The sequence below is a fragment of the Papaver somniferum genome, unplaced genomic scaffold (assembly GCF_003573695.1).
Source record: "Papaver somniferum cultivar HN1 unplaced genomic scaffold, ASM357369v1 unplaced-scaffold_132, whole genome shotgun sequence".
NCBI classification, from domain to species: domain Eukaryota; kingdom Viridiplantae; phylum Streptophyta; class Magnoliopsida; order Ranunculales; family Papaveraceae; genus Papaver; species Papaver somniferum.
Window position 1 is genome coordinate 23205536 of NW_020622381.1, and position 72089 is coordinate 23277624.

At 36.6% G+C, this 72089-nt stretch overlaps 2 protein-coding genes across 5 annotated transcripts; both read right to left on the reverse strand.

Moving 5' to 3' along the window:
* Window positions 1–21707: 21707 nt before the first annotated feature.
* Window positions 21708–26741, reverse strand: LOC113333364 (B2 protein-like). Of its 2 annotated transcripts, XM_026579870.1 has the most exons (7): window positions 26618–26741; window positions 26317–26386; window positions 25568–26055; window positions 22601–22701; window positions 22417–22500; window positions 22054–22164; window positions 21708–21949 (listed from the first exon to the last, which is right to left on the reverse strand). In XM_026579870.1, the coding sequence occupies exons 3-7, from the start codon at window positions 25998–26000 to the stop codon at window positions 21914–21916; spliced, it is 765 nt and encodes a 254-aa protein (XP_026435655.1). In that variant the 5' UTR covers window positions 26001–26055; window positions 26317–26386; window positions 26618–26741; the 3' UTR covers window positions 21708–21913. The 2 variants fall into 2 exon arrangements, with proteins under 2 accessions (XP_026435655.1, XP_026435654.1); XM_026579869.1 differs by lacking the exon at window positions 26618–26741 and having other exon boundaries at window positions 26317–26523.
* Window positions 26742–27310: 569 nt separating this feature from the next.
* On the reverse strand, window positions 27311–37152 carry LOC113332664 (cullin-associated NEDD8-dissociated protein 1-like). 3 transcript variants are annotated; one of them, XM_026579187.1, is made up of 29 exons: window positions 36950–37152; window positions 36235–36312; window positions 35960–36129; window positions 35521–35731; window positions 35171–35336; window positions 34958–35087; window positions 34731–34845; window positions 34468–34625; window positions 34208–34331; window positions 33496–33546; window positions 33324–33406; window positions 32848–32932; window positions 32660–32761; window positions 32463–32552; window positions 32034–32144; window positions 31873–31956; window positions 31617–31757; window positions 31424–31516; window positions 31189–31310; window positions 30897–31059; window positions 30529–30816; window positions 29967–30215; window positions 29689–29874; window positions 29453–29599; window positions 29197–29313; window positions 28590–28758; window positions 28267–28344; window positions 28018–28156; window positions 27311–27820 (listed from the first exon to the last, which is right to left on the reverse strand). In XM_026579187.1, the coding sequence occupies exons 2-29, from the start codon at window positions 36268–36270 to the stop codon at window positions 27724–27726; spliced, it is 3705 nt and encodes a 1234-aa protein (XP_026434972.1). In that variant the 5' UTR covers window positions 36271–36312; window positions 36950–37152; the 3' UTR covers window positions 27311–27723. The 3 variants fall into 3 exon arrangements, with proteins under 3 accessions (XP_026434972.1, XP_026434973.1, XP_026434971.1); XM_026579188.1 differs by having other exon boundaries at window positions 30577–30816; window positions 36235–36320; XM_026579186.1 differs by having other exon boundaries at window positions 36235–36320.
* Between the last annotated feature and the right edge of the window lie 34937 nt (window positions 37153–72089).

The following is a 72089-nucleotide window of genomic DNA, read 5'->3' on the forward strand; positions in this document are numbered from 1 at the left end:
CCAGCAGGATGCTACGCACTTGATTCTCTTAGCTGATCTCACCCACAACCAAGAGTTGCTACGACCCAAAGTCGAAGACTTGAATAAACAAATTTGTATCACACAGAAAAGTCTACGGTAATAGATAAATATGTCTCCCACAGATAAACCTACAAGTTTTGTTACGTCTTTTGATAAAATCAAGGTGAACATGAAGTAATCGATAACCCGGACTTATATTCCCGAAGAACAACCTGGAATTATCAATCACCTCACAATAATCTTAATTGTATGGTAGCGAAACGAGATATTTCGGAATCACAAACGATGAGATGAAGATGTTTGTGATTTCTTTTTATCTTGCCCTATCAGAGATATAATATCAAGTCAATTATTTCAATTGAACTCGTACGATAGAAAATGGCAAGATCAGATCGCTCAACTACAAGAAAAGTAGTTTCGTCTGGCTTCACAATCCCAATGAAGTCTTTAAGTCGTTAACCTACAGGGTCTCGAGAAGAAACCTAAGGTTAAAGGAGAATCGACTCTAGATAAACCAACTAGTATCACACAGGAGGTGTGGGGATTAGTTTTTCCAGTTGCTAGAGTTCTCCTTTATATATTTTTCAAATCAGGGTTTGCAATCAATGTTAGCTTAGTAACAGAGCATTTAATATTCACCGTTAGATGAAAACCTGATTAGGTACAAGCTAATATCTTTCGACCGTTGGATCGAAACTTAGTTTGTCATACACACATGAAATGTATTTCATTTAGGTTTGAGTAATCGTACCTAAACTTGTACACTTAGTTGGTTCACAAATAGTTAACCAATGGTTAGCCATATGAGCACTTTCATATTAACCGTATTCATCTTGTTCATAACTAGTTCAAATGACTTCAAAAGTACTAGTTGAAGAGTTGTTCAATTGCTTAGGTCTTTATACATAGACACGGTTGAAACAAAATCGGTTTGATTCATTTGAATCAATTCATGAACAATATAGCCACGGTTTGCAAAGATTGCATTCCTTATAATTTATTGTTTAAGTTCATGAACTACCGATTTGAGAAAATAACCAGCTTGGTACGCGTACGGGAGTGCGTACCTTAGCAACCGGATTGAGCTGGTTTTGGTTTCTAAACTCAGCAGAATTTTTCGGGTAGAAAAGTTCCGCCAGTACGCGTACGGGTACGCGTACCTAAGGTGACTGGTTTAAGAGTTTGTAAACTCCAAATTCAGCAGAATTTTCCGGGAGGAAAAGTTCCGCCAGTCACGTACGGGTACGCGTACCCAACCTGTCTCCTTTACCAATTTTTATGCACACATATGCACACACTTGGTTTCCGGTACATGGATTTATACACTAATGTGCGAACATACTATATATGCTTATACCCATAGATGGTTACATAATCTCAACTCTACATTTGAATCATTGAAACAGTCGTTATTCACAACTATCGTCATCAAATCAATTTTCAAGAGATTGAAACGTCATCATGACTTTCATCACGGGTAAAGATGAAAATTGTTAAAGCGAAAGCTTACCAATACATATTTCGAGAAATAGATAGGCGAGATAAACTCGGCTCGAAATAGAAAATGTGTACGTATAAAAACTATCATATTTATACGACTTTTGTCTCAAGAGTAGGAGATAGAGCAGATAGACTTTTGAGTGATAGATAAGTTCAAGTCTCCATATACCTTTTAGTCGGATGAAGTTCCACTGGTTCCTTGAGTAGTTCTTCGTATTCGTAAGATGATCGTCGTGGAGTCTGGAGATCAACTACACTTAAGTATCCTAGTCCGAGACTTACCTATAAGTAGACTAGAAATCAAGACATATAGTTTTGACAACTAAATTTGACAAACAAGCTTGAGATATCAACGCTTGCGAGTTCGACCGAGCAATGCTCTAACAATCTCCCCCTTTGTCAATTTTAGTGACAAAACTGTCAATACATATGAAAACTTTGTAACTTCTCGTCCACATGCTTGATCTCCTTGGTGCTTCAACATTACTTGAAAACTTCGTCTTTTCCAAGTACTCCCATGATTCCATAGATATTCAGTTCAGCATCATAGTTGTTGAAGATCCGTAGCCATAACAATGAGAAAACAAAAGCTCTCGATCATTGTTATACAGTGTCATAGTATTATTACACGGCATCAAAGTTCAATTGTATCACAACTTTGACAACAATACTATGGTGATATGTATCACTCCCCCTTAGTCAATACTTTCATCTCAACATGAAAACCACTCCCTCTTACATAATGATCTGAAAACCATATGTATTTGTAGTGTGAACTACACATTAATTCTCCCCCTTTTTGTCAATAAAATTGGCAAAGGTACGAAAACGGGGTCCTAATGAAATTTCCACGGAGATGCTTCAAGACCAAAGAAAAGTACATATCAACTTTGTTTAGATGCAATCATATAGACGAAGCTAAATGCATTCATCAAGGAGTTTATAAAGATACAAGATAACTCCTAAAATATTCCACAGCCGCACTCCCCACAAAGATATGGAAATTAAGCGCAAGTTCAAAAGAACTCTCCCCCATTTGATGTCATTACCGAAAGAACAAAGAGCGACCTTACTTTCACAAGAAAATAAGGATTTCTTTGGACATCAAAAATTACAAAGGAAATGATTTTGTATCCAAAATTCTCAATTAAATTAATCACAAGAGAACCCATGATTAATTTAATCGGAATACTCAACCAAGTTAACCACAAACGAATTCATGATTAGTTTAGTTGGAAATGCTCACATAATAAGACTTATGGAGCCGCACAGTATATATACATAAAATATGGATCAAGGAAGATCAATACTGCGGAATGGACAAAGATTCATTCTATTTTCATCACTATATGCATAACGACATATAATAGACATAATCTTTGTAGACAAAAACTCATTTTATCTTCCATCAATTATTTGCATAACGACATAATAGGTTCAATTTTTGTTTTGTCAAAAGTTCATCGATCTTTTACCAATACATGCATATCGACATATGAAGGAGATAACTTTTGACATCGTATGGGACAATCATAGTTCACGGACGCAAACACACATATCCCATAACATATTGCAATATATAAAACCATAAAGATTAATAATGCAAAAATCATCTTCCAAAACAACTTTAGAATTTAAATAAATAAATCAAAAAACATTGCAATATGAAATTGGACATAGCTATGTGTACTCACAATAATGGTTATTCCAAACTCTAGTTATTCTTCTAAATAACGAAAAGAAGATTTACTAGACATTAAGATCTTTGAAAAATTCCTTGTCATCCCCGAACTCCTTGTCGTCAACATCCATTGGGACATATGGTTCATGGAGGAAGGACTCAATACCAATTAACCTTCTTGGCTGAAGTTGTCGAACCAGGGTCTTCTGAATTTCCAGTGATCTTAAAACACAAGCCTTTATTTGATAAATCTCTTTCTTTGTCTGCTTCAACTCTTCAAGAACATTAGAAAACTTCTGAGAGTTTGAAGGAACAACTCTTGGCTTCCTCTCATTCCTTATTTTTCTTTTCAAAGTTGGAGACAATGGAGATCTCTCTTTTTCCTTAGTGATTGATGGCTTAACAATCATATTGACATCTTTTCCATCAGAAAACATGATGCTTGGAGCATCCATATACGCACGATTTTGTGAGAGGAAATCACAATCAAAACTCAACAAGCAGTTTTAAGATATAAAGAGTGTCAGAGAAGGAAAAAGGAATGTAGGGTTTCTAAAACCTTAAAAAGGTTTGTGTACGCACAGCTCACAACCCTATAAAGAATCGAATTGTCGATAATAACCCTTTCTTTTTGATTAAACATGAAAATCCCTTCCAACATGAAAGAATTCCACACTCAAAAACAAAAACTAAGAAAAACAAAAACAAATTTTTCTTGAAGCCTGAGGTGTGCATAATCTTGTCTCTTTTAATCAGGCACATGAGACGAGATGCACGAGGACAACACAATCAAGTTGTGTTGTGGTGAACAACGATTTGTCCACCATAAACTTTTTTAGAGAAATTCATGGTTCCCTGTCTATCAACTGGTTTAGACCATACCCTTTCCTTTAGTGGTCTAGACTTCTCTTTGGAAACTAGCTTCTTTTAAGAAGATAAAATCTTACATACCTCAGCGGTTTTCTGCGCGAGTTTAAGCTTGTTTTCTAGACGATTCGCTCTTCGTTGAAGCTTGTTGACATATCTCATCTTGTGTTTATACTTGAAACACTTTGAAAGTTCATGACCCTTGAGTGAACAATAAGAGCATGTCAACGCATAAGCTGATTCAGGTGCTTGCGATATGCAAGCTTCTAGGCACATGGTAGATCCTGAAACATTAGACAAAGAGTTTCCAATAGAGGGGTCAATTGATTCTTCCATCTTGATTAGGTTCTCTTCTAAAATATTATCAATATTGATGTATGTATTTCTAAAATTATCAAAATCAATATTTTCACATAGAAGAGCAACACTTGATTTTTTGTCTTCATCAGAATCATAATTGTCAGACATCTCATCAAGCGTTGCAGCAAGACCTTTGTTCCCAGTGTATTTTCTGCGATTTAGACACTCGTTTGCAAAATGACCAAAACCCTTACACTTAAAGCACTGAGGCATATCCTCGTCATCATTTTCATCTGTGTCCCTGTTTTTAGGAGGAATACGATTATGAGATTTTATTGATGCTTTTGGCTTATCTCTGGAGAACCGTTTACTTCTCTTCAAAAGAAGATCTCTAAACTGTCTTGTGATCATCGAGACTGATTTGTCAAGATCTTCATCTGATGAGTTAGTCTCAGAGTGATCATCTTCAGAGATATACACATTTTTACTTTTATCAAGTAATTTTGTATCTTTATGTGCTTTGAACGCAACATCCTTGCTAGATTTGGATGTATGCTCATGATCAAAGATCTTTCGCTTCCTAACCAAAGTATTTCTGGAGAGGGTATCAAGGTTATTTCCCTCAACGATGGAATGCTTCTTAGAATCGTATCTAGATGGCAGTGATCTGAGAATTTTCATCACAATGTCTTTTTCAGGAATAGTCTTACCCAATGCAAAAGATGCATTAACAATTTCAGACACTTTGTGATTAAACTCATCAAATGAATCTCCATATGCCATATGAAGTTTTTCCCAATCGAAATTTAGGTTTTGAAGCCTGACTTCCTTTTCACTGGTATTCCCTTCAAATACGGTTTCTAAGATATCCTAAGCATCTTTAGACCGAGTGCAATTAGACACATGGTGCTGAAGATTAGGGGTAATGGCATTCAAACCGTCGGAGTTTTGCTTCGCAGCAAGTATCGCTGCAGCATCGTATTCGCCAATATTCTTTGGAACAGTAGCGTTACCTATTGCCACAACGGGAGCATCATAGCTAGAGCTGGCAAACCACCCAAAAATCCGCGGGTTGACCCACCCGGCCCGTGAAAAACCCGTGCCCGTCCCGACTGGGTCCTAAACAAGCCGGGCGCGGGTTGGAGAAATAGCGGCTTGTGAGAAAACGGGTTAGCCCGTCCTGGCCCGTAAACCCGCGGGTTAAACCCGTCAACCCGTATGGTCCTAATAATTTCCACCGTATGATTACTAAATTTAATCATGGTCGTTTGTTTATGATATAAAACTCAAAAAAGCCTTAGAATATTTCATTTTCTTTCTTTCTTCTCCACTCTGCTCTTTGCGCCTTCTCAAACAAAAAAAAAACCCTAGAAAACACTTTCTTCTATGAGTCTGTTGTTCTTTGCATAGGTGAATTGAAGCTTAACAATAATGGATTTAAGCTCTAATTGATGTGGGGATTTGCTTCTTCACTTTTCTTTTCTTTCTGTTTTTGGGTTGAGTTTTAGTCGGCTAACTGATGTGGGTTCTGAGTTGGAGATTGGAAGTGAAAAGTGAGTGATTAAGGGTGTGTTTCAAAAGTAGAATATGTAGAAGAAGATTATCATACTAATAGTTAGGTTTAATTTCAGTGAATAACTAGAATTGAGAAATCCAGAAGAAATTAGGGCTTCAATTGAATTTGGGGTTTTATGAAATTGAGAAGAGAATTGAGTTAATGAAAGAAGAAGAAAACTAGGGTTGTGATTCAATTTAAGTTATTGGGTTAAGAAACTCTGATTTCTGTTTTAAATTGGAGTTTTTATTCGATTTGTTTTGTAATTTTTGTATTTGTATGATTAATTCTTAGATCTGATTATTTTTAATACTCTGATTTCGTTGTTAGGCTAAGAAAATTGAAAAAAAAAATGGTTGAAAACAGTTCAACAATTAGGTCTAATGGAGATGGAGAGAACTTAGAAATTAGATGTGGAATTGGGAATTCATCGAATTCGGGGAGCATCTTTTCTTAAAAGCTATTGTTTCAGGGAGCATCGTTTTAATCTCCTCTGTGGCTGGAGTCATCGCTTTACAAGCTAAAGTTTTTGATTTGCAACACAGATTTTCAAAATTCGATATTCCTGTATTTCACTAACTGGTACATATGTGATTGTTGGAAATATGAAAGTAGACTAGTTCCAGCAAATTAACAGGACAATAGTCTATGTTTGTGTAAGAAATGCAACAAACTGGCTAAGGGATAGACAAAACAAAACAGAAGTGATCAACTAACCATGATCAACCTGTAGGTCAGTTTAAAGATCTAGGTGATACTACTTGTGGCAAATTAAATTAATTAAATTTTAATTTTAATTAAACAAGTCGGGCTAACCCGTCAACCCGCAAGCTTTACCCGTAACGGGCGCGGGTTGAAGAAATGTTGACCCGTGAAGAATAATAACCCGCAAGCTTGGGCCCGTTTTCCAGCTCTAATCATAGTCATTAACTACATATACCCATAATTTAAAATCACACGATTGAAGAAAAGCTCGCATAACAATTTTCCACCATAAGTAGTTTGAGCCATCGAAGACTGGTGGTACGTTAATCGAGATAGAACCTCTGTCCATAGAGTCAGATCGCTACAAACACAGACTTTTGAGGTCTTGAACGTGTTTGCCTGCTCTGGTACCAGTTGAAAATCGGGGGTCTAACAACCTCACCCAATATTTCGATTAGCAATCTGTATGGACTAACTCTAATATACTTTTAAGAGAATCAACTAGACAGTCACACTCAATCTTAATAAAAAGTATATCAAGGAGTTAATATCTCGATCTCTTGATTTAAATACTCAAGCAAATAGAAATTTGCGAGTCTGTATTGAATACAAGAGATATAAACTTGGATGGTACCAAAGGTAAATATCCAAGGATCAATCAATTTCCAATCAACAACCAAATGTTGGATTTCACAATTGATCAATACAACGCACAACCTGTGATATTTCAATTATATAACAAAATATAATGCGGAATAGAAATAACACAGACACCAGAAGTTTTGTTAACGAGGAAACCACAAATGTAGAAAACCCCAGGACCTAGTCCATATTGAACACCACATTGTATTAAGCCGCTACAGACACTAGCCTACTACAAACTAACTTCGGTATGGACTGTGGTTGAAGCCTAATCAATCTCACACTGATTCAATGTACAGTTGCGCTCATTACATCTCTGATCCCAGCAGGATGATACGCACTTGATTCCCTTAGCTGATCTCACCCACAACCAAGAGTTGCTAATACCCAAAGTCGAAGACTTGAATAAACAAATCTGTATCACACAGAAAAGTCTACGGTAATATATAAATCTGTCTCCCACAGATAAACCTACAAGTTTTGTTCCGTCTTTTGGTAAAATCAAGGTGAACATGAAATAATCGATAACCCAGACTTACATTCTCGAAGAACAGCATAGAATTATCAATCACCTCACAATAATCTTAATCGTATGGTAGCGAAACAAGATATTTTGGAATCACAAACGATGAGACGGAGATGTTTGTGATTTCTTTTTATCTTGCCCTATCGGAGATATAATATCAAGTCAATTATTCAATTGAACTCGTACGATATAAAATGGCATGATCAGATCGCTCAACTACAAGAGAAGTAGTTTCGTATGGCTTCACAATCCCAATGAAGTCTTTAAGTCGTTAACCTGCAGGGTCTCGAGAAGAAACCTAAGGTTAAAGGAGAATCGACTCTAGCAAAACCAACTAGTATCACACAGGAGGTGTGGAGATTAGTTTTTTCAGTTGCTAGAGTTCTCCCTTATATAGTTTTCAAATCAGGATTTGCAATCTATGTTAGCTTAGTAACAAAGCATTCAATATTCACCGTTAGATGAAAACCTGATTAGATACAAGCTAATATCTTTCAACCGTTGGATCGAAACTTAGCTTGTTACACACAAATGGAATGTATTTCATTTAGGTTTGAGTAACCGTACCTAAACGTATACACTTAGTTGGTTCACAAAGTTAACCAATGTTAGCCATATGAGCACTTCCATATTAACCGTATTCATCTTTCTCATAACTAGTTCAAATGACTCATATGAACTAGTTGAAGAGTTTTTCAATTGCTTAGGTCTTTATTCAAAGACACAATTGAAATAAAATCGGTTTGATTCATTTGAATCAATTCATGAACAATATAGCCACGGTTTGCAAAGATTGCATTCCTTATAATTTATTGTTTTAAGTTCATGAACTAACGATTTGAGAAATAACCAGGTTGGGTACACGTACGGGTATGCGTACCTTAGCTACCGGATTTGAGTTGGTTTTGGTTTCCAAACTCAGCAGAATTTTTCGGGTAGAAAAGTTCCGCCAGTACGCGTACGGGCACGCGTACCTGAGGTGACTGGTTTAAGAGTTCGTAAACTCCAAACTCAGCAGAATTTTCCGGGAGGAAAAGTTCTGCCAGTAAGCGTACCAAACCTGTCTCCTTCAACAATGTACACATATGCACACACTTGGTTTCCGGTACATGGATTTATACACTAATGTGCGAATACACTATATATGCTTATATCCATTGATGGTAATCTCAACTTTACATTTCAATCATTGAAACATTCTTCTATAATGTTATAATAGTCGTTATTCACAAATATCGTCATCAAAGCCATTTTCAAGAGATTGAAACGTCATTATGACTTTCTTCACGGGTAAAGATGAAAAATGGTTAAAGCGAAAGCTTACCAACACATATTTCGAGAAAAAGATAGGGGAGTAAACTCGACTCGAAATAGCAAATGTGTATGTATGAAAACTATCATACTTATACGAATTTTGTCTCAAGAGTAGGAGATAGAGTAGATAGACTTTTGAGTGATAGATAAGTTCAAGTCTCCACATACCTTTTAGTCGGATGAAGTTACACTGGTTCGTTGAGTAGTTCTCCGTCTTCGTAAGATGACTGTCGTGGAGTCTGGAGCTCAACTACACTTAACTATCCTAATCTGAGACTTAGCTATAAGTTGACTAGAAATCAAGACACATAGTTTTGACAACTAAATTTGACAAACAAGCTTGGGATAGCAACGCTTGCGAGTTCAACCGAGCAATACTCTAACAGTTGCAACTGGTGAGCTCTGTACTGGTTCTTTAGAAAATCAGTTTCACGGAGATCATATACCTATACATCTTTCCAAGGTATGTATCGATGATATTCTCAAGCCAGATCCAATCATTGCGAAAGCTAACAAGTATGTTGCGACCTTCAGAGAAGTTGGAATTGGAGGATATGTTATTCATCCAAAGATGTGGCTCTCAAACAAAGACGCACCATCTTTTACTTTTTGAGCTAATAGATCTCAGCCTTTTTGAGCATCGCATAATATCTGCCTTGACTTATACGGACCTTTTTGTTATACTTGTGCAGTTCAAACTTTTGTACGTATGTTGACTGATGCGCATACTCTTATGCAGTTGTGCATAAAAAGTATTTATGATTTTTTTTTTTGATTTTTTTGGTAATTCACACTTTTGTACGTATGTTTACTGATGTGTATACTCTTATGCAGCTGTGCATAAAAAGAATTTAGGATTTATTTTGATCTTTTTTGGCGGTTCACACTTTTGTGTGTGGTGACTGATATGGATACTTTTATGCAGTTGTGCATAAGAAGAGCTTTACCTAAACGTTTTTTGATCCAATGTAACTTTTTTCTATATATGTGAACACAAACCGGCTTATGAATGGATATTTTCTTTCAGTTCATCATCTTTTTGTATATATATGTAGGTGGTTTTTCTTATGTTATATGTTAATGAACAGGGACTTCACACAAGGCCAGTTGAAGCAGTAGTAACCAGCCGAGGAAATATCAATCCCTGGTAAGTACTTCACTTGGTTATACTTGTACTATTAAGTTTAAATTTGTAGATTTGACACTCAGTTTATACTTGCGAGGTATTGCGCTGGTGGGAAGTGAACTGCAGTGGGGTTGGCGTCAACTTGTGTACCTTCTAAATTACCAGGTAAGTACTTCACTTGTATACTTGATTGATTTTTGTTTATTACAATTGTACTCAGTTCTGGTGAGAGATCTTATGTACTTTGGTTTGTTGTAGGACCAAATATAGTGCCAACTTATGAAGCTTCATCTTACCTAGTTGTAGTTAACTAGTTAAGTATTTTTGTCTTTCCTAATTTCATATTCTATACTGCCAGAATATCGATGAATGACTAGGAGTGAAGCTCTTAAAACTCTTGACCTGCAAATTAACAAAGCAATGAATCACTAGGAGTGTTGTTAATGATTTGGAATTTGAATTTTTGTTGAAGATGTTATACATGTGTTAGTTGCACCAGACATCATTGCAAATGGTTATTCTGTTTTGTGTAATAAGTTTGCTGGAAATTGACACCATCAAGCCTGCAAGGATAAATTCATAATTTGCTGAAAAACAACATGAGCAGTTGATTGTGTGGATTGATTTTGTGGCAGCGATTTGAACCCGTACAATGATCTGAAAGTTCTGCGGAAGATCAATATTCACAGCATGAGCAGTTAACAATGGTGTGAAAAAAGAAGGTAAAAACATAGATTCTACCACTGCTTCTGTAGCTAATTATATAGAGTGCAGTAAAAATGACATTAGTTGAATAGTCTTTAAGTCTTAATGTTCTCTTTTAAGTTGTGTTTTTATTTGTAAATAAAGGAAATTTTCTCTTTGCAGGGGCATCTGGAACTTCTGCTGGTGATTGCTCTCAATTTCTTCCTGAAAAAGCGGGGGTCTAACAACCACACCCAATATTTCGACTAGCAATCTGTATGGACTAACTACAATATACTTTTAAGAGAATCAACTAGACAGTCAGACTCAATCTTGTTAAAAGTATATCAAAGAGTTATATCTCACTTTCCCGATTCAATACTTACTCAAGCAAATAGAAATCTGCGAGTCTAATTTAATACAAGAGAAATCACTTGAACGGTACCAAAGACCAATGTTCAAGGATCAATCAATTTCAATCAACAACCAAAGGTTGGATTTCCCAATTGATCGATTCAACGCACAACCTGTGATATTTCAATTATATAACAAAATATAATGCGAAAAAAAAATAACACAGACACCAGAAGTTTTGTTAACGAGGAAACCGCAAATGCATAAAACCCCCGGGACCTAGTCCAGATTGAACACACACTATATTAAGCCGCTACAGACACTAGCCTACTACAAACTAACTTCGGTCTGGACTGCAGTTGAATCCAAATCAATCTCACACTGATCCAAGGTACAGTTGCGCTTCTTACGTCTCTGATCCCAGCAGGATACTACGCACTTGATTCCCTTAGCTGATCTCACCCATAACTAAGAGTTGCTACGACCCAAAGTCGAAGACTTTAATAAACAAATTTGTATCACACAGAAAAGTATACGGTAATAGATAAATCTGTCTCCCACAGAAATACCTACGATTTTTTGTTCCGTCTTTTGATAAATCAAGGTGAACAGGAACCAATTGATAAACCAGACTTATATTCCCGAAGAACAACCTAGTATTATCAATCACCTCACAATAAACTTAATCGACTAGCGAAACAAGTTATTGTGGAATCACAAACGATGAGACAAAGGTGTTTATGACTTCATTTATATCTTACCTATCGGAGAAATCAATCTTAATCCAATCTTATGATTGTACTCAAATACGATAGAAACAGCAAGATCAGATCATGCAACTACAGACAAAATAGTTGGGTTTGGCTTCACAATCCCAATGAAGTCTTCAAGTCGTTAACCTACAGGGTCTCGAGAAGAAACCTAAGGTTAAAGGAGAATCGACTCTAGATAATACAACTAGTATCGCACAGAAGGTGTGGGGATTAGTTTTCCCAGTTGCTAGAGTTCTCCTTTATATAGACTTTCAAATCAGGGTTTGCAATCAATGTTAACTTAGTAACAAAGCATTCAATATTCACCGTTAGATGAAAACCTTATTTTGTTCAAGCTAATATCTTTCAACCGTTAGATCGAACTTAGCTTGTTACACACAAATGAAATGCACGTTTATTTAGGTTTGTGTAACCGTACCCAAACATGTACACTTAGTTGGTTCAACAGTAGTTAACCAAATGGTTAGCCATATGAGCACTTCCATATCAACCATATTCTTCTTTACCACAACTAGTTCAAATGACTCAAATGAACTAGTTAGAGAGTTGTTCAATTGCTTAGATCTTATAGTAGTATACAAGACACAATCGAAGCAAAAACGATTTGATTCACTCGAATCAATTCATGAACTCTATAGCCACGGTTTGCAAATATGCATTCCTTAGTTTATATAAGTTTAAGTTCACGAATAACCGTTTTTAGAAAATAACCAACCTAAGTACGCGGACTGGTACGCGGAATTAAGTACCCGGAATAAGTTTGTTTTCAGTTCACAAACTCCAACATATTTTCAGGGGACGTGAACTTCCGATAGTGCGCGTACTGGTACGCGGACTTTAATTCCGGTTTTCCTGAGCAGCAAAGTACGCATACTTTGGTTCAAGGAATAAGGACTTACACATATGTGTAACTACACAATGTTTATATCCTTCCAAGGTTATATATTCTAAACTCTCATTTCAATCATTGAAACATTCTTAGAGGACGTTATATGATTGTTGTTCACAAACCATTTTTCGTCAAAGCCATTTTCAAGTAATTGAAACTTAATATGACTTTCGTCATTAGTAAAGACGAACTTGGCCAAAGCGAAAGCTTACCAACACATATTTCGAGAAATAGATAAGCGAGATAAACTCGGCTTGAAATAGCAAATGTGTATAATCATAGTCTATATAACAATATGACTTTTATCTCAAGATAGGAGATAGAGTAGATAGACTTTTGAGTGATAGATAAGTTCAAGTTTCCACATACCTTTTTGTCGATGAAGTTCTACAAGTTCCTTGAGTAGTTCTTCGTCTTTTATGATGATCGCCATGGAGTCTTGAGCTCAACTACACTTTCTATCCTAGTCCGAGACTTAGCTATAAGTAGACTAAAAATCAAGAATTATAGTTTCGATCACTAACATTGACAAACATGCGAGTTCGACCGAGCAGTGCTCTAACACTTCCAATTCATGCGGTTCCAACTGGTGCTTCTCGTAAAGCTAATGAAATCTCTGGCGAACCTACAGCCTTTATGTGAGCATGAGTACAAGCGATAACCTCTACAACAACTTTTCAGACCTCAGCGCGGCTATGACATTGACTCGTAAGTCGACTATTACTTTCATGTGTGCGAGAATTTAACTGGGAAATGGAATTCAACTTGATGCCTTCACATGAATTTTACTATGTGTAGGCAGTTAGTAAGTTTTTATGTGTGCCATTAGAAATATGGAACCTTCCATGTATTCCCTTAGAAATTTGATACTTAACAAAAACAAAAAAAAGTTTGGTACTTAGAGAAATTTCAGTTCTTTTGTTATATGAATCTGATATGAATTGAATGATGTGATATGAATAGATTGAAGAAATTATTGTTGAGTGTGGATGATGAATGTATTGAAAGGTGTATGCAGGGTATTGAATATAGAATTCCGGCTTATTTCCGGCAGAAAATGAACTGCCAGTCAGCCTTGACCTGGTCAATGTTGACTGGCAGTAATTTTTTTGTTGTTACAAAAAAAATCGTAACGGCTAGAAGTTGTTTCAACTTTTCCACGTAGTAACGGCTCCGGCATTTTACTAATTTTCCACGTAGTAACGGCTCGAAGATATTACGACCACGTTGTTACAAAAAAAAATTGTAACATCCCTGAGTTGTTACCACGTGTCAATTCGTAACGGCTATCAGTTGTTACTAACGCCATTACAACCCAAAATTCGTAATGGCTCCATTGTCGTTGTGAAAAAAATTGTAATACCCTCTTTTGAAACATGCGACGGCCGTTACAACCCCGATTCATAACGGCTTCGTTCTGTTTCTAATCCCAAAATTTGGTGTAGTGAACTTTACCGTTAGTCAATCAAATCAACCGAAAACTAAAATAACAATATGATTTAGTATCCCACCAACGGTACTATTAAATGCTTCTTGATTCCAAAGAAGACTTTAACTGAAGGTCAAGCAAGAGATTTCACCTAATTATATTACTCTCTTTATCAAGTATGTAAAATACTACGAGAGTTGGCTTCCCACACAAACAGTTATGTAATGTGGCACGAGATGAGTTTGTAAGAATACAATCTCCATTATTTATAGTGTAATGACCAAGGTTTGTTTGGACAACAAGGAATTACCATACCTGAAAATCCTAAAGATATGCAACAATCATATATTTTAGGTTTTGGAAAATTCCAACTACAATCCAACTCATGTACCGAAATCCCTCTTAAATGATAACTAATATTAGCTAGTATACATCATATACTTTACTAACATATCAACAAGAGATATGTTATTTTCTGGGATATGGAAAGTATATAAACTCGAATATCTAAAAGATAAAAGAATATTTTGGTTTTGGGATCTCACCTTGAGTATCAAGGAAAATTCTTGAACATTAAGTAATAAGAGTTTAGCAAATGATCAAATATTATGTCAACATTATATAAACTTTCCTTTTTTAACCAAACTACATTTCGTTATCTATGTAAAATCCTAAGATAGTAGACAAAACGAAAATGTGCTTTTGGTTATACAGGATCGGTCCTACTAAAGATCCATGGGATCAGTCCTAGTAAATATCCTTATGATCGGCTCTAGTATAGATCCTTTGTTAAGGGACCGGTCCCACTAAAGATCATTCTGATCAGTCCTAGTAGAGGTCCTTGTTTAAGGAATTGGTTCTACTAAAGATCCTTTTAATCACTTATACAACAAACGTTTTGCAAGCTTACTTACTTAAATTATGTAGTTAAATACAATTCCAAGATAAGGATTCAATTGAAAGTTCAACACGCTAAATGAAAACGAATTACCAATTAATGTTATGTCGATTCTACAAAGTCAGATAGATAAACTATACTTCGCAACTCAATGTACCGAAGTTGTATAATACAACTAGTATATCTCTCCTTGACACTTTTATCGTAGAATGACCAAGTTATCAATATTAGAGACAAGTAAAAAACTATACTTCGTATGTTTTGTTTTCAATATAATAAACTTGAAATGGTGAGGGTACCAAGTACACCACAATCTTTTCGATATAAACTAAGTCCGATACCTTGTGTGATTTTCTATGGACAAATTCGAGACAATACAACAACAAGGTAATCACTTGATAATAGTTACGATACAAGACTGATATACTATATGATCAATATCAAGTGCTTTGGATTAATGTGATTTAATTTTAATTATAACTGAATTAATAATTATAATTGGGAAAAGTGAAAGTAAAGTCACAACAAGATTTTGTTAACGAGGAAATCGCACATGCAGAAAACCCCCAGAACCTAGTCCAGTTTTGAATACTCTCAGATTTTAAGCCGTTATACAAAGACACTACCAACTTTGTATAGTTGAGACCAAGTAAACTACCTCTAGTTACCTAGTTTCCTCAGTATCCCTGCGCCTACAACTAATCTGGTCAACGCACGTGAATCCTAAGATAGAGTCCACTATCTTAAGTTGCTTCAGTCTCTTTGAAGACTTTAAGCGCACTCAACCCTTTGGATCATCTTCCAAGCAGTAAAGGACTAATATGTTTGGTAACCACTCTTCTATCTCAAGAAGTCAAGTCAGGTATATGTATGTTGAGTGCGACAAAGGTTTTCCTGTTTTAAAAAGATTAAACTCCTTTGTCGGGTTTTAGATCTTCCAAGATCTGGATTAAACAAGTTAACCAGATCAAGTCAAACAGAACTGCCATATTCAGATATTGAAGTGTACCACCAAATGATAGCTTTTCGATCTAAATACGACTAGTCAGTAATCAGTTTATCAAAGATAAACCAGATTTAGTCGGATCTCAGCAGATCAAGTTTATGCACGATCCAAATCACGAAGATACAAAACCAATAAGAAAACTCTTCTTGTCTTCAATCTTTAATAGTTTTTTGTACCTGCTTATGATCGATCACGTAAAAAACGGAGTTTGTTAACAATGTATGATCACAAGTCAATGTTCAACTCTTAATCTAGTTTGAGTGACCTTATGTCAAAAGAGAAGGCTCTCAAAAATAATCAAACTAGGTGCAAATCAAGAGATAACTACTGTTAGTTAATCAAATCAATAATCGAAAACTAAAAATAACAATGCAATTCTATCTTCCCACCAACGGTACTAGTAGACGCTTCTTGATCCCAATGAAGTATTTAAACTAGCAGATGTAAGACATTTCGCCTAATTAAGGTTACTCTCCTCTCCAAGATAGTATACAAGAATCTTATTAGTCGAAGATGAAGTTTTCCTGGCAAACAAGATGTTTGTAAGAAGAACAAAACTTCACTATTTATAAATCGAGGAAGTTCGGACACCTAAAAATTCAATAACCGAAGATGTTAGACGCATTATATGTATATTTTGATCTCAATTATGCATATTGTTGGTGCTCATTTTTGTACTTATTATGTATTCTATTTCATTGTAGGTGTTTTTGGATAAATAAACGTTTGTGAAAAAATTGGATCGAAAAGTGGTATTTGAACCTCCCGAGAAAATTATTAAAGGCACCCCAGAAAAGTGTTAAAGGCACTCCATAAATGTGTTATTGGCACCTGGAGGAGTTGTTAAAGGAACCCTGAAAATTATTATTTATGCCCCATAAATTACTATTTTCACCCCAGGAGCAAGTGTTAAAGGGACCCCGGGAAAGGATAAAGGGAGACCACCTTCTTCTTAATTAAAATACCGAATTTTGCGGGAAATAATTGCAGCGAGGTTTCAATTTTAGGGTTTGATTTTTGGGCATGTTTGGGATAGATTCAATCTCAAATTTTGAGTGGGCTAAACTTGATTCAAACAAATAGGGTTGATATAGTTAATTGATTGGATTGAAATTGTCCAGATTATCATCTTTTGATAAACATGGAAGTTAAGTTACGGGAAAAGGAAAGAGAATTTTGGGAAAATAGTATGCCGTATGTGGGAGTTTTATTTCGAATATTTGGAAGATTTTCTTGTCTTTAGGACAAGATTATATTCTTTCCTTATTGGAAGGAAGGTTGTCATGTTTTGGAGTTAAGAAATCATATCATATCTTTTTACGTGAAAGAAGGAAAAGAAAACACGTTGCAGCATGAAGAGGAGAACTCAACTGTTTTTTCCATCGTCTGTTTATTAAACCTATAATAGAACCATTTCTATTTGATCACAAACCCATCTTATAGTTTCCAACATGTAGCAAGTGCATGAAACAAATAACTCATGGTAGGTTTTCTTGAGTTTAATAGACGGAGAATTTTCAAGAAAGCACCAACATTATTCATCAATAATTCATACTTTGAATAAATAAATAGCCCATAGCATGTTTCATACTTTCATAATCATCAATCGTTACATTCTTCAAAGTTGCACTGATTCTTTCTTCAACATTAATTGAAACTCGGATAGATTCCTACTTCACATTACTTGAAATGTTCGCTTTGCCTATGAATATAGGTTCATATGCATGTATTGATTAAATATTTTCGACAAGATTTATATGGATACGGTTCACGGCCACGTATTTAACCAAAATTTTGTAAATATTTATACTAAAAAGTTCAAAAACAAAATAAGAAAATTAAAGAAAATACACGCAGTAACAACATTTTTTAGACCCATTATAAAATTTTCATGCATGTTATAACCGTTAGGTAGGATTTCAAGCCATAATATTATTATTTTTTATTTGACCGTGATTTCATGCATGTCGTTATTTCCTAAATAACGCGGATTTGGTCTGAAACATGCTCACACCCGCCAAAACACGTTATAACGGTCATCCCCAGTAGTCGTGACCTTGAACTGTTTTTCATACTTTTTGTTTCAATGCAAAATAAGGAAAAGTGCATACAAAATTAGAAACGTCTTCATCAGCCCTATTCTATATGCCATTATTTGGGTATGTAATTATGGTGTAAACTATCGTAAGATTATAGAAATATGGAAAGCACTATAATAATTGCTCCATTCGATAAGCAATTTAACCTGGCGTTTTTTAGGACCGATAGAAAAGAATTTGGGGCTACTAATAAAACAAAATAGGGTTACTAAGAAGTAATATAACACACCCCTTATCCACATATTTTTGTAATGGCTAATTTACCCTTAGACCAATCTGAGAATCGAGCGAGTTTTGTGGCTCTCGTTCTAATTCAGTGCTCTCCGACACGGCTCACCAACTTGATCTTTCTGCAGTCTGAACAGAAAAAGATGTCTCTCTCTTTCCTTTGTCACTCAAGAGTACAACATTTGTCGTTCTTAGGTATTGTAAGGGAGAGGTTTTATCCGCTAGCGCTTTGTTCTCGGTCCAGGCGCATACTTTCTTGACAGTCCATATCCGACGCCGAAGGCCTGAAAATTCTCTCTACAAGCTTCGTGGCACCGATCCCCGCAAGAAATTTTCATCTCTTGATTTCCAGTGAATCCTTTTCCATTCTTTCTTGGTTGGAAAACTCAACCGGTAATTTCCTAATTTTGAGAACGTAAGTCTCTGACTAAACCTATGCTTTCTCTATTCTGGACCATGAGAAGCTAGTGAAAGATGAGTTTCCTCTTGCCCTAGGCCTTTACCCCACGATGGATGAAACGTGAAAGACAAACCAAAGACTATTCAGTCAACAGGAGATTAGTGCGAGCGAAGATAGATAGAAACAAACAAACGAAGCTTTGTTCTGTCTATTATGGATTAATAAAAAAAAAAAGGATGTCCTTCACATCTCTCCCCCGCACTCAATCCTTTTATATCTCTCCCATGTATTACCCCAGAGTCTAGGCGGTTCTACCAGAAAGAAAGCGAGTACGAAGCCTTGACTACCTGCGGTTAATACGTTATAATTTGATAGGTTATTAGGAGTATGACAAAACGAAAGACCAAGGAAAGGAAGAAGAATACACAAAAATGTAGGTGATGCTCCAGCAAAAACATCTCTGAATAATATTCAATAGCCACTCACTAATTGAGACGGCTACTCTTGTAATGGAGGTATGCCCAGGCTTGTGCGGTTAAGGTTGTTGTACACAAATCAAACAAAACAATCACGGGGTCCAGAAAAATTCTTTCATCGCGTTGATGTAATAATAGTTATTTGTGCCCTCCATCTAGAAAGATCGGATCCAGTTTGTTGTGTAAAATTACCTAAGCAAGGTCGAGATAAAAAAAGCGAAGGTGACGGAAACATTACCAATTGGGATAGAGGCACAAGCATCCTTTCAATCTACGTCATTTGAAACTGAAGTTCTTGTTCGCACAACAAAGTTCTGATCAACTGATCAGGAATTCACCGGTTGAGTTTTCCAACCAAGAAAAATGGGAAGAGGATTCACTGGAAACCAAGAGATGATAAATATTTGCGGGGATCGGTGCCACGAAGCTTGTAGTGAGAATTTCTACGCGTTTGGCGTCGGATATGGACCGTCAAGAAAGTAGGCGCCTGGGCCGGGAACAAAGCGTTGGCGGATAAAACCTTCTCCCTCTTTTATGCTGGATGTGCTGTCAATTTCAGTTTTGAACGGAAAAGGGAATATCTAGCATCACATGATCTATCCCACAATAGATATTTCCACAACCATGATTAATTAGTGCTAATTGGTTAATTGAATCACACCCAAATTAGTTTTAGAATTTTGAGTTATTTTTGTGGAGAAACCCTAGAAATTTGATACACCCGAACGAGGATAATAATACATCAAAAATATGAAATTTGAGTCTCAACACACTATTTGACTTTGAATGTGACCGTTAGAAAGAAAAAAAAAACTCCATTTTAATCCATTCAACGCCATTCACGCACAAGAATCGGTAGATAACATCTATTAGTACTAATTGTGCAAAAGTCCCAAATTAAAATTTTCTCCCAATTTCAAAACTTTTTAGTTTCCCAATCGGTAGTTTCGTGATGTTCATTATCTACGAATTGTGAAATTATTCCCAAATATAAATTTACCTAAATTCATAAAAATTCGAATTTCTTTACTTTCACAATTGGTAGTTTCGTGACGTTCATTATGTACCGATTGTGATAGTCGCCCCAAATATAAATTTAAAATTCATAAAAATTCCAACTTCTCTACCGTCACAAGTTGTAGTTTCGTGATGTCCATTATAAACCGATCGTAATAGTAGCCCCAAATATAAAAATTCGAATTTCTCTACTTTCACAATCGGTAGTTTTGTGGTGTGCACTATCTACTGATTGTGATAGTAGCCCCAAATATAAATTTAGCAAAATTCATAAAAAATCGAATTTCTCTACTTTTACAATAGGTAGTTTCGTGATGTTCATTGTCTATCGATTGTGAAAATAGCCCCAACTATTAAATTGTTTAAATTTCTATACTTTCACAATCGGTAGTTTGGCAAATTAGATTTCTACTGATTATGTCTAAAGGTATAGAAACTCAAAATACCAAACATAATCGGTAGATAATTATTAATAATATCTATTAATTAAGATCGTTGTTCTTGAGGAATGAAGAACACAGTCATAATCGGTAGATAAAACCAATATAAAACTACCGATTATGATTTGTTACAGAAAACCCTAGAAATTTTTTGAGCAATCCATTCAATTGATGCAATAAAAACCCAAAATTGGTAGAATATCAACTTATTGGGTCATTTGAGTTTGGCGGATAATTGTATTGTCAGAAATTGTATCTAAAGATTAATCGGTTATTTGATTTTAGTATCATCGATTAACGATGATGATTTCGTTTCAAAAATAAAATTAGGGAAAAAAAATTCTCAATCCATAATCAATAGATGGAGAATATGAAAAGTTGGTTTGAAATGTTAATGTAAATGATAAATTTAGGGTAAAGGGTAAATTAAAAACATTTCGTATATTTAAGACACCCTATAGCCATTGAATGGGCATAAATTAGTAACCCCTAATTCTTTTTTATCCGCCCTCAAAAACGCCAGGCAATTTAAGTGTTGATGATGTGGTGATGTTCATTGCTAAATTTGCTTATATCTTAGAGTTGGTGACGAAAAAATCTAGTCCGGGGACTTAACGCTTGATATGTGCCACAATTTTAAGCAAAAACGTAGCATTTGAAGATATGGACACTTGGGAGTTGGGACCTTGACACTGAACTGGTCACCCCCATAGCAGCTGGATATTCGATATGTAGACCTGCTTGGGGAATCAGCACGCAGCATATATACACACAAGGATTATTATAATATGCATTTCCTAGTTATCCATTAACTTATACTGACAATTCATATACATTACTTAATACATTAGATGCACACTAATATTTCTCCTCACACGACTTCTGAGTCTCTCCTCTTCCTAAAATCTATTTCCATATTTCATTTTTTGTTCAGTAACAAAATGTAGGAACTTCACAGTTAGAGATTGTTGTGTTCGCTACATTTAATCTTCCTTGAACAAATCCAATAATGCAAGTGCCTGCAAAACAAAAGTTTTCAATCAAATCATCAAAAGATATGCTATTTTACAATACTCTCTTATGCCCCGCCAGATAACAGAAAGTAGATAACAAGAACACGTACCTCAGGAACTGAGAGCTGCAAACGAAACTTTGGTCCATCATAATGAAACAAGATTGGTCTGAATGAATCTTCTTCAAGTGGTTTGCACATCCTTTTAACTCGGATTCTTACCTGTGAGTAGTTTCCTTATTTGTTAGCAGTGTTTTGGTATAAAGCCCGAACACAGTTTAAATTTAGAACAACTTCTATGGCACAAGAAAGAGGATGGCTATGAACCACAGCCCACGGAAAAGAAATGACATCATTGAATGCTATAAAGAAAGGCAGACTATGTTTGAAAATCGAGCATTTGCACAACAACATCTAGTAAACTCTGATAAAAGAGAGTTTATTACTTGGGAAAAAGAGAGAAGGTTTTATTACTTGAGCTGGAAATCTTGATTCTCCTCTGCACTTCTTATCTTCCCATGCAGTTGGGTCTATATTCGAACCTCCAAAACTTACAGCCTTGACATTAAAAATGAGTTAGGGATACTTAGAGAAACATGAAAGCAAGAGGATTGAATTTAAAAAGCAAAAGAGTAAACTGTATATTGAAAAAGCTAACCTGAAACACTCCATGAAGTTGGTGAGCTGTGTAGTTATACAGAAAGAGGGGTAAACCTGGTGTTATTGCCCTCACTGAATCTTTATATTTCTGTGGAAGGCCTGAAACCAAAAGAAAGGGAAAAGGGGGGAAATTAACTAACTAATGCATCTTTCTTCTTTTCAGTAGAATCAGTACGATAGGGTAATGGTTAATTCCTAATAACTTCAGTTAAGCGACCGCTAAATAAGATTTTTACATGGCTGGTTCCTGAAATTACCTACATACCTAACCAGTGAAGCTGATTTCTTTGTAGATTTGCTTGCTCTATTAAAAGCTACATTATCTCTTGTTTATCTTCACCGTATAGATCATTCTCACCAAAAATCAGTTCATTTAAATTGGTAAAACTTGAATGTGGTGCATTTGATTTTAATGAAAATTCACCGAATACCAAGTTCATGGGGGTGCCACCGCAGAACATATGAAATGATCTCTGACGAAAATGATCTATACAGTGAGCTAAACATATACCACCTACATCAATTAGAAATGATTTTTAGTGTAGCTGCACATCTTTACAGGGAAATTAACATATCTGGCCTCGGTTGTTTGGGTATGATGTGTGTTATCAGCATTTTCTCCTACACAACCCCCACAAAATCCTACACTTTTGACAGTCTTCTATGCTAGCTAAAGGGAGATGATAAAAATCCTGAGTTCTTCTGTGGATGGGAATATCCCTCACAAATATGAAATAATCCTCCCAATTAATGACGTTGTGCCTAACACATTTTGCACCAGCAAACTTAATTAGGATTAAAGCTTCAATTTCAAGTTTCCCCGTTACTTTGGTGAATTTGGAAGTTTTAGAGCTATCTGATATTCAAAGATCTACTTGGTATGAAAATCATCATCACAAAGGATCAACCTTTGGCTGACTACCACTAACGCCTTTGAATGTACCATGTCTACTAAAAATTTACATTTTGTGTGCTTGTGAAATTTATGCTTTGCGTCAAATGTTTTTCGCTCTGGGTGTTTGTATTATAATTTTAAGTTTACTAAAGAAGTTATTGGATATTTCATGTTTTTAACAAATATATTTTGGTTATATTAAAAGAGGAATTGTATGGGAGGACATTTGAGGAACTCATGCATACAAGAATTTATGACCACTAGAAGTCTAATACACATACAACCCAAGTAAAGAAGAATTTGGTACGGACGAATTTTACCACCCAATTCCATTAAAAACCCATAAAGCATGTCGGACTGTTATATCTGCAGGTCTACATGTCACAGGTGTTATTTTTGCAGTTAAACCCGGAAACTGGCAGTTGACATGTACGCATAGAAGTGTCTTTTAAGAATCGTGAAGTTTTCCTTCACATGATCATTTTCTCCGGGTGCGAGATAATATCTTGGAGTAGCAAATTTAAGACTTTGATTTGAACATGTTTGTTGAGATGCTTCAGCATATCTCAATTCGGATTGATATATATCCCTTCAAGAGAATTACGTCACGCATCTACTTCTTAAGGTGAATATGGTGGACGCACCTCGATAGACACATTCAAGACAAAGTCTTAAATTTGGTGCTCCAAAATACCACAACATCATCTGAGAGCACAGTCAGTGAACTACAGACTAACGTTTTATACCCCTTAAGAAACTAATATTAGGTGCATATACAAAGTGCAGTTCTCAACCAACACATCCTAATCAGAATAAGTCAAATGAAAATAAAACCACATGGAATAGGGTTCGCATTCATTTCGCAGGTCTGTAAGTCGTTTCCAAAAGCGAATATGCTAGATACATACCATAAAAGACTACTGAGCTACAGTCAAGAGTTTTACAGTACTAAAACACATTAACCTTATTAAATAGGAATATTAGGATCAAGCATGAAAATTTCCTTGAATGTGGTGATTTTCGCACCATAAGCATGAAAACTAATATCTGGAAAAGCAAGCACAATATTCAAGAAAATTACACTGCATTGTTCCTTCCACATATCCCTATATTGAACTTGTAAAAGATTCCTATCCTGAGAAAACACTTTCAAGAAAGACACACAAATCTAACACGTCGTTATGCTTAATTGTCTACCTAAGCATATTTCTTTCGGAAGCAAAATTTCTATCCTTGAGTGCAGCGTTTTTCGCACCATAGTACTTGCTTTTCCATGGATGAAGAAAAATTCCTGGAAAACCAAGTACAATGGTACAAAAAACACCCAATGGAGAAAACTTCTGTGATTTCTAAAACTAAGCTTGTAGTGGCACTCCATCCGGGAAAAAGCTTTCTAGAAGACCCCAATCTGACCCTTAATTGGGCTTAGTGGTTTTGAGATCTGATGCTGATATGGGCTAGCTAAGCATTTTCCTCTTAGAAGTTGAATTTGGTTACCTTGGTCATTCTTTCCTGGTTTCCATAACATTTTCACTTTTCTAGCCGAAATGCTCACTAGATCACATGTTGACATGAGGATCTGAAGCTTAACTTCGTATGATCTCTGTTTGGAAAACAGATAATTTTGTAGCTGTGTTTTCTGAATAGCATTTTAGCCAAGTTTTGTGGACACATGGGCGCCACATTACTGAAATGCTTATCAAAGTTAGCTAACACTAATGAGTGTCTAAGTTAACGAGTTCTAAAATTGAATGATTGATAAGGGTACATGGTAATTTATCCCCTAGGGTACGTACCAAAGTGATGTAAGTCCTTTACGCAACACCCATTGCATCATTTAAAGTAAGCACTTCACTTTGGTCAGCTGAAAATAAAGTGTCCCAAGGAGTATGAAAAGTTAAAGCAGCAAAAGGAACAGGTCTGCACAGAAGCCCGTATGTGTGTGTGCCGTGCTGATGACCCCGTGTTCTATATTCAGATGGTCATACACATTTTGACTCCATACAACCCTAACATACAGATAGAAAACCCCAATTACTAGCATTATAAAGAGAGTGAAAGAGAGATTACCAAAGAGTTGACGGCGTAGATCCTCTTGCATGGTCTCATTGTTGCAAACAAAGATATAACCACCTAAGACTTCATCTCTAGGCAACATTTCAGCTGGTGGTAATGGCTTATACCATTTATCTGCTTGCCCCAAAACCTGATTGTTCATGCATTGTTGAAGTTGTTGTTGTCCATAGAAACTAACTGATTTACACAATGGAGACGGAGAAGAAAAAAATGGGTCTTTCACTTCATCTACATTTTGTTGATTTAACAATAACATTTCAGTCATTTTCTTCCTCCTCATCAATTGATTATCCAGAGCAAGTCTTGAAGCTGCAATCTTCCATGTCTGCTCATCATTTGATCCCAAATCAACTCTCTTAAACAAATCTGTTCCACTCTGCCATAGAGAGCTTCCATTGTAGTTGCTGTTGTTGGTGTTCTTGATCATCTCTCCTTGTCTTCCTATCACTCTTTCTCTCAATGATACTTTAAATTTCTTTCATCTGGTCAAGCACAAGAACAGAAGAAATTAATAATGAAATTATTGTATGCTTACCAACTATCTCCCCTGGTAGTTTAAATAGTTGTAGAAGTGGGAACATAATATTCAATTTTTGTACTGATTTTTTTTTACTGAATTACCCCTTGTAGGCAGTTCTGCAAACCTGTACTCTAAGATGTCTTTAAAGAAAGTAAATGAATTAGAGTGGTACTACAGTACTGTTAATAATGCATTTCAATGGGAAATTATATGGAGAGAGTACCTTTTCCACTGAGCGTGTTGGAGTGTGGTTTGTTGTCCTGGGCTCTCAGTTGGTTGTAATTTGATTATGACTGTGATTCACAAAGCTAAAATTTGAATTTGAACCAACCACTCATTTGACAATCGCAAGAAAAATGTACTCAATTTGGAGAGAGAGAGAGAGAGAGAGAGAGAGAGAGGGGAGAGGAACTAAGAAACAGTATCACAGTAAAAAAAATTGAAGTATCAAGTTTGAACTGAATTGAGAATCTCAAGGGAACTGAACTTAAACAGTGGAAGTGAAAACTACTTGAGATCATTACCATTTTAAAGACCGACTTATCTTCAGCGACTTCAGAGACAGTGAAGACTTCACAAGGAGCCAAGTGTTGGATCAAATTTGCGGTTGCTTTTTTTTCCCAATGTGCAGGGGTAGTATGGTCATGAATGCATTTAAAATTACTTGAAATGTATGGTGCGAGTATAATAAGTTGGGGTGATATTCGAGGGTAGTGGAACTGAAGAAAGCGAATTTGTTGATTTCAGAATTATTGGTTCATTCATTGCTTTTACTGTTCTTTTGTTTGATATGAAATTGAACTACAACCTTTTGTCACTTCACACAGCTAGGATGGAGCAGCATCAAATCAAAATTTCAAAATATTTCTAAACAGACTTGGAACCATCCCCCGCCCCCCCCCCTTTTTTTTTTAAAGAGACCGAGTTTTATCACCAACCGGTACACTAAATTATCCTTGGATCTAGAAGACAAAAAACAGAAAACTGTGCCACATGATGTAATTCCGGTGAGTACCAATCCTTCTGGGGGAATGGTGAGCATGAATACCCAAACGAAAGGCCATGCTTTTTATTACCTCCACAATTCACGTTATGTCGCACCTGCAAACAAAAGTAACGATCACAACCGACAGTTGCTCGGTACTACTATTTGCTGTGGTGGTAAGGACAATTTTAAGAACAAAGATTCAAACCACTGAAGCAAATGGGCATGAACGTTGGAACTAACTTGATTTTTTTATGAACTAACTTGATTACTTAAATGATAATAGCTAACCCAACCCCATGTTGTAAAACAGTGAAATGGAAGGTACAAAATAACCAAACCATTTACAAAAACTGTCTAAATATAAGCAAAATTTCATGTGAGATTTCTGTTGTCTGCTTGAAAAGCACTTGACTATTTTCATTTTTCCTCTATGTGAGGAATATAAACCGTATACTCGAAAAATAAGAGACAAAATGAGCTGATGAAGAAGAGATTAGACCCTTCTTTTATCAAAAGCCAGAACCAGCCCCGCCAACTGTAGTATACCGGTGGTGAAGATTATAGAGTGTCTATCGTCGTTTTTACTGATTTTACCATTTGCGCACAAATCCAATCCAAGAAAACAGAAGAGGATTTCGGGATCTACTCATTATGGATGGTATTATACTTGTCGCTTAACCCTGTTGATTTCATTATCTCACTCATAAGGCTCTTGTACTTAAGACTGCAGTCTCCTCCGCTGCAAAAAAAGCAATAGATCAAAGAAAACACTTGTTAGAAACAAGTCAGACTCTTAAAAAACCTTTCAATCTGAGAACTCTATTGGGTTATATGGAAATCCATGCAACATCTGATAATTATGAGTTCTAAAGAATTTAGCTAGATATTGAAACGTAAAAATGTAAAGGATAGCAAGTATGATATGAAGTGCAAAACCTTATGCGGCTCAAAGAAGAAATTGCTCGGAGAGCACTCCTGATCATGTCCTCGTTTCGATCCACTTCTTGCTTCACAGCATCTAGCTTCGGCTTGTAATTGATAGTTTTTTGGAGAGGATCAACCAAAGAATCCAAAACTGAGACATGAAGTTAACACGCAGGAGACATAAGAAAATAATTGAATATAGATATAGTCAGACCAACGGCAGTGAAAGAAAAAAAATCATACTTCACAAGTATTACTAACCTGCGAGAACAGCAGCAGGACACTTGTCTGCAAGCTTCGAGAGTATAAGATGGCAAGGCATTTTGACATCATAATGATCTAGAAAAGGCAGAAAATGAGAGGCAAATTACTAAAATTATTCAATTGTTTTCAACAGTCATGGGGTGGTTCTACTAAGAAGACAATCTTATTACTTTCCAAATTAAACATGGTTAATGTGATTATGTGACACTGGTGAGCTTGTCGAAACCGTTGAAAAAAAATTATAGTGATCACTTCTATTCTAAAACAAAACCTTAGATGCTCAACCAACAACTGGAAGAATTTCAGTAAGAAAAACTCACCATCCAAACCAGATTTAAGGTATGGAACAATGAATGAGGATGGATTCACTTGATCGAGACAACTGTCGAGCAATGTGTCAACACATTCAAAAGCTGCTTTCCTTAGCTCGAGCCCATCATCCACAATGTGCTTGAAAGGACCAAGATCTACAGTCCTGATTAATTCTTTCTGCATCAAAAACAATAAAAGCATTAAGACATGCACACATGCAGGATTTCAAAGAAGGGTCACGAGGGATAACCAAGATGCATCATACGGTATAGTTTGACTGCAGTAGTGCAGTTTCCATCTGAATATTCAAAGGAGTTCTAAACAAGTTCATAGAATGTTTCTAAATGATTACCAGTTGTACCTCGACAATAAAACTTCAGATAATATTTGTGACTGCAATTTGTCGCCACCGACAATATCTTAATGTAACAATTTGTCTTTAGGAGTTTTCTAAAGCAGTTTCTCAATGTGGTAGCATGAATGTTGACAAAAACCCGATAACACAAATACCAAATCAGTTTCTCAGGACATTAAGCTAGTTTCATGCTTTAGAACTCTTGATTAGACAGTAAAAGTATGCAAAAACAAATACACAGACAATTGCCTGTAACTTACCTTGACAACAGTTTGGTCATAGAGAAGTGGTAATAACTCTGGAAGAAGACCCTTAATCAGGTTTGGCTTGTTGTGGGCTGCTGTACTCAAAGCCAGGACGGCTGCACGTCTCACATGCTGTACAACCAATTCAGGTTAAACAATATGATTAACAAAGTAACACTAAGAACGTGGAACACAAAAAATTCCATTCAACAATCCAAAACAAAAAAATTAACTCCAACTTATTTTAAGAAAAACAATTGTAAACAAATACCCTGTCGTGATCTTTAATAAGCATTAGGAAAGAGGAGATCTCAGGGTACATAATCTCATCTATCTTTTCTGGGCGTTCAACAATTGAGTACTTCACAGCAATAACAACAGTTGCCCTGGTGAAAGCAGCTGGACATGCTATTCGTTCCTACATCAAATTAAATATGCATTATAAGACAATTGTCGTCAAGATCAAGCCAAAGCACATTGGACAACTTTCGTTTTAGTCAAAAATACCTTAAGTGCAGGGACAAGTTTGGTAGGTTCAATCAAGGCAATTTTACCAAGACACTCTGCCACTACATTCCTAACTCCCTCTTCCTCACTTTCACAGTGATTAAAGAGCAACTTCAGTATCTTCTCAACACTTGAGTCTTGAAACTCAGACCGTCCAGCTTTATCTACCGACTGCCTGGCTATAACCTGTGGAATTTAAACAAGCTTGTAAATTATAAACCTGAACACTAAGAAAGCATTTAATTCCTTTATAAAGACTCAAGCTCATTTCAAATTACCTCCTTTAATGAGTGAAGTAGTAAATACTGTTTCTTTTGTTGGTTATCAATCTGATCCAAAATAAAGGGCAAGTACGTGGACAAATTTCCAACAGCTATGTTTCCCAGCGCATAGGAGGCAGCAGATTTTATCTCTTCAAAAGGTGATTGAAAAGACTCAATAACGATGTTCTCTATGCCTGCATGCGAGCTTAGATCTTTTCTTCTTCCAATTTCCCCCAAACATAGCAATGCCAGGTGCCGCTTAGCCTAATAAGAACATGAACAATTACTTTAAGATAACAAACTGGTAGGCTGTATACTAAAAAGTAGCCTGAACCCCATATCTGAAAGAGCTATCCTTTATGAGCTAATACAGTATGTGCTATAACGAAGGCAACCATACCAACAAATCCAAGGGAGTGAAACCCTGAACACCATCTCCATGGGAATAACAGTATGTGCTTAGGTGAGTACTAAAAAGTACAAGGTTCATAAAGGTACCTAGTATGAGTATACTAATTTGTGTTCCAATGTCTAACTCAGAACTTGGCTTCTAAACATAAAAAATCAGGGAACTTACCCATGAAAGAGAACAACACTGAACAATTAGCAGGCAATGAAATCTTACAGAATTGGTACTGCAATCATCTTTTAATATTTTTGTAAGCATTTCTACTGTAGATCCACATTTCTGATCACCAGCTGCAAGGCAGAGGACAGCAACACACTGAGCTACTGAATAAAGAGCCTGTTTTGCAAGGCCACCAGACTGTGGAGATGGCTTGGCACTTGAAAGAAGAGATTCTAGTAAAGCATCAAAGCTTGTGTTTGCTGAATGGACCAAGGCAGCAAAAAAACTTTGCAGGGCCTGCACAACAGAAGGAAAGTGTTTCATGAAGTGATCAACAAATGCAGGATAAAGTAACATCATAAAGTTGAGGGAACTACCTGCAAGGCATGCCCCTGCAACAATGAACTCCTGATTAGAGTCAGAGCTTGTGGAAGAACTTTGTTCCTAACAGTCAAACCAACATTGGGGCTTGACTTTCTATCTGTCATCAACGTAGAACAGAGGACCAATGCAAGAGCTGTCATATGCAAGTCTGAGTCGCTGTAACATGAAAAGCAAGGTCTCAAAAAGATTGCCATTTGCCACATAACTGGAATCAATTCATACAAAATACCACTGGTGGAAAAAATTGAAACAAAAATGTCTAAATGAGTCAGAGAGCCAAGGAACCTTATAAGAGCCGAAAGTTCTGCAATTATAACTTCGTAGGCAGAAGATGCAATTTTATCACCATATGCTACAAGTAGAGAATTTAGTGTCCCTAATGTCGCTTGCCTCAATGCACGGTTAGCCTTTTTGACAAGGAAACAAAACTTCTAATTGTTAGATACTGCAAAATTCTCAGAGGACAAGGACAATAAAAGAACAAGTTTTCTAAGCAATGGGTAAGAAGCAGAGATCACACCTTTCGCAGGAATGCCGTTAATTCAGCAATAAGATGGTCCAGAACGCATGATAGGTTTATTTTGAGAGGAGATGTAGCAATGACAGCAAATGCCTACAAAGAGCGAAAGTCACATATGAACAAATCCTGGATGAAACTTTAACAGCTTAATACAGAAAAGGAGCTCTTGAATAAGGAACTCTTCTAAACTTACCTTCACCGCAGTAAGTCTAGTTATCTCATTACCCATCCGATCAACAAGAACAGGAAGGCATACAGGTAATTCTGCTTGGAGGTTATCACCAAATGTTGAAATGACGAGGCCCATGCAAGAAATAGCACACTCCTTAACTTCCTGTGAGAAGAAATTTAGTACATCAGAAAGGGAACTTTTTGGTTGGGTAGCATAGATAGTTAAGCGCTCAAAGACCGACATAAAAAAATTGTGGTTGTATCCGGATAATACCAACCTGATCTTGATCTTGGTTAGCTAGACGCGTCAAAATTGCATTATAGATTGGATGAACGTATGGCTTATAATCAAAACCAACACCCTGAAAAAGATGGTGTTAAAGGTGAAATAGATGAAGACATAAAATTCAGAAAATTCATGAAATATAACAATTCTCACCGCAACGTAAGGTCGCACCACTCGGACAAGCTCCCCGCACACTCTTAATGCTTCAGCAGTAACTTTGTAATAACGCTCACCAACAGCAGACAGTACAGGAGCAGACAGGACCTGAAGCATTATCAATTGAAACACCAATCAAAATTCAAGACCCAAGAACATCTCTTCATTACCGTTTGAAGAGAGGAATAAAAATAGAAAACATAGACTTCCCATACCAACCCTACATAATATAATAGTTACCCCTTAAGACAACTAGAGGATTTCCCCCATATAGCTATTGGGAAACCTTGTCCGATCCCAATTAGTATTTGAAGGCCAATATAACAGTTTAGAGACAAAGCTTGTTGAAGTGCTTCAGTTTTCACTAAGAAATAAGAGAGGAAAATAAAATATTCTTGTGGTGGAAATAAGATAAACTCTATCTACCTTGATGTAAGGATGGAAAACAGACGGTGAATGTGAAGACATAACCAATCTTGTGAAAATGAGAGCCTCAATCTTCAAGTTTGAGGATTCCTGGAACAGATAAAGAAGAATAAATACATGCAAAAGCAGATAAGAGTAGAAGTAAAGACAGTCTGGTAGGACAACTACAAAACCATATGGCATGGTCTGAAACTTACGCTTAGTGCTTTTTCAATCCCAGAAACAAGAGTCCCAATATGGTCAGCAAGGCAGTCTGGTAGGACAACTACAAGTTCTCTCAGAACAGAAAATGCACCAACCTGTATAAGAAAAGAAAAAGAAAAAGAAAAAGGGGGGATAAGATAAGGAAATGGTTTGACAACACAATTATTAGTCTTATTCCTACCTTTGTCTTGACAGATTTTTCACGAAGCTGCCTATTTATGGATTTAATAATTTTTGAGACTTCTTGCTTCAGCAACCACCGTGGACTGTCAAACAGAAACAGAAAAAAAGGTTTAGCATGACTAACGTATTTAAGCAGAATAGTACCAACATGGCACAAGAAAATAAATAAAACTATCTTACTCCAAGTACAAACTAAATGTAGTGTCACGGGTACCACTATCTTTACTAAACACTCTTTGTGGCATAATTACAAAGACATTTTGATGATGCTAACATGCAATATATGCAACATGTCAAACACCTAGTTATGGTGTTAAAATGTGACAGCATAAAAGACTGAACCTAAGGAACCTCGCTCCTTAACCGACACCCAAAAACTTGTAATATAAAAAGAAAAACCAAGTACCAAAGCGATATACAAAAAGAATAAAACTTAACAGAAACCATCCTTCCAAGCAAAATATATACACTTGCCTCAATTCATTAATTTCAATTTGGCCCTTGGTGACAGTTCCAGTTTGACGCAGTAGCTCAATGAATGTGTTAAATACATCCATCTGTAAAAAATAAAAAAAATAAAAAGACGGTCAAACAAGTCCATGAAACACACATCATAGAGGCATTCTGACCCCATTAACAATCTTACCTTGACATTTTCTTCCCTTTCTTTGAACCTTTCTATTAACTTAGGGCATGCCTGCACAGTAGTAAAGCATCAGGAGTTGTAAGTTCATATTCATAATAACACCTTACCCACAATTCAATCACAAAAAATCTAATTCGAACATACATGCCAAAACTCTATAGACATGTCATCTACGGCTGTATCAAGCCTCGGGCATGTCATCTACGGCTGTATCAAGCCTCGGGCATGATATATTTCGGGAGTATCAACCTATAAATTTATCAAGGAAGTCATCTTTGCTGACCCCATGGCTCTTATTCTCCAACGCATTTAACATCTATAATGTTTTCTAATGCATTTGACGTTGACGTCAAGCCTTGGGCATGATATATTTCGGGAGTATCAACCTATAAATTTATCAAGGAGGTCATCTTTGCTGACCCCATGGCTCTTATTCTCTAATGCATTTAACATCTATAAAAAGAAAGTCTCAGTTCTTGTTTTCTAATGCATTTGACGTCTACTTAAAAACTCTCAGTTCCTACTACAGCCCATTATGTGTTTATAAAATTATATGAAAATTGCAAAGCAGCCTTCTCCAAAATCATAAACAGGAAATAAAGTTGGCCAAAGTACATGAAGAAATCGATATCAAATGCAAGTGAGAATATATCGAACATAATGAGATTAATGCGAGTGAACTGAAATTAACAAATTTATTTTAATATATTACCTCCCCATACAGCTTAGAGAGCATTTCAGGGCGAGAAACAATTATGGCTGATAAGCATTTCGCGGCTGCTCTTCGGACCTTCCAACTGATATCCTCATCATCTGTATATTCGTCTGCATCCTCACTGCAATTAAGTTCAAACAATTAACCACGACAGCTATAAAAAGACAACATGAGAGTAAAAGAGAGTAACAATTAACATTTTTCAAGCACCGGAGTGAAGGTTCTAGAAACATGAGAGTAAAAGACTAGAAACATACTCATCTTCTTCCTCCTCGTGACTCTCGTCATCAGTGTCTTCCTCCATGTTATCAGTGAAATTTGGATCATAACTTAAATACTCCAATGTAAGATGTAAGATTTCATCACAGTATGGTGATATATCCCTAGGGCATCGAAGGAGAAAACTCTCCAGAGCCTGCAGACAAAATACTTCAAACATGAATAATCACGAACATGGTAAAATAGCAACAGCAAACAAAGTGAGTAGAGGAAAAACTAATTAGATGGCAGCAAAAAGCACCTGCAGACTGTATTCGCGCAGCTCTTCGTCATTTTCTGATGCACTTGTGCAGTAATTAATCAACACAGGAACAGTGTCTCCAAGATGTGGTCCAAAACGATATCCAACAGATCGACTGGCATACCAGGTTATTAGTTCATTTACACCCCAAAAGAAAACCAAGTGCATTAACATAGAATTGAATCCTGATTATTTTGCAACCCAGTAAGAAGTAACCACACACTTACCTTAGAGCACCAACCATCTGAATGTTTGTTCGAATCATTTCAGATTTTTGACTTTTGTTTTTCAAGAGCTGCACTACTTTTATAGTAGCTGTTGCTAACAAATCATCTGACAAGCTTGAAGCAAGGGATGCTAGAAGAGAAAGGATGTTGTTAGATCAGTTACGGGAAATGAATGTTACATACCATATCAAAATTAAAAGATATGCAGCCTACCAATGCATGAAATGGCCTTCTTCCTGACACTGGCTTGATTGGAACTCAGTTGCGATAAGAGTGAATTAAGCAGCAACCCATGGTCAGCTGTCATAAGATTCCCAAATCTGTGTAGAACATCACAGAGAATATCGAGGCACTCACACCTGATCTCTGTGGTCATACCCTGGAAACACGCAACAACCTAGATTAGAAATTTGCGGAATCGTGATTTTCTATTAAAAAAAAAACTCTTTTATTTTTTAGTATGAAAAGGAAAAGAACAAGAAAATATGAACCCGAGAACAAATCCACACAAGTTTAAAAATAAAGAACACTAAGTACGCCAAAAATGATCAATCAAAACTTACATCAGCAGTTATTCCCTTAACTAGTTGTGGCGAAAGAGATACAAGAATTCGTTGTGCAACAATTGTCGAAGTGATTTCTGAAACTATTGTCTTCATGGCTATACTAGCAGTGTCCCGATGCTGATCTTTCCCGTTCAATAATTTATCACACAGCTTCTCAGTCATTTCCAATACCGCTCCCTCGCTGACCTTCTTCACCAATGGAGCTAGACTGCAGAAAGAAAAGAAAAAATTTATCAACTGAAGTGCCTGGAACAATTGGTTCAGGAAAGACAACCGGTAACAAGTACCAAAGGCAAAAAAAGGTGAACCAACAAACATTTCCAAGAAGATCGAAATTCAAAGGATATGTTTGACAACCGATTAGGGACACCAACAGAAAGTAGAATAGATGATCTACTAGGATAGTATAAAGCAAACAAACTAACAAGAGACAAACCATTTCACAGCTAATCCAGAAACATCGCCAGATTGATCATCAAGCTGCTGCAGAACGGTCATCGAAATTTTTAACTCTAGATCATGATCAGCTTTAAATCCGTCTTTAGACAACTCATTCAACAAATCAGAAGTTGCCATATATCTGAAATCCTTATCTTTGCCAGTCATCTGCAAGTGAACAATTACCTTAGGACCCTAACACAAAGTAAAAATGTTTATTTACAAAAAACATCAAGTGGGACAGCTTTCTCGTATAACACATTCGGCACTTACCTTTTCCAGTATACCACTTATACCGATGTTAGCCATTTTAGCGTGCTGTTTTAAAAGCCGGGTACCAATGCACTATATCTGTAGATCTTAAAACACATATTCTATCAGCAGAGAGCAATGGTAAACTTACATATATTAGGTTTTACAACACAACACGAAGGTCAAAACATAATAAAACAAAGCCCAATAGGAAAAGCTCATCTTCCTCGGCTACATACCAAAAAAAACAAAAAACAAAAAATACAAGAGCACCACTATCATAGGATAGGAAAATTTAACACTAAATTCCCGAAAACCCCAACGCATCTCCAAACTGGACTTAACATGGTATCTAATGCATATTAGTAACCTTAAAAGAACAATAATCATGTACAGCATAAAACACTTTCATCATAACCTTGACAAAAAGAGAAACCATACTAAATTCAGAAATCTACACCACCATGTATAAAAAGAGCTCAAAATCAGTAAGGCTAAAGTCTAGGTTAACCAGTTAAACTTGGAAATAAAGAAACTCAAAAAAAAAAGTACTAACTAAAACCCTAAAAAAAAAAAAACTCGCGATTGTTACAGCTTGTTCAAAGAGAGTGAGCGACGGGATAGGATAATTGAAAAACCCTAATTATACTAAGAACACATTGAATTAATTCGAAGATAAAAGAAAAAGCAGTAAAAATCAAGGAAAACAAAAAGATAGAGATAAGTAACAACTTACAATCTTTTCCTCAGCAATCACCAATGTGAATAACCCGTAACCCAAATTGATCACAGGGAGAGAGTGGACGGGGATTTGATTACCGATGGTTTTGATCGATTTGGGGGATGAAATAAATATTATATAAAGGTTTAGGGAAGAGAGAGGAGGGGTGTGGTGATGAGACGAGAAGAGTAAGAAAGAGAAACCCTTGAGGAAGAAAAAAGAAAGAGACTAGAATTTCTTAAATTACTGATACTGACGTGAGACAAATTCGATGGTATGACCTGTTTTTCTCGTATATCGTTTAGTACATGAGTAACACGGAATCCTTTTTCGTTTACTTTTTTTTTTATTCCCTTTTTGACCTTTTTACTCGAAGTAAGAATTCCTTTTATGCCAAGTCATATGGTCTTCTAATCTAACATCTACATTGGTAGTTAGAGTAACCTTCTAAGTCCTATGGTGATGTACTTGTTAATCTAGAGAGAGAAGTAGTGCTAAAAAATAGATAACGTTTTTTGGCTAATCTACTAGTAGCCAAATCTAACCCATAGAACTTAGTCGAACGAGGGTCCGAGGGTAATGACTTAAATGGGCACATATTGTGCCTAACAAACTGGTTGGAAAATTTTATTTTGTGAGTTCAGCCCAAAACAAGTCATATAGACCCTCAAAGTTGATCTTGATCACCATGGGAGTCCACCGGTTTGTATCCCAGTTGTTGTTGTCTTTTAAAGCAACATTTATTAATAAAAAAAAATTACAAAGGAAGAAAAGCTTGTCTGAAAGAAAGTCGGGAGCCGTTATTTCCCATTTTTAACACTAGACTTTCGAGTTAACCTAGCTAGAGCATCAACTGCTCCATTAAGTTTTCTAGGGGCATATTTACATAACGGTTTAAGAAATGCATACATTCCATTTTTACAATCAGTTACATAAGAGAATTGGCTCCAACAAATGCTAGAAGATGCTCAATTCATAGCATTCAACAACGATTGATTGTCTAAGACAAAAATGATGTGTTGTAGTTGCTTTTATGTAGCCCACTCCATAGGATGAGAGAGGGAATGAGCTTCGGCCACTATCATTGACCCTGCATTGATTGTCCAACATTTTGCTCTTGGAAAGACTCCATCAGGATTGCTCTTGAAGCATCCATAAAAATTAGAGAATAATCACTATGATTTAAGAAATCTGCAGATTTTAATATAAAAGTATGTGAATTAGCTTGAGTATTAAGAGTGCCTGTAATTAAATGGTTATGAAAATTTGAAGTTTGTTGCAGAGATTGAAACTGAAGAATTGATACTTTGTACAACCTTTGATCGATGTTGTTGAAAATGTTTAATACTAGCTTTACACCTAGCCTTCCGGATTTGCCACATGGTTATACTATAAATGCGATAAATATCATTCAGTTCAGGGGTGAGTTTAGTAGAAAACCAATGCACTGTCCAATTTCTCTAATGCATTGAAATGATAGATAATACTTGAGGGCAGAGAGCAAACCACACAACTCTAGCAAAATCATAGTGATAAAACAAGTGGTCAAAAGTTTCATCAGCTAAACCACACAGATGACAAAGCATATCAGAAACGATACCAAATTTATCAAAGTAAGTTTTCAAAGGAATATATTTTAAAGGTAATTCCAAGTAAAGATTCTAAATTTATGAAGGACATCCATATTCCAGACTCTAAGCCATTATTTTTGTTTTTTCTGCGTTGAAGTACGTTGTTCCTTGAGTAAATCTCCAAGTAAAGATTCTAAATTTATGAAGTGAAAAGCGGGGGTACAACAACCATACCCAATATTTCGATCGGAAATCTGTATGGACTAGCTCTAATATAATTCTGAGAGCACCAGCTTATAAAGAGAGCTCAACTTAGATATATACCAAAGAGTTATATCTCAATTTCTCAATACAATCTGCAATCGAACAGATAGAAATCTATGAGCCCGATTGATATGAGAAACAACTTGGACGGTACAAAAGACCAATGCCCAAGTGTCAATCAATTTATATCAACGACCAAAGGTCAGATTTACCAATTGATTGAACTATGCACAACCTGTGATATTTCAGTTATATAAACAAATATAATGCGGAAAAGAAATAACACAGACACCAGAAGTTTTGTTAACGAGGAATCCGCAAATGCAGAAGAACCCCGAGACCTAGTCCAGATTTGAACACCACATTGTATTAAGCCGCTACAGACACTAGCCTATTACAAGTTAACTTCGGACTGGAATGTAGTTGATCCCTAATCAATCTCACACTGATCAAGGTACAGTCGCGTTCCTTACGCCTCTGAATCCTAGTAGGACTCTATGCACTTAATTCCCTTAGCTGATCTCACCCACGATTAAGATTTTCTCCGACCCAAAGTCGAAGACTTATAAGCAAATCTGTCTCCCACAGAAATGTCTATTCTGATAAATAAATTTGTCTCCCACATAAATACCTATGAAGTTTTGTATTGTCTTATAATAAATCAAGGTGCACATGAACCAATTGATAATCCGGTCTTATATTCCCGAATAACATCCTAGAAATATCAATCACCTCACAATAACTTAACTATATGGTAGTAGAACAAGTTATTGTGGAATCACAAAGAATGAAACGAATAGATTTGTGATTAATTTTTATATCTTACATATCAGAGATAAATGTCGAGCAAATCTTAGAGAAGATAGTACTCAACACGAGAACAAGTAAGATCAGAATTCCAACTACAGAGAAAATAGTTGGATCTGGCTTCGGAATCCCAATGAAGTCTTCAAGTCGTTAACCTATGCGGTTTTAGGAAAAGCCTAGGTTAAAGGAGAATCGACTCTAGCCGCAACTAGTATCACATAGGAGGTGCGGGGATTAGGTTTCCCAGTTGCTAGAGTTCTCCTTTAAATAGCCTTTCAAATCAGGGTTTGCTAAGTTAGATTAGAAAAAAAGCATTCAATATTCACCGTTAGATGAAAATATGATTTAAGATACAAGTTAAGTTTGCTTGAAACAAAAGCAATATATCTCTACCGTTAGATGTCCTTAGCTTGTCACACACAAATGAAAGTTACTTTCATTTAGATATGGGAAACCGTACCTAAACGTGTATATTGAGTTGGCTCAATAGTAATTAACCAAAGTTAGCCATATGAACGTTTTTTTTTAACCACATTAATCTAACACATCCAGATCAACTGTGATGATCAATCAATCATGAAAGATAATCAAAAGAATCTAATTGTGTTTCGTAGAGTTGTTCAATTGTTGACAATCACATAGAAGTATATATGATCCAACTGAAGCAAAATTAGATTGATTCGTAATGTAAAAAGTACAAGAATCAGTTCATGAACATTAAGCCACGGTTTGCAAAGATTGAATTCCTTATTTCATAAATGTATTTGTTCATGAGTATGTGATCATACTTATCCGATTTTAGAACTTTAACCACTCAGTTTGCAAACGGGTACGCAAATTGTCGTCCCGGACCTAACTCGGGTATAACCATTCTTATAATGCCATACAAACTTGGTTCTCGGACTTCTCATTTAAAACCATTCGCATATTGGTATGCAAACTGGGTTTCCGGACCTGAATCATACCAGCACGGTTTGTACACTAAGTACGCATACTGTGATGTTTTCCAGACAAGGGTTTTAGTTGTAAACTCTCATATAATCATTGAAACATTATTAGAAGACGAAAATGGCTGTCTCACACAAACCATTAGCTTATAAGCAATCTTGAAGTGATTGAATGATCAATACGAAACTTTCCAAGTCGACATCAAATGATTGTCTCACACAAATCATGTAAGATGTTTCAAGGCAATTTCCACATGATCATTTTTTGACTTATTATTTAGTTTCCAACAAATAAATTGTTTTTAACTAAACTCGTCAAGAATAATGGTGAATGTATCTAACGCAAAAAGCTACCAACACATATTTCGAGAAATATATAAGTGAGTTATACTCAGCTCGAAATAACAAATGTGCATGATATGATAGTCTATATCGCTACACGACTTTTGACTCAATAGGAGATAAAATATAATAAAATAAACTTCTGAGTGATAAATAAGTTTTAGTCTCCACATACCTTTTGTTGATGAAGTTCCTCTAAGTTCTTCAGTAGATCTTCGTCTTCAGTTGTAAGCACCGTGAAGTTTAAAGCTCAACTACACAATCTATCCTAGTCTGAAACTCCTATAAGTAGACTAGAAATCAAGACTATAGTTTTGATCAACTAAACTTGACAAACAATCTTGAGATAGAAACGCTTGCGAGTTCGACCGAGCAGTGCTTTAACAATCTCCCCATTTGTCAATTTTAGTGACAAAACTATCAATACATATGGATTACAAAATAAATAAACTTTGTAGCGTCTCATCCAGCATGCTTGATTTACTTGGTTCTTCAACATTCCTTGAATTCTTCACCGCTCCAAGTACTCCAGTGATTCTGAATGTGTTCGACTCAGCATCTTTGTTGTTGAAGATCTGTAGCCATAACAATACGAAAACAGTTGTTCTCGAATATTGTTACATAGTGTCATAGTATTATTACACAACATCAAAGTCCAATTGCATCCCAACTTAGGTAATAACACTATGGTGATATGTATCACTCCTACTTAGTCAATACTCCATCTTACAATGAAAACCACTCCCCCTTACATGACGATCCGTAACCATGTGTATGTAGAGTGAACTACAAAATAATTCCCCCCCCCCCTTTTTGTCAATATAAATTGGCAAAGGTACGAAAACTACAGGATCATAATAAAATTCTCATAGAGATACCTTGTGACTAAAAGAGAACATATCAACTTTGTTTCGATGATTACACATAGTCGAAACTTAGTGTATTCACCAATGAAAAAGCGGGGGTCTAACAACCTCACCCAATATTTCGCTTAGCAATCTGTATGGACTAACTTCAATACACTTTCAAGAGAATCAACTAGACAGTCAGACTCAATCTTAATAAAAAGTATATCAAAGTATTATATCTCAATTTCTCAATTCAATCTGTAATCAAGCAAATAAGGATTTGCGAGCCTGATTGAATATAAGAGAAATAACTTAAACGGTACCAAAGACCAATATTCAAGGATCAATCAATTTCAATCAACAACCAAAGGTTGGATTTACTAATTGATCGATTCAACGCGCAACCTGTGATATTTCAATTATACAACAAAATATAATGCGGAAAAGAAATAACACAGACACCAGAAATTTTGTTAACGAGGAAACCGCAAATGCAGAAAAACCCCGGGACCTAGTCCATATTTGAACACCACATTGTGTTAAGCCGCTACATACACTAGCCTACTACAAGTTACCTTCAGACTGGAATGTAGTTGAACCCTAATCAATCTCACACTGATTTAAGGTACAGTCGTGTTCCTTACGTCTCTGACCCCAGCAGGATACTACACACTTGATTCTCTTAGTTGATCTCACCCACAACTAAGAGTTGCTACGACCCAAAGTCGAAGACTTGATAAACAAATTTGTATCACACAGAAATGTCTATTGGATAGATAAATCTGTCTCCCACATATATACCTACGAGTTTTTGTTCCGTCTTTTGATAAATCAAGGTGAACATGAACCAATTGATAATCGTGACTTATATTCCCGAAGAACGTCCTAGTATTATCAATCACCTCACAATAATCTTAATCGATTAACGAAACAAGATATTGTGGAATCACAAACGATGAGACGAAGGTGTTTGTGACTACTTTTGTATCTTGCCTATCGGAGATATAAATCTCAAGCCAATCTTACGATTATACTCAATCACGATAGAAAACAGCAAGATCAGATCACGCAACTACAAGGAAAATAGTTGGGTCTGGCTTCACAATCCCAATGAAGTTTTCAAGTCGTTAACCTACAGGGTTTCGTGAAAAACCCAAGGTTAAAGGAGAATCGACTCTAGCTTATGCAACTAGTATCACACAGGAGGTGTGGGGATTAGGTTTCCCAGTTGCTAAAGTTCTCCTTTATATAGATTTCAAATCAGGGTTTGCAATCTAAGTTACCTTGGTAACAAAGCATTTAATATTCACCGTTAGATGAAAACCTGATTAGATTCAGGCTAATATATTTCAACCGTTAGATCGAACTTAGGTTGTTATACACAAATGAAATGCACGTTCATTTAGGTTTGAGTAATCATACCTAAACGTGTACACCTAGTCGGTTCAATAATAGTTAACCAATGGTTAGCCATATGAGCACTCTCATATCAACCTTATTCATCTTCCTCATAACTAGTTCAAATTACTCAAATGAACTAGTTAGAGAGTTATTCAATTGCTTGGATCTCATAGAAGTACACAAGACACAATCGAAGCAAAATCGATTTTGATTTGTTTGAATCAATTCATGAACATTATAGCCACGAATTGGAAAGATTTCATTCCTTATTATATAAGTGTTTTAGTTCATGAATAAACCGATCTTAGAAAGCAACCTTCTTAAGTATGTTAACGGGTACGCATACTTAAGTGACCAGATTGAGTTTGTTTTTTAACTCCAAACTCCAGCAGAAATTCAAGGACGTGAAACTTCTGCTAGTATGTGTACGGGTACGCATACTTACCCGGATTTCCAACAACTGCCGGTACACGTACGAGTACGCATACTTTAGGTTCCCGGTTTTGGACTTTTACATAAGTGTGAGAACATACTATGTTTATATCCAAACATGGTTACTTGTTCTAAACTCTCATTTCAATCATTGAAACTTTCTTAGAGGATGTTAAAATAGTTGTTATCCACAAACTATTTTCATCAAAGTGATTTTCAAGTTATTGAAATAATCAACATGACTTTCGTCACGAGTAAAGATGAACTTGGCCAAAGCGAAAGCTTACCAACACATATTTCGAGAAATAGATAAGCGAGATAAACTCGGCTCAAAATAGCAAATGTGTATAATCGAAGTCTATATAGCAATACGACTTTTGTCTCAAAATAGGAGATATAATAGATAGACTTTTGAGTGATAGATAAGTTCAAGTCTCCACATACCTCTTTGTTGATGAAGTTCTACAAGTTCCCTTGAGTAGTTCTTCGTCTTCGTTCGATGAACGTCGTGGAGTCTAAAGCTCAACTACACTTACTATCATAATCCGAGACTTAGGTATAAGTAGACTAGAAATCAAGACTTATAGTTTTGGCAACTAAACTTGACAAACAAGCTTGAGATAACAACGTTTGCGAGTTCGACCGAGCTATGCTCTATGAATCTCCCCCTTTGTCAATTTTAGTGAAAAACTATCAATACATATGGAATACAAAATAAATAAACTATGTATCTTCTCATCCAAATGCTTGATCTCCTTGGTTCTTCAACATTACTCGAAATCTTCATCACTTCTAAGTACTCCAATGATTCCAAATGTGTTCGATTCCGCATCATTGTTGAAGATCCGTAACTATAACAATGAGAAAACAGTAGCTCTCAATCATTGTTATACAGTGTCAGAGTATTATTACACTGCATCAAAGTTCAATTGTATCACAAATTCGACAACAATATTATGGTGATATGTATCACTCCCCCTAGTCAATACTTCATCTCACATGAAAACCACTCCCCCTTACATAATGATCTGAAAATCATATGTATTTGTAGTGTGAACTACACATTAATTCTCCCCTTTTTTGTCAATAAAATTGGCAAAGGTACAAAAATTAGTGGGATGGAGACACTTCATGACCAAAAGAGAAGCACACATCAACTTTTTTAGATGCAATCATATAGCCGAAACTAAATGCATTCATCAAGGAGTTTTTAAAGATACAAGATAACCCCTACAATATTTCACAGCCGCACTCCCCACAAAGATTTGGCAATTAAGCACAAGTTCAAATAAGAACTCTCCCCCATAAAATGTCATTACCGAAAGAACAACAAGAGCGACCTTACTTTCACAAGAAAAGAAGGATTTCTTTGGACACTAACAAATCACATGAAACATGATTTTGTATCCAAAATTCTCAATTAAATTAACCACAAGAGAAATCATGATTAATTTAATCGGAAATGCTCACATAAGAGAACTTACAGAGGCGCACGATATTTACATAAAGATATGGATCAGGGAAGATCAATACTGCGGAATAAACAAAGATTCATTCTATTTTTCATCACTATTTGCACAATGATATACAATAGACTTAATATTTGTAAACAAAAGTTCATCCTTTCTTCCATCAATATTTGCATAATTACATAAAAGGCTTAACTTTTGCTTGTCAAAAGCTCATTCAATCTTTTATCAATACTTGCATACTGACATATGAAATACTTAACTTTTGAACATGTATGGGACAATCATAGTTCACGAACGCAAACACACATATCCCATAACAAGTTGCAGTATATAAAACCATAAAGATTAATACAGCAAAATCATCTTCCAAATAAACTTCAGAATTTAAATAAATAAATCTAAAAACATTTCAAGATGAAAATCGTTGGACATAGCTCTGTGTACTCACAATAATGGCTATTCCAAACCCTACTTATCCTTCTTAAAAACACAAGAATAAATTTTCATAAGAAGTTTCCTAGACAACAGCAAATTGAAAAGCTAAGAAACAAAGAAAGACTCCTAATCCACAAATATATAAGTGAGTTATACTCAGCTCGAAATAACAAATGTGCATGATATGATAGTCTATATCGCTACACGACTTTTGACTCAATAGGAGATAAAATATAATAAAATAAACTTCTGAGTGATAAATAAGTTTTAGTCTCCACATACCTTTTGTTGATGAAGTTCCTCTAAGTTCTTCAGTAGATCTTCGTCTTCAGTTGTAAGCACCGTGAAGTTTAAAGCTCAACTACACAATCTATCCTAGTCTGAAACTCCTATAAGTAGACTAGAAATCAAGACTATAGTTTTGATCAACTAAACTTGACAAACAATCTTGAGATAGAAACGCTTGCGAGTTCGACCGAGCAGTGCTTTAACAATCTCCCCATTTGTCAATTTTAGTGACAAAACTATCAATACATATGGATTACAAAATAAATAAACTTTGTAGCGTCTCATCCAGCATGCTTGATTTACTTGGTTCTTCAACATTCCTTGAATTCTTCACCGCTCCAAGTACTCCAGTGATTCTGAATGTGTTCGACTCAGCATCTTTGTTGTTGAAGATCTGTAGCCATAACAATACGAAAACAGTTGTTCTCGAATATTGTTACATAGTGTCATAGTATTATTACACAACATCAAAGTCCAATTGCATCCCAACTTAGGTAATAACACTATGGTGATATGTATCACTCCTACTTAGTCAATACTCCATCTTACAATGAAAACCACTCCCCCTTACATGACGATCCGTAACCATGTGTATGTAGAGTGAACTACAAAATAATTCCCCCCCCCCTTTTTGTCAATATAAATTGGCAAAGGTACGAAAACTACAGGATCATAATAAAATTCTCATAGAGATACCTTGTGACTAAAAGAGAACATATCAACTTTGTTTCGATGATTACACATAGTCGAAACTTAGTGTATTCACCAATGAAAAAGCGGGGGTCTAACAACCTCACCCAATATTTCGCTTAGCAATCTGTATGGACTAACTTCAATACACTTTCAAGAGAATCAACTAGACAGTCAGACTCAATCTTAATAAAAAGTATATCAAAGTATTATATCTCAATTTCTCAATTCAATCTGTAATCAAGCAAATAAGGATTTGCGAGCCTGATTGAATATAAGAGAAATAACTTAAACGGTACCAAAGACCAATATTCAAGGATCAATCAATTTCAATCAACAACCAAAGGTTGGATTTACTAATTGATCGATTCAACGCGCAACCTGTGATATTTCAATTATACAACAAAATATAATGCGGAAAAGAAATAACACAGACACCAGAAATTTTGTTAACGAGGAAACCGCAAATGCAGAAAAACCCCGGGACCTAGTCCATATTTGAACACCACATTGTGTTAAGCCGCTACATACACTAGCCTACTACAAGTTACCTTCAGACTGGAATGTAGTTGAACCCTAATCAATCTCACACTGATTTAAGGTACAGTCGTGTTCCTTACGTCTCTGACCCCAGCAGGATACTACACACTTGATTCTCTTAGTTGATCTCACCCACAACTAAGAGTTGCTACGACCCAAAGTCGAAGACTTGATAAACAAATTTGTATCACACAGAAATGTCTATTGGATAGATAAATCTGTCTCCCACATATATACCTACGAGTTTTTGTTCCGTCTTTTGATAAATCAAGGTGAACATGAACCAATTGATAATCGTGACTTATATTCCCGAAGAACGTCCTAGTATTATCAATCACCTCACAATAATCTTAATCGATTAACGAAACAAGATATTGTGGAATCACAAACGATGAGACGAAGGTGTTTGTGACTACTTTTGTATCTTGCCTATCGGAGATATAAATCTCAAGCCAATCTTACGATTATACTCAATCACGATAGAAAACAGCAAGATCAGATCACGCAACTACAAGGAAAATAGTTGGGTCTGGCTTCACAATCCCAATGAAGTTTTCAAGTCGTTAACCTACAGGGTTTCGTGAAAAACCCAAGGTTAAAGGAGAATCGACTCTAGCTTATGCAACTAGTATCACACAGGAGGTGTGGGGATTAGGTTTCCCAGTTGCTAAAGTTCTCCTTTATATAGATTTCAAATCAGGGTTTGCAATCTAAGTTACCTTGGTAACAAAGCATTTAATATTCACCGTTAGATGAAAACCTGATTAGATTCAGGCTAATATATTTCAACCGTTAGATCGAACTTAGGTTGTTATACACAAATGAAATGCACGTTCATTTAGGTTTGAGTAATCATACCTAAACGTGTACACCTAGTCGGTTCAATAATAGTTAACCAATGGTTAGCCATATGAGCACTCTCATATCAACCTTATTCATCTTCCTCATAACTAGTTCAAATTACTCAAATGAACTAGTTAGAGAGTTATTCAATTGCTTGGATCTCATAGAAGTACACAAGACACAATCGAAGCAAAATCGATTTTGATTTGTTTGAATCAATTCATGAACATTATAGCCACGAATTGGAAAGATTTCATTCCTTATTATATAAGTGTTTTAGTTCATGAATAAACCGATCTTAGAAAGCAACCTTCTTAAGTATGTTAACGGGTACGCATACTTAAGTGACCAGATTGAGTTTGTTTTTTAACTCCAAACTCCAGCAGAAATTCAAGGACGTGAAACTTCTGCTAGTATGTGTACGGGTACGCATACTTACCCGGATTTCCAACAACTGCCGGTACACGTACGAGTACGCATACTTTAGGTTCCCGGTTTTGGACTTTTACATAAGTGTGAGAACATACTATGTTTATATCCAAACATGGTTACTTGTTCTAAACTCTCATTTCAATCATTGAAACTTTCTTAGAGGATGTTAAAATAGTTGTTATCCACAAACTATTTTCATCAAAGTGATTTTCAAGTTATTGAAATAATCAACATGACTTTCGTCACGAGTAAAGATGAACTTGGCCAAAGCGAAAGCTTACCAACACATATTTCGAGAAATAGATAAGCGAGATAAACTCGGCTCAAAATAGCAAATGTGTATAATCGAAGTCTATATAGCAATACGACTTTTGTCTCAAAATAGGAGATATAATAGATAGACTTTTGAGTGATAGATAAGTTCAAGTCTCCACATACCTCTTTGTTGATGAAGTTCTACAAGTTCCCTTGAGTAGTTCTTCGTCTTCGTTCGATGAACGTCGTGGAGTCTAAAGCTCAACTACACTTACTATCATAATCCGAGACTTAGGTATAAGTAGACTAGAAATCAAGACTTATAGTTTTGGCAACTAAACTTGACAAACAAGCTTGAGATAACAACGTTTGCGAGTTCGACCGAGCTATGCTCTATGAATCTCCCCCTTTGTCAATTTTAGTGAAAAACTATCAATACATATGGAATACAAAATAAATAAACTATGTATCTTCTCATCCAAATGCTTGATCTCCTTGGTTCTTCAACATTACTCGAAATCTTCATCACTTCTAAGTACTCCAATGATTCCAAATGTGTTCGATTCCGCATCATTGTTGAAGATCCGTAACTATAACAATGAGAAAACAGTAGCTCTCAATCATTGTTATACAGTGTCAGAGTATTATTACACTGCATCAAAGTTCAATTGTATCACAAATTCGACAACAATATTATGGTGATATGTATCACTCCCCCTAGTCAATACTTCATCTCACATGAAAACCACTCCCCCTTACATAATGATCTGAAAATCATATGTATTTGTAGTGTGAACTACACATTAATTCTCCCCTTTTTTGTCAATAAAATTGGCAAAGGTACAAAAATTAGTGGGATGGAGACACTTCATGACCAAAAGAGAAGCACACATCAACTTTTTTAGATGCAATCATATAGCCGAAACTAAATGCATTCATCAAGGAGTTTTTAAAGATACAAGATAACCCCTACAATATTTCACAGCCGCACTCCCCACAAAGATTTGGCAATTAAGCACAAGTTCAAATAAGAACTCTCCCCCATAAAATGTCATTACCGAAAGAACAACAAGAGCGACCTTACTTTCACAAGAAAAGAAGGATTTCTTTGGACACTAACAAATCACATGAAACATGATTTTGTATCCAAAATTCTCAATTAAATTAACCACAAGAGAAATCATGATTAATTTAATCGGAAATGCTCACATAAGAGAACTTACAGAGGCGCACGATATTTACATAAAGATATGGATCAGGGAAGATCAATACTGCGGAATAAACAAAGATTCATTCTATTTTTCATCACTATTTGCACAATGATATACAATAGACTTAATATTTGTAAACAAAAGTTCATCCTTTCTTCCATCAATATTTGCATAATTACATAAAAGGCTTAACTTTTGCTTGTCAAAAGCTCATTCAATCTTTTATCAATACTTGCATACTGACATATGAAATACTTAACTTTTGAACATGTATGGGACAATCATAGTTCACGAACGCAAACACACATATCCCATAACAAGTTGCAGTATATAAAACCATAAAGATTAATACAGCAAAATCATCTTCCAAATAAACTTCAGAATTTAAATAAATAAATCTAAAAACATTTCAAGATGAAAATCGTTGGACATAGCTCTGTGTACTCACAATAATGGCTATTCCAAACCCTACTTATCCTTCTTAAAAACACAAGAATAAATTTTCATAAGAAGTTTCCTAGACAACAGCAAATTGAAAAGCTAAGAAACAAAGAAAGACTCCTAATCCACAAATATATAAGTGAGTTATACTCAGCTCGAAATAACAAATGTGCATGATATGATAGTCTATATCGCTACACGACTTTTGACTCAATAGGAGATAAAATATAATAAAATAAACTTCTGAGTGATAAATAAGTTTTAGTCTCCACATACCTTTTGTTGATGAAGTTCCTCTAAGTTCTTCAGTAGATCTTCGTCTTCAGTTGTAAGCACCGTGAAGTTTAAAGCTCAACTACACAATCTATCCTAGTCTGAAACTCCTATAAGTAGACTAGAAATCAAGACTATAGTTTTGATCAACTAAACTTGACAAACAATCTTGAGATAGAAACGCTTGCGAGTTCGACCGAGCAGTGCTTTAACAATCTCCCCATTTGTCAATTTTAGTGACAAAACTATCAATACATATGGATTACAAAATAAATAAACTTTGTAGCGTCTCATCCAGCATGCTTGATTTACTTGGTTCTTCAACATTCCTTGAATTCTTCACCGCTCCAAGTACTCCAGTGATTCTGAATGTGTTCGACTCAGCATCTTTGTTGTTGAAGATCTGTAGCCATAACAATACGAAAACAGTTGTTCTCGAATATTGTTACATAGTGTCATAGTATTATTACACAACATCAAAGTCCAATTGCATCCCAACTTAGGTAATAACACTATGGTGATATGTATCACTCCTACTTAGTCAATACTCCATCTTACAATGAAAACCACTCCCCCTTACATGACGATCCGTAACCATGTGTATGTAGAGTGAACTACAAAATAATTCCCCCCCCCCTTTTTGTCAATATAAATTGGCAAAGGTACGAAAACTACAGGATCATAATAAAATTCTCATAGAGATACCTTGTGACTAAAAGAGAACATATCAACTTTGTTTCGATGATTACACATAGTCGAAACTTAGTGTATTCACCAATGAAAAAGCGGGGGTCTAACAACCTCACCCAATATTTCGCTTAGCAATCTGTATGGACTAACTTCAATACACTTTCAAGAGAATCAACTAGACAGTCAGACTCAATCTTAATAAAAGTATATCAAAGTATTATATCTCAATTTCTCAATTCAATCTGTAATCAAGCAAATAAGGATTTGCGAGCCTGATTGAATATAAGAGAAATAACTTAAACGGTACCAAAGACCAATATTCAAGGATCAATCAATTTCAATCAACAACCAAAGGTTGGATTTACTAATTGATCGATTCAACGCGCAACCTGTGATATTTCAATTATACAACAAAATATAATGCGGAAAAGAAATAACACAGACACCAGAAATTTTGTTAACGAGGAAACCGCAAATGCAGAAAAACCCCGGGACCTAGTCCATATTTGAACACCACATTGTGTTAAGCCGCTACATACACTAGCCTACTACAAGTTAACTTCAGACTGGAATGTAGTTGAACCCTAATCAATCTCACACTGATTTAAGGTACAGTCGTGTTCCTTACGTCTCTGACCCCAGCAGGATACTACACACTTGATTCTCTTAGTTGATCTCACCCACAACTAAGAGTTGCTACGACCCAAAGTCGAAGACTTGATAAACAAATTTGTATCACACAGAAATGTCTATTGGATAGATAAATCTGTCTCCCACATATATACCTACGAGTTTTTGTTCCGTCTTTTGATAAATCAAGGTGAACATGAACCAATTGATAATCGTGACTTATATTCCCGAAGAACGTCCTAGTATTATCAATCACCTCACAATAATCTTAATCGATTAACGAAACAAGATATTGTGGAATCACAAACGATGAGACGAAGGTGTTTGTGACTACTTTTGTATCTTGCCTATCGGAGATATAAATCTCAAGCCAATCTTACGATTATACTCAATCACGATAGAAAACAGCAAGATCAGATCACGCAACTACAAGGAAAATAGTTGGGTCTGGCTTCACAATCCCAATGAAGTTTTCAAGTCGTTAACCTACAGGGTTTCGTGAAAAACCCAAGGTTAAAGGAGAATCGACTCTAGCTTATGCAACTAGTATCACACAGGAGGTGTGGGGATTAGGTTTCCCAGTTGCTAAAGTTCTCCTTTATATAGATTTCAAATCAGGGTTTGCAATCTAAGTTACCTTGGTAACAAAGCATTTAATATTCACCGTTAGATGAAAACCTGATTAGATTCAGGCTAATATATTTCAACCGTTAGATCGAACTTAGGTTGTTATACACAAATGAAATGCACGTTCATTTAGGTTTGAGTAATCATACCTAAACGTGTACACCTAGTCGGTTCAATAATAGTTAACCAATGGTTAGCCATATGAGCACTCTCATATCAACCTTATTCATCTTCCTCATAACTAGTTCAAATTACTCAAATGAACTAGTTAGAGAGTTATTCAATTGCTTGGATCTCATAGAAGTACACAAGACACAATCGAAGCAAAATCGATTTTGATTTGTTTGAATCAATTCATGAACATTATAGCCACGAATTGGAAAGATTTCATTCCTTATTATATAAGTGTTTTAGTTCATGAAAAACCGATCTTAGAAAGCAACCTTCTTAAGTATGTTAACGGGTACGCATACTTAAGTGACCAGATTGAGTTTGTTTTTTAACTCCAAACTCCAGCAGAAATTCAAGGACGTGAAACTTCTGCTAGTATGTGTACGGGTACGCATACTTACCCGGATTTCCAACAACTGCCGGTACACGTACGAGTACGCATACTTTAGGTTCCCGGTTTTGGACTTTTACATAAGTGTGAGAACATACTATGTTTATATCCAAACATGGTTACTTGTTCTAAACTCTCATTTCAATCATTGAAACTTTCTTAGAGGATGTTAAAATAGTTGTTATCCACAAACTATTTTCATCAAAGTGATTTTCAAGTTATTGAAATAATCAACATGACTTTCGTCACGAGTAAAGATGAACTTGGCCAAAGCGAAAGCTTACCAACACATATTTCGAGAAATAGATAAGCGAGATAAACTCGGCTCAAAATAGCAAATGTGTATAATCGAAGTCTATATAGCAATACGACTTTTGTCTCAAAATAGGAGATATAATAGATAGACTTTTGAGTGATAGATAAGTTCAAGTCTCCACATACCTCTTTGTTGATGAAGTTCTACAAGTTCCCTTGAGTAGTTCTTCGTCTTCGTTCGATGAACGTCGTGGAGTCTAAAGCTCAACTACACTTACTATCATAATCCGAGACTTAGGTATAAGTAGACTAGAAATCAAGACTTATAGTTTTGGCAACTAAACTTGACAAACAAGCTTGAGATAACAACGTTTGCGAGTTCGACCGAGCTATGCTCTATGAATCTCCCCCTTTGTCAATTTTAGTGAAAAACTATCAATACATATGGAATACAAAATAAATAAACTATGTATCTTCTCATCCAAATGCTTGATCTCCTTGGTTCTTCAACATTACTCGAAATCTTCATCACTTCTAAGTACTCCAATGATTCCAAATGTGTTCGATTCCGCATCATTGTTGAAGATCCGTAACTATAACAATGAGAAAACAGTAGCTCTCAATCATTGTTATACAGTGTCAGAGTATTATTACACTGCATCAAAGTTCAATTGTATCACAAATTCGACAACAATATTATGGTGATATGTATCACTCCCCCTAGTCAATACTTCATCTCACATGAAAACCACTCCCCCTTACATAATGATCTGAAAATCATATGTATTTGTAGTGTGAACTACACATTAATTCTCCCCTTTTTTGTCAATAAAATTGGCAAAGGTACAAAAATTAGTGGGATGGAGACACTTCATGACCAAAAAAGAAGCACACATCAACTTTTTTAGATGCAATCATATAGCCGAAACTAAATGCATTCATCAAGGAGTTTTTAAAGATACAAGATAACCCCTACAATATTTCACAGCCGCACTCCCCACAAAGATTTGGCAATTAAGCACAAGTTCAAATAAGAACTCTCCCCCATAAAATGTCATTCCCGAAAGAACAACAAGAGCGACCTTACTTTCACAAGAAAAGAAGGATTTCTTTGGACACTAACAAATCACATGAAACATGATTTTGTATCCAAAATTCTCAATTAAATTAACCACAAGAGAAATCATGATTAATTTAATCGGAAATGCTCACATAAGAGAACTTACAGAGGCGCACGATATTTACATAAAGATATGGATCAGGGAAGATCAATACTGCGGAATAAACAAAGATTCATTCTATTTTTCATCACTATTTGCACAATGATATACAATAGACTTAATATTTGTAAACAAAAGTTCATCCTTTCTTCCATCAATATTTGCATAATTACATAAAAGGCTTAACTTTTGCTTGTCAAAAGCTCATTCAATCTTTTATCAATACTTGCATACTGACATATGAAATACTTAACTTTTGAACATGTATGGGACAATCATAGTTCACGAACGCAAACACACATATCCCATAACAAGTTGCAGTATATAAAACCATAAAGATTAATACAGCAAAATCATCTTCCAAATAAACTTCAGAATTTAAATAAATAAATCTAAAAACATTTCAAGATGAAAATCGTTGGACATAGCTCTGTGTACTCACAATAATGGCTATTCCAAACCCTACTTATCCTTCTTAAAAACACAAGAATAAATTTTCATAAGAAGTTTCCTAGACAACAGCAAATTGAAAAGCTAAGAAACAAAGAAAGACTCCTAATCCACCAAAACCGAACACGAACTGAAATCAAATAGCCTTTTCGGAATCCTCACGAGCCTTGAGATCTTTGATCTTGTGATTGACATCATCCACTGCTTCTTCAGAGAAGATATCCTCATTGAGAATTTCTTTAACATGTGTCTTCATAAGAACAAGGTCAAAATTAACCTTTTTCAACTCAGTTCTTAACACGTCAAGACTCTTCATAGTATCAACGAGTTGCAGTTTTGCTTCCTCGAAGTATTTAAGAAAATCATGAACCACTTCACTGGAGACCATATCCTCATTCTCAATATCCTGATGTGTATAGGCATAGTAGCATGAGGCATTAGGACAATCATCTTCTATTAGGGTTCTTTTCTTCCTCCCTTTAGACTCGAAACCAATACCTTTATCTAGAAAGCCTCTTGCAAAATCACCAGAGCTAGAAGATGAGGACATTCTTGACAAAACACAGAATAACCCAGTGTATGCGCACATGACTCAAAGGGTTTGGCATTTAAATGGTTTCTTAGGGAAGGTAACTTTTAGGGTTTCCAAAATTGATTTGTGACAGTAACACGGGTACCTGTACGAACACAACTTGACCCAAAAACAAAAAAACACACACAAAAGGTCGTACACACAAGAGATGTTCAATTTCCAAAGCATCCTTTTTGAGGTTCGCCTCGAGTAAGATACATAATGACCGAACTTCAGCGTTTTCCTTGCAAGGAGATTTTTCTTTAGAGTTACAACCTCTCACTATACCGAGAAGAACATTGACATTGTTTTTCAACCGATTGATTCTATCAGCCTGGATTCTAACAAGATTTATAATCAGTTTACTCTCTTCAGCTTCTTCCCTTACATCAACGGAGTCAGACTCATTTGAAGGATAATCGGGATAACACAAGTCAGTGTCAGTCTGTTTCATTAGAACACTAGGTTCATCTATATTTGAGATTGAAAAATCTTTCTCTTTAATAGACATTATAGAAACATAACTTTTGTTTCTGGTGACGCGTTTATCAGAGACAGTTTTGTCGTCCATAGAGTCAGATCGCTACAAACACAGACTTATGAGGTCTTAAACGTGTTTGCCTGCTCTGATACCAATTGAAAAGGAGGGGGGTCTAACAACCTCACCCAATATTTTGCTTAGCAATCTATATGGACTAACTCCAATATATTTTCAAGAGAATCAACTAGACAGTCAGACTCAATCTTAGTAAAAAGTATATCAAAGAGTTATATCTCAATTTCTCAATTCAATCCGCAATCAAGCAAATAAGGATTTTCGTGCCTGATTGAATATAAGAGAAATAACTTGAACGGTACCAAAGACCAATCTTCAAAGATCAATCAATTTCAATCAACAACCAAAGGTTGAATTTACCAATTGATCGATTCAACGCACAACCTGTGATATTTCAATTATACAACAAAATATAATGTAAAAAAGAAATAACACAGACACACCAGAAGTTTTGTTAACGAGGAAACCGTAAATGCAAAAAAACCCCGGGACCTAGTCCAGATTTGAATACCACACTGAATATTAAGCCGCTATAGACACTAGCCTACTACAAGTTAACTTCAGACTGGAATGTAGTTGAACCCTAATCACTCTCACATTGATTCAAGGTACAGTCGCGTTCCTTACGACTATGATCCCAACAGGATACTACGCACTTGATTCCCTTAGCTCATCTCACCCACAACTAAGAGTTGCTACGACCCAAAGTCGAAGACTTGATAAACAAATCTGTATCACATGGAAAAGTATATTGAATAGATAAATCTGTCTCCCACGGATATACCTAAATCAAGGTGAACAGGAACCAATTGATAACTCGGACTTATATTCCCGAAGAACAACCTAGTATTATCAATTACCTCACAATAATCTTAATCGATTAACGAAACAAGATATTGTGGAATCACAAACGATGAGACGAAGGTGTTTGTGACTACTTTTGTATCTTGCCTATCGGAGATATAAATCTCAATCCAATCTTACGATTATACTCAATCACGATAGAAAACAGCAAGATCAGATCACGCAACTACAAGGAAAATAGTTGGGTCTGGCTTCACAATCCCAATGAAGTCTTCAAGTCGTTAACCTACAGGGTTTCGTGAAAAACCCAAGGTTAAAGGAGAACCGACTCTAGCTTATGCAACTAGTATCACACAGGAGGTGTGGAGATTAGGTTTCCCAGTTGCTAGAGTTCTCTTTCATATAGATTTCAAATCAGGGTTTGGAATCTAAGTTACCTTGGCAACAAAGCATTCAATATTCCTGATTAGATTCAAGCTGTTGATGGTGGATTTTCGACAACGGTCAAAATCGTAAAATCATGATACCGCATGTTTCTGACCCGGCTTCAGGAACGCATGTGTCGGTTCATATTTTACGATCCATGAACCGTTTCGCGATCTCTGATCGAGTTCCTCTCATAGTCATGATGAATATGTTTCTCGAAAGGCCTCCCACTAGCTGAGCGTTCGATGCTACAAATTTCATCGTGACCCTTATGTAGAATAACAATTGGGCGGTCCTCCTACATAATTGTTTGTTGAGAGAGATTAACGCCTTTAGGACATTGGCGACACTCGTTGTTCCCTGACTACATAGATAAACCCACCTCTACATAGAAGAACGATTGAGCGGTCCTCCTACATAATTGTTTGTTAAGAGGGCTTAACGCCTTAAGGACGTCGACGACACTCGTTGTTCCCTGACTATGTAGAGAGACTGTGTATAGATTCAGGCGGCTCTCCTACGTAATTGTTTGTTGAGGGGGATAAACGCCTTCAGGACGTTAACAATGTTGCACGTTGTTCCCTGACTATGCACCTTTCAGAAAGAGTATGATGCTTCAACTATCTCATATCTCGATTCTACAATAGATTAATTCTACCGTGACATTCGCCACTAAATTCTTAGAAAATAATCTATTATATCTCATTACTCCGTTCCATGAATCCCCGACTGACTCCATGGATTAGTAATAGATAACCAATTCATCCTAGTACTCCGTTCCCTGAATTCCCCGGCTGGATTCATGGATTAGTAATAGATGCACAATTCATGATTATTACTCCGTTTCATGAATAATTCTCCACTGAATTTTATGAATTAGTAAGGACTACTCAACAATCGAGCATCTAGACTATCACCGAGTAAGCCCCAATAAAATGGTGCAAGTGTACTCAACAATGATGCACGAAAGAGCATTCTAAAATATGGACAAACGAGGAATCCTACACAAAATAGGAGAGAGAAAATAACAATAAGAAAAATGGAAAAGAGGCGCCTAGGGACCAGGCCCACCGGCCGGCCGGCCATGCCGCCGTGGCCGGTCCCTCACGCCTCTTCCTTTATTTTTCTTATTTTATTTATTTTCATGAACTCGTGAAAACTCCTTCATTCAAGCAAATTTTCCTTATTTGAGCAAAACTCACGGTTTCTTCATATTTTCACGGTTTCATGAAAAATAATAAAATAGGAAAAGGCGTTGCGGGACCGGGCTACCTAGCCGGCCGACTATGCCTTAGCCGTGGCCGATCCCACACCTTGCAATCCCTTGTTTTCATAATTATTATTTCCCTAATTTCATGAAACTCCTCCGTTTGAACAAAAATCATGGTTTCTTCATATTTTCTCAAATATTGCTCAAACCATGAAACAACCAAAAAGTCAAATGGTCATACGATCGACTAGGCTATTCAAAAAAAATATTAAAATATTATATTATTTTAATATTTTCAAAATATTGATCGAACGAGCAAAGTTCTACTTGCTCATTCGAGAAAAATCAAGAATTTCAGTCAAAGATCAAACTCTTCTGAAAATCCAAGATATTGCTCGAACGCATATCAAAAAATATCGAAACTCTCAGGACTGAGACATGGACATAATGGTGACACGGGCATGCTTCCTTGACCGACCAAGGACGTCCCTAAGGCTTGCAAGGAGCCGGTCCCACACACTCTTATAATTTTGACCTAATTTGCTCAATTGCTCATATTGGGTCCAAACTCTTTCCAACCAACTTGGAATTTGGTCAATCGACCATCAGCTGGTCCCACACCACCAAGGGATGGTTCTATATGCCCTCTTGGTCGGTCCCTCACTTCTCCATAATTAGGTTTTATCACCTAATGCTCAGACGAGCACTATTCTAATAAATGGTCAACACCAGCATTTGATAATTCTTTTACCAACCGGTCAACTAAGGACCCAGGTGCATGCTCACTTGAGTACTTGGGAACCACATTGACGTCCATCATCCCATGTGGTAGGTCCCTCCCTCACTCATGACCTATTTTCAGCAATTCATCAATTGACGAACAATTGATCAAAAATTAGGGTTTCGAACAAACGCTCCACAAATCATAATTCTGAGCAAGTTCAAACACTAATAAATTTATGTTGATCCAACAAGCAATCGACATCTGGATTAATCATATAATATTTGATACTCTATCAATATTAATATTTTATTGGGTCACATTACCAATAAGTAATTCGTCGAATTGAGCAATACTGGCTCAGTTACTCGAATATTGATCCAACTATCAATATTCAGTAATTCGTCGAATTGAGCAATTGTTCAGTTGCTCGAATATTGATCCAACTATCAATATTCAGTAATTCGTCGAATCGAGCAATACTTGCTCAGTTGCTTGAATTTACAATATTTTCTCAGACGAGCAATATCAACATAAGAACTGTACGTGTGTTCAATCCATGATACACTGAGAATTCGTCACTCATGCTCAATTCAACAAAACTTAGACTCACTGTCAAGTCAACGACTGACTAATCAAATACACGTCTGCTTTGCAGACTCCACGTTCGTGAGACATCAACCACGTCACATGGGGGATATCAGTTAGGGTTTTGGTCTGGAGGCATATAGTACGTGTGTTCATCCACGATGAGAAATGTGAGTAAGTCGTGCAAATGTTTGAAGGAGTTAGCAAAGTGGTGGGTGCATGATCAATCAATTCTCCACACGATATGGAACTGATTTTACCTTGATCTCCCACTTTCCCATTATTTCACTGCAGAAACCGTCACACTTACTGGGATCAATGTGTTCACTTTTCTGACAATATAAATAAGTCTCTGAATTCCATGATTGAAAGACACAGAAAATCCACGAGATACTGAACAGACAATCCATCGTCTAACCAGGAATCATCGTGTGAGCAACACTCTCTCAATTATTCAAACTTATTAATCATTTGCAGAAACCCACAACACATCCACAATCCTTGATCATCACTGATCCCACATAATTCTCAGCTTCCCTCCTACATATCAACCCATCTTCCTCTTTGTGACCGAATTGACCCTGGAACGGCCATTAACTTGGTTTAGGCCGGAGTCCTACAGATTGATCTCTCGAACTCAAAGCACTCCCGTGCAGTGCATCTGTTTGAGGTTAAGCAGTTTGCTCGGTTGAGGAGTCTCGTCCGCACGGTCGTCTCTTCACTTCCCTAAAAACTAGCAAATTGTTTTTCCCCATCAACAGATTGGCGACCACATTGGGAGATTATATCTCTCGGTTGTATCTGAACTTTTACAAAATGGTTGATCTTAGTTCAGGTTCAATTACAAGTCCTAACACAAACAACGCTAGCATTAGAAATAATGGTGGTACTCTAGAAAATACTCCTGCTTGCAACAACGTTGCTGGTGATACCACTCCTTCTCAAACCAATATCGGCAACCATCCTCTTTTCGGCCGGTCTCCCGAGGAAATCAGAGAAAATACACCTACCATATATGATCTTATGAAGGTGCAAGAAAGTCTCGCCAAAAATCAGATTGAGATGGCTGCAACGCAGAAAGAGCTGTGCAGTTATCTCAAAACTCTCACTGACAATATGTCAGAGAAAACTCAGGAGAAGGGAAAAGTCAAAGAAACATCTTCGACTACTGATCCTGAAGTCACTCCAATCCATGTAGTAGACGGTGATGAAGTCCACAAGGCTGCAGATAATCCACCAACGAAGGAACGTGCAGGCTTTATCACCCGTGAAGACCTGGAACACTTCATGGAGGATCGAGGAAACGACAAAACATTATATGTTCACCATCGTCAACCTCCATATCCTGCTTATACGCAAAGAATTCCTTTCCCAAAGGGCTGCACTTCCCCAATGTTCACATTGTACAACGGGTCAGGGAACGCTCGAGAACACGTCTCTCGATTCCTGGAGGTACTAGGAGAGCACGAACACAACCATGTCGTTCGTCTGAAGGAATTCTCGAAATCTCTGAAAAGTTCAGCATACACATGGTACAACAACATTGCACCTGGGAGCATCACCGGCTAAGGGAAAATGGTTAATGCTTTCTACTGGAAATACTTCTTCGTCTCAGAGCAGATTACTCTCTCTGACTTAGGAAGAATATCTTAGAGGATCAATGAACATCCGAAAGATTATGTGAAGAGGTTCAAAGTCCAAGCTTTGGATTGTCATGACCCGAATATCACTGAACAACAACTAGTGGACTTGTGCATCAACGGGATGATACCAGTCTACAGAGCCTTGATGGAAAATATCTGGTTCCAGACTTTCTCAGAACTCCATGAAGCAGCCAAGCGATCAATAACTATTGCACCTGCTTTGCTGGAAAGAGCAAAGTCTGGAAGATTGAGGAACCTCGAAGCAGCCGACGCCTAGTAAACAATTAGTATAATCTTTAGCCTTCAACAAACGTTGTTGCTGAAAGGAATGAAAGGAAAGTCGAGACACAGCATCAGAGCGCTTCTCCAACATCCCAGGATCCTCTGAAGGCGCAAAGAAAAGATAACCAATCCTGAAATGCACAAACCTCGACCCAGCATCAACGAACGGGGAAATGATCAGACATACTCAAACTTCTCTCTTCTCATGAAGGAGTGATCGAGTTACTAGAAGTCTGGGTTCAAGATGGTGCAATCAAATTGTCGTTCATCAGGAGAGAGCCAACTGAAAAAAAAATGGAGAATTCCAGGTATTGTCACCTTCATAGATTATCAATCATCCAATGAGTAACTGCAATATTTTGAAACATATCTTCAAAGATAATGTTGATCCATAATAGCTTCAATTGGGGACTGAAGGAGTACACAAGAATCCTCTCCCAGTCAGAACCTTTACACTCCCTGAACAACCAGTCAAAGAAGAAGTTCAATTGTTGATCGAGCATATCTGTGAATTGCTCTATCTGTCTAAGCCACAAAGGAAAGACATGTTAACATAACCGAGTTACATTGTGTCAGACGTCTGTCCATCCCGGAAATACTCCTTGAACTTTCATCCACACACAAGGAGATGCACGACTGGGGATTGCTTACCACATTCTATCTCAGAGAAAATGAATTCGGAAGAATGTTGATCGATGCTGACACTGCCATCAACGTCATTCCACTGAAAACCCTCAGAGCCGCATGTATCACTCGACAAGAAGCTACTCGTGATCCCATCTCAATCAGAGACCTTGAAGGAACGCTCGGAAATACTTATGGCTACATCACTCTTAAAGTGAACATAAGTTCAACATGGAAAGAAACCAATTTTCACATAATCAGGAAGATCCAGGATATGACATGTTCTTCAGACGAGTGTGGATCCACACTAAAAAGATGGCTGCTGACAAAGCGCCTTTAGTTGTACATCTATGCAATGATGAAAGTTCTGATCCAGAAGATCTGGCGGACATTCCATCATCAGAGCATTTGGAGGAATTTCGACGAGGTGAAGCAAAAACCTGCAAAAGATGCATAACATTCATCAAGAGCTTCCGCACTCAGGCAAGTCTCATTCCTTCCATGTCTATGTCATTTATTTCCTTACATGCTATCCTAGCATAGGGACTCAATTCTGCTAGCACTTCTGCAAGACGTTATGAATGGTAGCTTCACTGTATTTTACCAAGTGGTTGAATCTGACATTTCTCTGAATCGAGAATTGAGACATTCATTACTGAGATGATGTCCAAGCATGGCAAAGAACACTTTGGGCATTTCTCCATAGCCTTGCAGGATTGTCCATGTGTGCCACAAAATCAGAAAGCTCTGATTTCTGCACAAGTGTTGAATCCCACTACTGCAACAACAGGATAGCTGAATCAACGGAAGATACTCAGGGTCGAGACGATCAAACCTACGACATTCGGTGCTTAAGGAATATACGCTTCAACGCTCAAGCATCTAAGAAGCCATCAATTGTACTCCCAATCAAAGAGTACACCTTCAGCAATGACGCCTTTAGCCTCAACAACAATATTCGATGACGACACACTGATTCAACACTAACACAGTCAAAGTGTCACTGAACTACAATTAATAAGTCTTCACTACCCCATGATAAAACTAAGCAGATGCAGCGTCATTCATACATGGATGGCACAAACTCCTTCAACATACACTGGGGACTTGATCTTATTAGAAAGATCGATTCAAATCTATTTATTGCAACCTGATGTGATTCCATGAAACTTCATCAACGTGACCTCTCTACATTACAAACCCTGCACGACTGAAGAACTTCCTCTCTTTACTTATCACATTCAGAATGAAAACCGCTGCTGCTATCTGCTTTGATGAGTGCCAAATATTGTATATATTTGCACATTTTTATTGGCATTTAACTCATCATTTGTGCACTAACGCTCCATTTTATCCCATATTCTGTGTTTTCGTTGTTTTCAAGAATAAATACTTTTCTCAATTAATTTTGCATTTTTAGGTACTAAATAAAGCCTGGTTAACTCACGGAGCGAAAAGAGCAAAGAAACGGCAAAGACTCCCGCAGAAAGGCAGCGAAGATTGATGTTTGCAAGAGCCGGATCAATTAGAAATGGGCTTGAAGAGGAATAATTGTCCTTAAAGAAGATATGGGCTTGGCATACCCAAGGCCCAAAACCCTTACCCAAATCCATTTCCAATATCCATACCCATTTCCATGAGAGCCGTCAGATTGGATCCATCACATCATCCAACGTTCGCCTCATCACCGAGCATCAAATCTTGAAGCTCCTGTCAAACATCATAGTACCTAACTCCAATATAAGCCGTCAAAATTGTTGTATCACGCATCCAATGGTCGCTGCAATCTTGTTCCATCTTAGCCGTTCGATTCAATCCAGATGTGATCATCCAACGTATCATCTTCGCTGGACATCGAATTTGCTACACCCGCCAAATACCCTCTTCCCAACCAAACACTCCACAATCCAAAATCCATCGACCTCTTCTCTCTTTTCCCCAAACTCCATCTTCCCAAATTGCAGAGAACTGCTCCACCACCATTCCCTGCCACTGCCACCACCATCTCTTCACCCGACAACACCACCATCTCTCTAGGCTAGATATTTTTCCCATTTCACATCCCGTGAAACCCTAGGGTGTGGAGTTTGTAAAACAGCTAGCTAGGGCATCAGTAGGGAACAATAGGAGCAGAGGAAGAGCATTAGAGATGCAGAAGAGAGATGGGTTCGACAGAGGAGACAACAAAAGCAGAGACGGGTGAGCTTTAATTTTAATTTTCAATGTAAACCCTAATTTGGGAATTTGGGGGAAATTGTATGAACCCTAATTTTGGGGTATAAATAGAATGTGTGTGTGGGTGTTGGGAGGGTATGCCTGGACTAGCCAGTGTACCACCAAGAGGCCTGGAATATCCAGGACCTCAACTGTTAGTGTTGTTTCAATTTCAATTCAGCTCTGTTAATGTCAAATTCAGTTAATACTGTGTTCATTATGCTTTAGTTATTTTGCTTAGGTTTCAATGAAACCCTAACTTGTTGCTGTGCATTGCATTCTGATGACACTGCTTTTGAATGTTAATAATGCTCATGAAAGATCAAACTTAGTGCTGCATCATATTGCTCTCACATGGTATTCATGCATACCTTGTAGTTAGGTTCACACTATGATGGTGGAACTACAACTTATATCAAACCAGATTATCATTGATCTTTAGACTAATTGTGCTTTAGCTAGACAATTAGTACTTAGGAGATATGCCTTAGTTGTGTTAGGTCTTTCTAGTGGGGAAACACACTTTAGACATAGGGAAACATGATTCTAAACCCTTGTCTATCATAAGGAAAAGAGGAGTGTACACAGAGCATGCTTAGTGGAGGTTAGTGATGAATTTGAAGCCTGAGTTTCACATTGTCCTGCATTCCTTTCTTTTGCCTTACACTGCTGTGTAAAACTCAGCAGCTCACTGCCAGTTTAGTTGTGGTTCAACACAACAAATCAAAGCTCTCACTTCACTGCCTTTTGCTTATTTTTGGCTCACTGCCACTGTCACTTGCTGTCACTGTTTAGTTCTGTCTTGCTCTTGTTACACTTAGCTCACTGTCACTGTTAGAGAGTTAGCTTAGTTTCAACTTCAAATTTACACACCCAAGTCCCTGTGGACTGACCTGTGCTTGCACACTCACTACAACTGACCATGTATACTTGCAGGTCTAAGTTGTAGGTTCTTTTAAAACCACTCCACGCAACAACATCAATTCCCTGACAAAATCACTTCATGGTAAAGTCATAATATTCAAGAGAATTTGGGTTGAACTCCCAGTACATCTTCATCTTAAGAATGCTCAACCCATCAACTAGTTCGTGAATGTAAAGGCTCACTGGATTGAGGAGCAAAGACTTTATCGATAATCATGGTTCTAACCTTTTTGGTCTCTGGAGCAACTCCAACCATAGTATCGGCATCAACAAGAATTTCCGGAGAGAATTCAATCGTGATCTCATCATCAACAACAGTCTCAGGCGCAACATCCGGCTTCATCAACTATCTATTCTCTAAAGCGTTACTCGATGGATCGTACTTCTTCAAGCTATAATGATTCATATCAAGATGTGTAGACATGAAAACATGTTAACATGAACGTCTTCCCAAAGCTTTCACAACAGACGCAAGCCAAAGTCTTCTACAAGATGTTCTCATCGCCTCTACAAAGGAGATACAACACATTTCAGGCTATGGGTTTAAAAAAACGTACCAATGGGTGAGGAATGGGACAATGATTCCTCAACTAGAGATGTTCTTCTATGTCTCTTCTATAACATACCAAAAGGGCGCATCAATAAGACATACAAGCTGAAAGATATGGCCTTTACCGTCAGGTCTACGAAATCTGAAAATTTTGTACGGGATTACAACTTACAAATGTGCACGCTTCGTTGGCTGACCTCTACAACTCCAAATTAAGTGATTATTTTCTCATGTGATAACTCAGTCTCTTAGCTTCAAAAGTTTGGGTCAAGCATCGAATTCCGACGTCGTATGAGGTTCCTACAGCTTCCAGAGCATACAACATGCAAGCAACAATTCTTAGACGGAATTCATAACTTCCACAGTCGATCGGCGTCCATTAGGTCTTTCCACTAAGTCCTTCATCAAGGTACCTCATGTTAGAGCACTGCTCGGTCGAACACGCATGCGTTGCTATCTCAAGCATGTTTGTCAATGTTAGTGATCAAAACTATAAGTCTTGATTTCTAGTCTACTATAGCTAAGTCTCGGACTAGGATAAAAAGTGTAGTTGAGCTGAAGAACTCCATGGAAATCATCATACAAGACGAAGAACTACTCAAGGAACTGGTGGAACTTCATCGACTAAAAGGTATGTGGAGACTTGAACTTATCTATCACTCAAAAGTCTATCTACTTTATCTCCTATTTTGAGACAAAAAGTCGTTTTGCTATATAGACTTTGATTATACACATTTGCTATTTCGAGCCGAGTTTATCTCGCCTATCTATTTCTCGAAATATGTGTTGGTAAGCTTTTTCTTTGGTTTGGCCAAGTTCATCTTTACCTAGTGACGGAAGTCATGTTATGTTTCAATCACTTTGAAAATTGCCTACTTTGACGAAAAATAGTTTGTGAATAACAACTATATAATAACGTCCTCTAAGAATGTTTCAATGATTGAAATGAGAGTTTAGATTATATAACCAATGATGGATATAAGCATTGTGTGGTAACACATATATGTATAAGTCCCTTTTCCTTGAACCGAAGTTTGTGAACTTTGTTGATCAAGAGAACCGGAACAAGAGCTGTGAACTCAATCCGCGAACCCACTTCGCGAACTGGCGGAAGTTCTCGACCCGAGAAAATCTACTGGAGTTTGAGAACTCCTTCCGGGAACTTAAGTCCGCGAACTAAGTCTGGGAACTTAAGTTGGTTATATCTAAAGACGATCGTTTTTGAACTTATATTTATATTAACTAAAGAATGCAAAATGCAAACTGTGGCTATAAAGTTCATGAACCGATTCGAGTGAATCAAATCATTTTTGCTTCGATTGTGTCTTGTGTAGTTACATAAGATTTCCTTGCAATTGAAAAACTGTCTAACTAGTTCATTTGAGTCATTTGAACTAGTTATGGTGAAGAAGAATATGGTTGATATGAAAGTGCTCATATGGATAACCATTTGGTTAACTATTGTTGAACCAACAAATGTACATGTTTGGGTACGGTTACACAAACCTAAAATCGTGCATTTCATTTGTGTGTAACAAGCTAAGTTTTTGATCCAACGGTTGAAAGATATTAGCTTGAATCTAATCATGTTTTCATCTAACCGTGAATATTAATTGAATGCTTTGTTACCAAGATAACATTGATTACAAATCCTGATTTGAAAGACTATATAAGGGAGAACTCTAGCAACTGGGAAAACTAATCCCCACACCTCCTGTGTGATACTAGTTGTATTATGTAGAATCGATTCTCCCTTAACCTTAGGTTTCTTCTTAAAAACCAGGTTAACGACTTAAAGACTTCATTGGGATTGTGAAGCCAGACCTATACTACTTTCTCGTAGTTGTGTGATATGATCTTGTTGATTCTATCGTGTTGAGTACAATCGTAATGATTTGATTGAGATTAATATCTCCGATAGGAAAGATATAAAAGTAGTCACAAACATCTTCGTCTCATCGTTTGTGATTCCATAATATCTTCTTTCGCCGTGTCGATTAAGATTATTGTGAGGTGATTGATGATACTAGGTTGTTCTTTGGGAATATAAGTCCGGGTTATCAATTGGTTCCTGTACACCTTGATTTATCAAAAGACGGAACAAAACTTTTAGGTTTATCTGTGGGAGACAGATTTATCTATCATCGTAGACTTTTCTGTGTGATACAAATTTGTTTATTAAAAGTCTTCGAATTTGGGTCGTAGCAACTCTTAGTTGTGGGTGAGATCATCTAAGGGAATCAAGTGTGTAGTATCCTGCTGGGATCAGAGACATAAGGAGCGCAATTGTACCTTGGATCAGTGTGAGATTGATTGGGGTTCAACTACAGTCCAGACCGAAGTTAGTTTGTAGTAGACTAGTGTTTGTAACGGCTTAATACAATGTGTGTTCAATCTGGACTAAGTCCCGGGGTTTTTCTGCATTTGCGGTTTCCTCGTTAACAAAATTCTAGTGTCTGTGTTATTTCTATTCCGCATTATATTTTGTTATATAATTGAAATATGACAGGTTGTACGTTTGAATCAACCAATTGGAAATACGACCTTTGGTTGTTGATTGAAATTGATTGATACTTGAACATTGGTGTTTGGTACCGTTCAAGTGATTTCTCTTGTATTCAATTAGACTCGCAGGTTTCTATTTGCTTGAGTAAGAATTGAATCGAGAAAGAGAGATAAAACTCTTTGATATACTTTATTAAGATTGAGTCTAGTTGATTCTCTTGAAAGTATATTAGAGTTAGTCCATACAGATTGTTAATCGAAATATTGGGTGTGGTTGTTGTACCCCCGCTTTTTCAGTATCGATGGAGGGTCAGGTTATTATACCCAGGACTATGGTTGACCATCTTGACCGTTACAAAAATAAAAAAAAAAATTTTAATAAAATTATATTTAACTGACTGCGTTATCTACCGTTAGCACATAAATGAGTTGCACGTGATGTAACCACCTAATTCATTATATTTCACCATACCAAACCAATTTCAAGATTAATAAAAAACCTAAATCAAACAGAATTCGAAAAAAAGAAAATTAATTGAAATACATGAAAAACAGGGGGGGGGGGGTCAAACAACCACACACAATATTTCGTTCGGCAATCTGTATGGACTAACTCCAATACAATTCCAAGAGAATCAACTAGACAGTCAGACTCAATCAAGGAAATATATCCAAGAGTTAAATCTCTTTCTCAAATCAATAAAAAAATCAACATGATGGAATCCGTGAACTGATTGGTATGAGAATAACTTGGACGACATCCAAGAGTAGCTAAGTCTCGGACTAGGATAGAAAGTGTAGTTGAGCTCAAGACTCCATGGCGATCATCATACAAAGACAAAGAACTACTCAAGGAACATGTGGAACTTCATCGACTAAAAGGTATGTGGAGACTTGAACTTATCTATCACTCAAAAGTCTATCTACTCTATCTCCTATCTTGAGACAAAAATCGTATTGCTATATAGACTTTGATTATACACATTTGATATTTCGAGCCGAGTTTATCTCGCGTATCTATTTCTCGAAATATGTGTTGGTAAGCTCTCGCTTTGGCCAAGTTCATCTTTACTAATGACGAAAGTCATATTAAGTTTCAATGAAAATGGCTTTGACGAAAAATGGTTTGTGAATAACAATCATATAACGTCCTCTAAGAATGTTTCAATGATTGAAATGAGAGTTAAGAATATATAACCTTGGAAGGATATAAACATTGTGTAGTAACACATATGTGTGTAAGTCCTTATTTCTTGAACCAAAGTATACGTAATTTGTTGCTCAGGAAAACCAGAACTAAAGTCCGCGTACCAGTACGCACACCATCGGAAGTTCACGTACCGTGAATATGCTAGAGTTTGTGAACTGAAAACAAACTCATTCCGGGTACTTAAGTCCGCGTACCAGTTCGCGTACTTAGGTTGGTTATTTTCTAAAAACGATTATTCTTGAACTTAAACTTATATAAACTAAGGAATGCATAATTGCAAATTGTGGCTATAAAGTTCATGAATTGATTGGAGTGAATCAAATCGTTTTTGCTTCAATTGTGTCTTGTATACTTCTATAAGATCTAAGCAATTGAACAACTCTCTAACTAGTTCATTTGAGTCATTTGAACTAGTTGTGGTAAAGAAGAATATGGTTAATATGGAAGTGCTCATATGGCTAACCATTTGGTTAACTACTGTTGAACCAACTAATTGTACATGTTTGGGTACGGTTACACAAACCTAAATAAACGTGCATTTCATTTGTGTGTAACAAGCTAAGTTCTATCTAACGGTTGAAAGATATTAGCTTGAGTCTAATCAGGTTTTCATCTAACGGTGAATATTAAATGCTTTGTTACCAAGGTAACTTAGATTGCAAACCCTGATTTGAAAGTCTATATAAAGGAAAACTCTAGCAACTAGGAAACCTAATCCCCAAACCTTCTATGTGATACTAGTTGTATTAGCTAGAGTCGTTTCTCCTTTAACCTTAGGTTTCTTCTCGAGACCCTGTAGGTTAACGACTTGAAGACTTCATTGGGATTGTGAAGCCAGACCCAACTATTTTCTCTGCAGTTGCGTGATCTGATCTTGCTGTTTCTATCGTATTTGAGTACAATCGTAAGATTAGCTTGAGATTGATTTCTCCGATAGGCAAGATATAAAAGAAGTCACAAACATCTTCGTCTCATCGTTTGTGATTCCGCAATATCTTCTTTCGCTAGTCGATCAAGATTATTGTGAGGTGATTGATAATACTAGGCTATTCTTCATGAATATAAGTCCGGGTTATCAATTGGTTCCTGTTCACCTTGATTTATCAATAGACGAAACAAAAACTCGTAGGCATTTCTGTGGGAGACAAATTTATCTATTACCGTAGGATTTTATGTGTGATACAGATTTGTTTATTAAAGTCTTCGACTTTGGGTCGTAGCAACTCTTAGTTGTGGGTGAGATCAGCTACGGGAATCAAGTGCATAGTATCCTGCTGGGATCTGAGATATAACGAGCGCAACTGTACCTTGGATCAGTGCGAGATTTATTGGGGTTCAACTACAGTCCTGACCGAAGTTAGTTTGTAGTAGGCTAGTGTCTGTAGCGGCTTAATATATTGTGTGTTCAATCTGGACTAGGTCCCGGGGGTTTTCTGCATTTGCGGTTTCCTCGTTAATAAAACTTCTAGTGTCTGTGTTATTTCTTTTCCGCATTATATTTTGTTATATAATTGAAATATCACAGGTTGTGCGTTTGAATCAATCAATTGGGAAATCCAACCTTTGGTTGTTGATTGAAATTGATTGATCCTTGAACATTGGTCTTTGGTACCGTTCAAGTGTTTTCTCTTGTATTCAATTAGACTCGCAGACTTTTATTTGCCTGAGTAAGTATTGAATCGAGAAAGTGAGATATAACTCTTTGGTATACTTTTATTAAGATTGATTCTGACTGTCTAGTTGATTCTCTTAAAAGTATATTGGAGTTACTCCATACAGATTGCTAAGAGAAATATTGTGTGTGGTTGTTGTACCCCCGCTTTTTCACCTCAAACTTCGACCATCCAGGTCTTTACATCGATTTTTGTACATGTGTCCTCTATCTAGGTCTTGCTAGAAGAAGGGAAAACGAAAAGGAGAGATTTAACAAAATACTGGGGATTGACGGTCCACTGATCATGGCGATCAGTTTCACAGTCCAAGACCCATGGCACCAGACTCTCATGTGCTGATTATTCATCATAAAAGGAATGCTACCACCGGGACATGCAACCATGCTCACTACATCACCCCCTCTTGAGAGCAACCTCAGTTATGGTCCCGTGACTAGGGTTTCAGAAGTGATGTTTCTACTTCCGACATAAACAAGATGACACTGCAAGTACCATGCTCATGTTTCAATCAAGGGGTCCAGATTGAAAATTAATAAATGGCATTGAAATCCTTCACCAAGCGTTCAAGACACAAGCAAATGGTCTAAAGACACAAAATAGACGTTTTACAACAAGACTGTCTGAAGTGATTTTACACTGCCTTGTATAAAGCGACGAGCTGGGAGAAATTGGTAAGGAATCTAAGATTTATTCATATGTCATTCTCTCCGTATGGATGTCCTCTACAG

Coding starts and splice junctions, on each gene's coding strand:
- LOC113333364 (XM_026579870.1), bottom strand. CDS start 26,000: ATGATCAAGAACACCAACAACAGCAACTACAATGGAAGCTCTCTATGG. Junction 22,702..25,567: donor TCTACGCCGTCAACTCTTTG/GTAATCTCTCTT, acceptor TTTTGGTTTCAG/GCCTTCCACAGAAATATAAA. Junction 21,950..22,053: donor TGCAGCTCTCAGTTCCTGAG/GTACGTGTTCTT, acceptor TTTGTTTTGCAG/GCACTTGCATTATTGGATTT.
- LOC113332664 (XM_026579187.1), bottom strand. CDS start 36,270: ATGGCTAACATCGGTATAAGTGGTATACTGGAAAAG. Junction 34,332..34,467: donor CACGAGGAGGAAGAAGATGA/GTATGTTTCTAG, acceptor ACTTAATTGCAG/TGAGGATGCAGACGAATATA. Junction 29,875..29,966: donor TACTTCACTCATTAAAGGAG/GTAATTTGAAAT, acceptor TAAATTCCACAG/GTTATAGCCAGGCAGTCGGT.